The 70,372-nt window shown below is 48.7% G+C and overlaps 3 protein-coding genes across 7 annotated transcripts; all 3 read left to right on the top strand.

The window, feature by feature from the left end:
• The first annotated feature begins 22,570 nt into the window (after positions 1-22,570).
• LOC102405405 (histone H2B type 1-C/E/F/G/I-like) lies at positions 22,571-23,000 on the top strand. The gene has a single exon (XM_006059695.4). The coding sequence runs from the start codon at positions 22,571-22,573 to the stop codon at positions 22,949-22,951; it is 381 nt and encodes a 126-aa protein (XP_006059757.4). The 3' UTR covers positions 22,952-23,000.
• Positions 23,001-34,034: 11,034 nt separating this feature from the next.
• Positions 34,035-45,354, top strand: PRRG3 (proline rich and Gla domain 3). Of its 5 annotated transcripts, none has more exons than XM_006059668.4 (4): positions 34,035-34,077; positions 38,203-38,240; positions 39,283-39,443; positions 39,793-45,354. In XM_006059668.4, exons 2-4 carry the CDS (start codon positions 38,234-38,236, stop codon positions 40,318-40,320), a joined length of 696 nt encoding a protein of 231 aa, XP_006059730.1. In that variant the 5' UTR covers positions 34,035-34,077; positions 38,203-38,233; the 3' UTR covers positions 40,321-45,354. The 5 variants fall into 5 exon arrangements, with proteins under 5 accessions (XP_006059730.1, XP_025131793.1, XP_025131792.1 ...); XM_025276008.3 differs by lacking the exon at positions 34,035-34,077 and adding an exon at positions 34,650-34,750; XM_025276007.3 differs by lacking the exon at positions 34,035-34,077 and adding an exon at positions 35,010-35,281.
• An 11,018-nt stretch (positions 45,355-56,372) lies between these two features.
• FATE1 (fetal and adult testis expressed 1) lies at positions 56,373-62,907 on the top strand. The gene is made up of 5 exons (XM_025276009.3): positions 56,373-56,571; positions 57,514-57,632; positions 61,002-61,108; positions 61,476-61,554; positions 62,319-62,907. The coding sequence occupies exons 1-5, from the start codon at positions 56,463-56,465 to the stop codon at positions 62,448-62,450; spliced, it is 546 nt and encodes a 181-aa protein (XP_025131794.1). The 5' UTR covers positions 56,373-56,462; the 3' UTR covers positions 62,451-62,907.
• The last annotated feature ends 7,465 nt before the right edge of the window (positions 62,908-70,372 follow it).

Raw genomic sequence — 70,372 nt, 5'->3', positions numbered from 1 at the left:
CCATCTCATCCTCTGTCGTCCCCTTCTCCTCCTGCACCCAATCCCTCCCAGCATCAGAGTCTTTTCCAATGAGTCAACTCTTTGCATGAGGTGGCCAAAGTACTGGAGTTTCAGCTTTAGCATCATTCCTTCCAAAGAACACCCAGGACTGATCTCCTTTAGGATGGACTGGTTGGATCTCCTTGCAGTCCAAGGGACTCTCAAGAGTCTTCTCCAACACCACTGTTCAAAAGCATCAATTCTTTGATGCTCAGCTTTCTTCACAGTCCAACTCTCACATCCATATATGACCACAGGAAAAACCATAGCCTTGACTAGACAGACCTTTGTTGGCAAAGTAATGTTTCTGCTTTTCAATATGCTATCTAGATTGGTCATAACTTTCCTTCCAAGGAGTAAGTGTCTTTTAATTTCATGGCTGCAGTCACCATCTGCAGTGATTTTGGAGCCCAAAAAAGTAAAGTCTGACACTGTTTCCACTGTTTCCCCATCTATTTGCCATGAAATGATGGGACTAGATGCCATGATCTTCGTTTTCTGAATGCTGAGCTTTAAGCCAACTTTTTCACTCTCCTCTTTCACTTTCATCAGGAGGCTTTTTAGTTCCTCTTCACTTTCTGCCATAAGGGTGTTGTCATCTGCATATCTGAGGTTATTGATATTTCTCCTGGCAATCTTGATTCCAGCTTGTGCTTCTTCCAGCCCAGCGTTTCTCATGATGTACTCTGCATAGAAGTTAAATAAGCAGGGTGACAATATACAGCCTTGATGTACTCCTTTTCCTATTTGGAACCAGTCTGTTGTTCCATGTCCAGTTCTAACTGTTGCTTCCTGACCTGCATATAGGTTTCTTAAGAGGCAGGTCAGGTGGTCTGGTATTCTCTTTCAGAATTTTCCACAGTTTCTTGTGATCCACACAGTCAAAGGCTTTGGCAGAGTCAATAAAGCAGAAATAGATGTTCTTCTGGAACTCTCTTGCTTTTTTGATGATCCAGCGGATGTTGGCAATTTGATCTCTGGTTCCTCTGCCTTTTCTAAAACCAGCTTGAACATCTGGAAGTTCACGGTTCACATATTGCTGAAGCCTGGCTTGGAGAATTTTGAGCATTACTTTACTAGCGTTTGAGATGAGTGCAATTGTGTGGTAGTTTGAGCATTCTTTGGCATTACCTTTCTTTGGGATCGGGATGAAAACTGACCTTTTCCAGTCCTGTGGCCACTGCTGAGTTTTCCAAATTTGCTGGCATATTGAGTGCAGCACTTTCACAGCATCATCTTTTAGGATTTGAAATAGCTCAACTGGAATTCCATCACCTCCACTAGCTTTGTTCATAGTGATGCTTTCTAAGGCCCACTTGACTTCACATTCCAGGATGTCTGGCTCTAGGTGACTGATCACATCATTGTGATTATCTGGGTCATGAAGCTCTTTTTTGTACAGTTCTTCTGTATATTCTTGCCACCTCTTCTTAATATCTTCTGCTTCTGTTAGGTCCATACCATTTCTGTCCCTTATTGAGCCCATCTTTGCATGAAATGTTCCCTTGGTATCTCTAATTTTCTTGAAGAGATCTCTAGTCTTTCCCATTCTGTTGTTTTCCTCTATTTCTTTGCATTGATCGCTGAGGAAGGCTTTCTTATCTCTTATTGCTATTCTTTGGAACTCTGCATTCATATGTTTATATCTTTCCTTTTCTCCTTTGCTTTTCGCTTCTCTTTTCACATCTATTTGTAAGGCCTCCCCTGACAGCCATTTTGCTTTTTTGCATTTCTTTTCCATGGGGATGGTCTTGATCCCTTTCTCCTCTATGGTGTCATGAACCTCCATCCATAGTTCATCAGGCACTCTGTCTATCAGATCTAGTCCCTTAAATCTATTTCTCACTTCCACTGTATAATCATAAGGGATTTGATTTAGGTCATACCTGAATGGTCTAGTGGTTTTCCCTACTTTCTTCAATTTAAGTCTGAATTTGGAAATAAGGAGTTCATTATCTGAGCCACAGTCAGCTCCTGGTCTTGTTTGTGCTGACTGTTTGGAGCTTCTCCATTTTGGCTGCAAAGAATATAATCAATCTGATTTCGGTGTTGACCATCTGGTGATGTCCATGTGTAGGGTTTAACCCCTTAAAAAAAAAAAAACTAACCACAACAAAAATCCAGTAAACTGAGGAAGAATGAAGGAGTTTGGGTTTTTTAAATGGTATGATTCATTTCACAAACACCCCTTGACCAGCTGGGCCACCAGCCCTCCAGAAAGGTGGCCCATTAAAGGGGCAGCCTTCATGATGCCATCAGATGGTCAGTGTATGCTGTGGTTCACTTACGAAGCCAGACTCTGCTGAGACCCTCATGCATGTTCTCAAGCACTTACCCTGAGAGGCAGATGCCCAGTTATTGGAGAAAAGAGGACCCGGGGATGTGACACAGGTGGGAGAAGAACCAGGGGAGCAGCCAAGGGCAGGACCATGTCAGATGCTCTCTGTCCACAAGACTGTGGGGGCTCCCACACTCTGCCCTGGCTCCTCTTCTCCACGCTCTGGAGCCTTGCTCTCCCTAGGTCCTCCAACACCTTCAGCTTCTGCCCATAGCCCAGCCCTGCTCCTTCTGTTTCCCTAGTCTTGTCCCCCACCCCCTTGAGTTCAACTCATTTAAATCTATCACCTTCAAAAACCAGCCCAAGGGGGTTGCTCTTTCTCCTGCACAAAGTGCCCCACAGTCCACTCTTGGTGACACCATCTCTGTGTCTGTCCCTCCTCCCCTGTCCTCAGGCCAGAATGGGTTGTTACCTCTCCATGTCACATTGAGTGAGCCAGGTAGCTGCCAGTGAGGCTCTGCATGGAAGTCATCTAGTCTGTGTAGAATGGTGAGACCTAAAGGTAGAGGCAGGAAGAGGCCAGAGAGATCTTCTAATGCCTTGGCTGGCCATGGCTTGTTGGAAGCTGGGTTGGGGGAAGCCAGACAGGGAATCCAGTAGCCTTAGGCATTCAGACAAGTTTTTGGAGAGCCCACGCCTACTTCTGCTGCTCTTTAAGCTACTATGCTGTTGGGAGAGAGAAGCTGGGGGGCGGGAATCCCATTCCCCCAGCTTCAACTTCTACCGGCACCTTGCAGGCTTGTGTTTTCCAAAGACATCCTTCTCAGCAGCTTACTGGCTCAGACCAAAGGGATCCTCACAGCACTGCAAAATGGGCCCAGGAACTCTAGCAAAGGACTCCATCTTGTCCCCTTTCTCTCAGCAGGTGGCACCCACTGAACAAGTCGAGAGTTCTTCAGGACTGGGGACTGTCCAAGCCTCTGGGAATAATGGGCCAAACCAGCTAAACTCCTGTATGTCATCACAGCAGTCCCACTTGAATCTGTAGAGTCATATTAGCTCTACTTTTCTCTCAGGCCTTGAGAGAAGGGGGGTAAGACAGGCCAACAAAGCCTGCATAGGTGGGGGGTGGGGGTGAAGACATTTATTTCCTAATACTTTCTGTCTTAATTGTTAGTTCTTTAAAACCTGTGTCTTGGAAATTTTGCTTCCCAGTGTTGCACTTAACTATTCTACCATGCGCAGGCAGGCTGAAGTCTGCTCAGCTTAGAATACCCTTTTTGTGCCAAGAAATATTTTCCAGCACAGTTTGCAATCTAGTAAACAGCTGTTCCATCTCAAGCTGTGAGAATTTTGAGGTCTTGGCTTCAACCATCAAGGCCTGTACCTCCTCCACAGTTGTACTGGGGAAACCCACGGGAAATAGCAATCCAATTGTGGGAAGCTGAAATAGGTCAACAAATTGTGCTAAAATCACCACAGTTTCACTGCTTAATAAAAACTATCTTTGACTACAACTCTCTGTGAACTTAGGATTGACTTTGGGAACCTAGAAATGGCACCTGCCTTCCCAAATGGCTGTGTGCCCAAGCCCTCTGGATAGCCGAGGCCCGACACAGTTGGCCTGGTGCTAACCTCTCTTTGTAGACTGTGGCTGTGCCTGGTATATCCCATCAGAGGTGAGCCTGGTTGTTCAAGGGCACAGTGCCCATCTGCTCTGCACTCAGGTTCCTTCTCTTCTTTCGGGCAAGTGTTCTCCCTGGAGGAAGAGTGATTTGCTCTTAGTCAAGCACCAAGGAGAGCATCTTCCCAGGTGTGTGCACTGGGGAGGGGAAAAGGGGGTAGGGGGTGCTTGGATAACCCAACCTAAAGTCATCATGTACTGTGAATGTCAGTCTTAAAGTATTGAGCCATTGCTGGAATAAGGCAAAGGAAGCCCCCATCCCCAGTGGTAAGTTAAAAGGGCAGTGAGGCCACAGACCCATAGGAGAAGCTTGACATTTGCAAGGCAGCCAGATCTCTATCATGGTGCTATGGACTGAATGCCTGCCCCTCTTCGACTCATATGTTAAAGGTCTCTCACTAATGGGATGGTATTTGGAGGTGGGGCCTTTGGGAGGTGATTAGCTGTAGATGAGGTCATAAGGCTGGGGTCTTCATAGTGGAATTAGTGCACCTAGAAGAAGAGACACAAAGGACTTGCTCCCTCTCACATTGTGTGCACAAAGAGGCACTCACATCAGCTCACAACTAGTTGGTGGCTACCTACAAGCCAATCGAAGAGGTCTCCGAATAAAACCTACATTGCTGTCACTTTGATCTTGATCTCCTTGACAGCCTCCAGATCTGTGAGAAATAAAAATCTGTTGAAACAACCACCCTCCCCAACTATAGTTCAGTTCAATTCAGTCACTCAGTCGTGTCTGACTCTGCGACCCCATGGACTGCAGCATGCAAGGCCTCCCTGTCCATCACCAACTCCTGGAGTATAGTATTTTCCCCTTTACACAGAAAAGAGAGCTGGTCACGCAGGTCCTAGAGCAGCACACACCCCAAGATAATGCAGCTGGGGCCTCATTCTGCTGTACAAGTCACCGAAGCCCTCTGGGCCTCTGTTTATCCATCAGAAAAAAAGGAGGGAGAAAGAGACAGTGCCTTTTAGCTAGATGATGCTTAATGGCATTGTAGAGCCTTCAAGAGGGGCACTACAAAAGTTGACTCAACCACAGGCATCCAGTTGGGGTTATTATTTGAATTTGATGTTTAGGGTGTTTCTGGGCCAGTATTTGTCCCATCTGACCCAGATGACTCTGGCTTCACCACCCTCTGGATTTCAGACAAGAATCCTGAGCTGAGGTAGTCTGTGGTTCCCTCAGGCTCTACCTTGATCAACAGTTCGGCTCCAAGCTCAACCCCCAAGCCAGGTGGCCAGAGGGTCATAAGGGCCTGCTTTCTTCCAGGGATCCCCACAGCAGTAGCTGCAGTGTCACCCCATCTTAGGATGGGGAAAGTGGAGGGCACGGGGCTAAAGCCCAGAACCAGTGCTCATGTGCCGGCTGGTTCAGCATGAGTTTGATTTGGATGTGACTAAAGGCAAAACACAGTGAGCAAGGTCTCTTAGGCAGTTCTAGGCCCAGTTACTGCTCCAAGGCATTCTTGGCACTCTTGGCTGAGACCTTAGACTTGACTGCCTGGGCAGACTGATGGCTTTAACTGGGATCTTGCTTTTCCCTTCTTTTCCCAGGCATGAGCCCTAATTCCCCCAGCTTCAGAGGGTCTCCTGATGATTGTAGCCCAAGAGAAAGCTGTCTGATGTCAGGTGCTGGGAGAGACAGGGTGACCAGGCCAAGAGATGGCAGTGTCAGGGGTGGCTTTAGCACCAAAGGAATGAGACTTGCATGCACTCTGCATCACAAACTGAGGGGGCGGTTCTGTCCCAACCTTGCCCAGGGAAGCAGACTTGTGTCAAGAAGACTGATCATGGGCCAAACTTCCCAGGCCACAACTCCACCTGGAAATAGCTATGGCTGTCCCCACGATCTATGCTAAACTGCCCCAGGAGGTGCTGGGGGCTCTGCAGCCCATGCCGCAAATGGAAGCTACACCTGGAACGACACGAGACAAAGCTTTTCTGTCCATCACCCTCCCTCTGGGCCCCACAGGCCACACATACATGGTGCACAACACACTCAATCAGCTTGTCTTTCCTCCCAGACTCCTCTCTGAGGGAGACGAGAGGTTCTTCCAGCAGCCCAAGGGCAGGCGTGTGTCAGGGAAGGGCCTGGGAGGGAGACTCCATCCAAAGGTCAAGTGAGCCTTGCTCCCAGGATGCCCATGCCCAGCATGCCAGCTTCAGCCTCATGGCTTTCCTTACTGGGTGGTGCACTGAGCACCGGGACCCACACACAACTCAATGGCTGGGCACATGGCTTGGGACATGGGGGTAGCTTACCCCAAGTTTCCTGGCCTTGCTGCTTCTGCTGGACAGTTTTGACCTCACCACAGCTGCCCGGCCCCCACCAGCTTTGATGTTGGGGTGGGGGTGGGGTAGAGTGGCCAGAGCACTGTGATCTTGTGGGCACAGGGCTCCTACAGCTGAAGGGGGCCCAGACACAGTTGATCCAGGACCCCAGAGCCCGGCCTGCCTTCCTTCAACAGTACCACCAGCAGCCCCAAGATGTAAAGTATGCACCCCTAGTAAGGAGGTCAGCAAGAGTGGCCCCTGACCCAGACCACTGTTACCTAACCACCCCAGAAGACCTTCTGGTGGCTGGGCAAGGATTTCTTTACTCCTCCAGCACAAAGTCAAATTGGCAGCTCCTGTATAGAAAAGTACTGGAGTTGCAGTTCTCTGTGGGTGGAGAGGGCAGAGGAAGTTGGAGGAACATGACACAGCAGCCCCTGTGTGGCAGACCCTTCCCAACACAGACACCACGATCCCCGCCCCTGTCAGCTCATCCCCAGGTGGGCGGCACAGCCACCTCACTGACCAAGCCTCAGTCTGGATATAATAGGATATTCCAAGTGCAGACTTTACGTGCTGAATATTCATGTAATTTGTAGGTCAGCAAAAATTGATAACTGTTCCTATTCCCAAATGACTTTGATAATAAAGAAGGATGTGATGTCATGATGTGAAAGTCGCTCAGTCGTGTCTGACTCTTTGCGACCTTATGGACTATACAGTCCATGAAATTCTCCAGGCCAGAATACTGGAGTGGGTTGCCTTTCCCTTCTCTGGGGGATCTTCTCAACCCAGGGATTGAACCCAGGTCTCCCACATTGCAGGCAGATTCTTTACCAGATGAGCCACAAGGGAAGCAATAAAAAAGGCATTATTAAAATGGCAGCCCTGCTCCATGATCTTCCTCATCTGCATCGGTGGGACACCACCCGGCCAAGGCCCTGCATGGCATCTCAAGGGTTCCAGCTGAAGGCAGTGAAAGTGAAGGCAGCCTCGGAATGTTCTGGGATGTGAGTGTTGTTCACTTCTGCCAAAATCCCTGGGAGAAATGTCGGGCAGGAGAAAAGAGGCCAGGGTGGGCTTGGGGGGCTTAGGGCTGCCGCAAGTTCCATCCCCATCTCTCAAAACAGGCCCCAACGACCATAACAAAGACTCCAGTTTATTGCCATGACTCAAGTAAATGTTCCACAGGGCATAGAAAAGCATTGTGCTGTTTTTCTGTTTTCATGGCTAAGCAAGACGATGTGGAATGGCTTCCACTGCTTATCAAATAAAACCAAGATCTTAGTCTGGCCTGGTGGCCTGGCCTCACCCTTCCTCCCCAACTGCATGGCCCTCCACGCTTCATACACTCCGCCCCAGCCTTGTGGAACCATTGGGTTGGGCACGAGTCCTGGTTCTCCTACCCTCATGGATTTGTCCCTCTTCTCCATGCCCTGAACATCCTTCCATCTCACCTCTGGATTTCTGATCCTCACCCATGAAGCAGAGCCCAGCCGGAAGGCTCTCTGCTCACCTTTCTTCTGCCTCACCTGGGCGTCACCAAAGCCCATGTGTCTCTGCTCAGCCCCTGCTGCACACATGCCATTGCCTCCTCTAGGCTGAGATTCAGGGGAAGGCGTTGGGGCCACCAGAACCTTCTTTGTACAAATGTCCCCATGAACGTCCTCCACCAAGGGCCGTCCAGCTACCCAAAGAACATTTCACAAAGAAAACCAGCTGGTTGATGCAGGATTTTCAAGTGACAAGTCAAGCCCTCAAGCCTTCTAGGGCTAACTCCCAGGAGGCCATTCCTAGGGCACAAGGCAGCCCACTTTCTCAGCCTTGGGCCCCAGGAAGACGGCTTCCCCGTGCACCTAACACTTAACTCAGGTGTTGGTGTTCTTAAGCCTCTGAACCTCATCCAGTCATCTTGCCACCCTGCCTCAGGCTTCGTCCTCAGCAAGAGACTCAGAGATGAGGATGGACCAAAGCTGCTGTGGGGCAAAAGTCCTGGGCTCTGGTGGGACGCTGGGGGGACTTGGGGGGACATCCTTCTTTATTATCAAAGTCATTTGGGAATAGGAACAGTTATCAATTTTTGCTGACCTACAAATTACATGAATATTCATAGGACCCACCTATGGCTTGGTGGGTGAGAGAGACCAGCAGGAACACTGCAGGGAGGTGGGGTGATGGTGGGGGGCGGGGAGCATGGGAGTGGTTGGTAATGACAACTAAATGCCAAGAAACTCCTGGAGCTCTGGGTGTTTCCTGCCCAGATGGAGGCCCTGACCCCGAAGGTCAAAGGATAATTAACCACATGGTCTCCTTGTTGATGAAACAAAACCCACAACCCTGGAGAATCAAAACATGTCAAAGGCATGGAGGCAAAGGTCAACAGACAGGACAGACAAATTGCAGTATTTAGAATCATGCATTCAAATGTTTGTGTAATCTATTTAGAAGTTAGCCCACCAGCCCTGGGGGAAGAGGGGTTGGAAGTTTGGCTGAAGTGAGGTGAGATTTCAACTGAGGGTGCAGGTCTCCGGAAAAGAGCCTGGCTCATGGGGAGATTCACACCCAGAACCTTGGAGGATGTGGTCCATTGGAAAAGCAGGCTTCCTGCAAAGAGGGACCTGTGGACAACAGGGCACATGGGAAGGAGCCAGGGCTGTGCAGTTTGGTACTAAACCTCACCCACACACAACAATGCCCACCACTTCCTGGTTCAGACATGCGGCCGAGGAAGGCAGGACATTAAACTTTTATTTTAAGCTTCACTTGCTACCCACTTGCTCTGAGACAGTGAGCAAGTTGTTTTACCTCTGTGTGCCTGGTCAGACTCTCTAGAATGCAGGAGAAGGATATGAGGCCTGTTCCAGAGTGGGGCCAGAATGAAGAGCCCTCCTGGACTGAGGGACCAATGGATGAAGAAGTAAACACAAGTCTGATCCTTGCTGATCTGGCCCTTGTGCTGCCCCCCTACCTTAGTTCTCATGAAGATTCAGAGTGAGTGCCTGGTCCCTGAGAAGATGGACAAAACTTCAGAGGCTCTCCACCCTTGTTCTGAGGACCTCCCCCCAAGTCCCACTGAGTCCTTTCTGATCAGTTTACAAGCATGTTCAGGACAGCCGGCCCCAGGCAGCCACTCTTCAGACCCACCACCATCTTTGACTCCCGTGCTAACCCCTCCACAGCCCGTAGCCCTTACCTGGGAAATGATGTGACTCCCAAACCCCAATACCCCACCCTTCTTTACACATTGCCTTCCAGGCCCTTAGGTCCAACTATGTACTAGATGTCTCCCCATGGGTGTCCCCTGGAGAAGGAAATGGCAACCCACTCCCATATTCTTCCCTGGAGAATCCCATGAACAGAGGAGCCTGGCGGGCTACAGTCCATGGGGTCACAAGAGTTGGACATGACTTAGCCACTAAACCACCACCCATGGGTGTCCTCTGGGCACATCAAGGTCGATACAGCCAAAAACAGGTTCTTCAACATCTCCAGAAACCAGGTCTCCACTCAGGGAGAGGACCCTTCCTCCTCTCAGTCACCCCTGCCAGTAGTCAGACATTGGCCTTGACACGTCCCTTTCTGTGGTCTATCCTATTGGGCATAATTGTCTGTTACCTTCACTAACACACAGTAGGGGCAGGGAAAGCTTGAGTAAATGAGGGAGCACGTAGGTGAACAGATGACTGGAGAAGCGACCTTGTTTTGTGCTCCCAACATGGGCTGGGCATACAGGAGGCATATGGAAGGTATGTTGAGCAATGGGTCTTTCCTCTCCTCCAGAAGATCCCCAGGCCCCTGCTTCAGCAAAACACCTTTCCAGGTTCGGGGCACGTAGCTCTAGGGCTGCTCTAGGTCAAGTCAGCATATGAGGCTATATCCCATGGGACAAGCCTCAGGGGAAGTGGGATGGCTCCTCAGGACCAACACATAGATTGAACTTCTTGGTACCAGTTTTCTGTATGTGAGGGTGCCCAAGAACACTTCGAGTCTGCTTCCTGTGGTTGCTCACGACTGGGGCATTGTCCAGAGCCCAGACATGGACCAAGAGCCCAGGACAGGCATACATGAAGGAGGTCCTGTTATCTGTCATAGGGCTCATGATTTCTTCTGTTCCTGCCCCACACGCTCCACCACCAGCCACCTGGTGGTACCTTCAGTAGACTCCAGCTTGGATACGCAGTATCATTTGCCCCCACTGCCTGGGGAAACTGAGAGCAGGCAGGAGGGGGCCTGGAGCTCTGGCCACACAGCCCCCAAACTTGAGGCAGGGCTTGATTAGACTCATTTCTTGTCGTCTCTTGCCCCCTGGTGTATGGTTGCAGTATTGCGGCTCTCCAGTGTCCTCCCTTGTGACCAAGTCAATTAATATTTTCTGAGCACCTACATAGGGCCAGGCTCTACATGTGGGACAGAACCTTATTCTCAAGATTTCAGTCCATCCCTTGATCAGATCTCTTTATATCTCCCGTCTCTACTCTCCAAGTGCCCTTAGAGTCATGAACCATCATATCATCACTCCCTGCCCCTTCTTGCCTTCTTTAACAATTGACTAGCAAATCCCCAACGTTGGATGAACCCAACTATTTATGCTTTGTGCATCTGCACTTAAGCATCTCTGTGTTGGTAGAAAGAATCACACAATCTGGCACATTGCACAGCCTTATAGATTTATGATCGCCAACTCACCTGGGCACACCTCGCTGTGCGGGAGGACCTCTGTGTCTTGTGTTTTTCCAGTCCATCTTACAATAGTGATTTGCTCTCTCCTCAAAGTATCCATGTCTTCTCACTTTCCTCCTGCTCACCTTGTCCATATTTGATTTAGAAATTAGAAAATATGGAATGGAAACTCCCTCATCATACCATCACCAAGCATATTCACCTGCCTTCCTCTATAATCAACTTTCCTCCTTTCCGCAAGCTAAAACAGCAGATGCCTCCCTTCTGTTCTCCAAGGCTGATGCCTTCTCTTCACCCTAGATCCATCCTTCCCACTTGTCCCTCTGTCCAGCATCACTGAATTCCCCCTCTCTACTTGACCGTCCCCACACCATGCAAACCTGCTGTCATTGTTACCAGCTGGAAAAAAAAATCATCTCTTGACTCCTATCTTCTTTCTCCCACATTTTCCTGCTTCCTTTCAAAGCACTTGTCTGTAGGTATTACCTTCAATTCCTCTCTCTTCCCAGTATAGGCATCAACACTCTTGAATCCAGCCTCAGCTGCCACCAGTCCACTAAAATAACTCTTACCATGGTCACCTATGAACTCCGTGTTGTCAAGTTCACCCTTCACCTATCTGCCCTAGTGTTACTGTAGCTCTCAGCACTGTTGAGTCACTGGACAGCCTTTCCTGTAAACACTCCCTTCTCTAAGATTCTAGGAAACCTCACTCCTGTGTCACCATCTGCTACCTCACTGGCTACTCCTTCTCACTCTCCTTTGCTGGTTCTTCCTCCTGACTCCTAAAGTTGGGTCTTGGATTCTTCTGCACCTCTTTCATACCCTAAGTGATCACATCCAGTCCCCTAACTATAAAACACACACACACACCTCACCTTTTTTTTTTTTTTTTTAAATTTATATTGGAGTATAGCCGATTAACAATGCTGTGATAGTTTCAGGTGGACAGCAAAGGGACTAAGCCATACATATACATGTATCCATTCTCCCACAAGCTTCCCTCCCATCCAGGCTGGCATACAACATTGAACAGAGTTCCCTGTGCTATAGAGTAGGTTCTTGTTAGTTATCCATTTTAAATATACCAGCCACACCACATTTCTTTACTGAGCCAGAGTCATATACACAACTGACGACGTTACACCCCAAAACTTAGATACCCATTTGGCATTTCAAATATATTATGTTCAAAACAAAACTTTTGATACCCCCACAAGCCTGTTGGCCCCATAGTTTTTCCTCTCTCAGTAGATGGAGCTCCTTGTTCACCTAGTTCTCTAAGGCAAAAATCTCCTGTTATGGCCTGAGTTGTGTCCTCCAAACATTCATATAGTGGCATTCCAACCCCCAGGACTTCCAAATGGGACCTTCTTTGAAAGTAGGGTCATGCAGATGTAATGAGTGAACATGAGGCATCATACTGGAGCAGGGGTCCCTCATCCACCATGACTGGTGTCTTTATACAAAAAGGGAAACGTGGACACACACACACACAGAGAACCACAGGCGAAGATGAAGACAGACGGGGTGATGCTTCTACAAGCCAAGGAACACACAAGGTGGCCAGTAAACCACCAGAAGCTGGGAGAGAGGCCTGAGACATGTTCTCCCTCTCAGCCTTTGAAGGAACCAATCCTGCCCACACATTGATCTTGGACTTCTAGCCTGCATAGCTGTGAGACAATGAATTTCTTACTTAAACCAGTGTTGTAGACTGAATTATGCCCACCCTCCAGATTCATATGTTGCAACCCTAACCCCAGATGGGACTGTATTTGGAGACGAGATCTTTAGGGAAGTAATTAAGGTTAAATGAGATCGAAAGGGTGGAACTAATCCAATAATACTGGTATCCTTAGAGGAAGAGGAAAGAACACTAGAGATTCCTCTCTCACTGCACTCACACAGAGGAAAGGCCACGTGAGGACACAGTGAAATGGTTTCCATCTGCAAGTAAGGAAGAGTGCCCTCACCAAGAACCATATTTGCCAGCATTCTAACCTTGGAGCTCCCAACCTCCAGAACTGTGAGAAAATTGATGTCTGTTGTTTAAACCCACCCAGCCTGTGGTATTTTGTTATGGCAGCCCCAGGTGACGAAGACAGCCACCCAATTTGTGGTATTAATGCTCTTGGGACCAACCCTAACCTCTTCATTTTCCTTAACTCTCCATATCCACTCAACAGCAACATCTTGTTGGCTCAAGATCTCCTCCATAATCTATCTGGAATCCATCTGCTGCTCTTCACCTGCAAGTTCCCTCACCTGCAGGACATTCCCTGAAATGTCTCTCCCATGTCTTCTTCACTGGTCTCCTTACTTACATTCTTGCTCCTTACCATCCATTCCCTATACAACTTCCAGAGTGGTCTTCATAGAATATCAAACTGAGAATGTCACTTGCTTGTTTCAAACCCTCCAACACCTTCCATTGTACTTAGAGAAATGGTGAGTCCCTTGCAAAGTCCTCTAGGGCCCTGCCATCTCTTTGAACTCACCTCCTGTGTCTGCCCCCAACCCTTGCTCGCCATATGCCCCAACCATGCCAGCCTCCCTTATGGCTGTTGAACATCAAGCACTTTTGTGCCTTCAGCTTTTGTACTTGCTATTGCTTCTGCCAGAAAGGCTTCTACCTTAAAAGCCCCTTACATGGCTGACTTCATCTTTTGCTTTAGGTCTCTGTTTAAATATCTCTTCCTCAAAGTGGAAGTTGTAACTGTGAGTAGTATTTTTCTCCATTCTATTTTGTGGCTGATTAATAAAAAGGTTAAGTTTTTTGGATAAAATAGTCTTGTATTCATCTGCCTTCCTAAAAAGATTTCTTAATCATCTTTAGCTTTCTAAGTAAGCAATCATAGAATTTGCTATTAATGATACACTTTTACAATGTATTATTTTCAGTATGTATGTCTCTTGTTTCTTATTCTAATGTTACTATATCATTTTAACTAAACCCTCTCCCTTTCCATAAATGCTCATAACAGCGCAATTTATCTCCATGTGTACTTATATATTATTTTGCTTAATAAATAAATCATTTAATAGATTAAGCACATTGAATAAATAACTGTTTACCTTCTGTCCTTACTTCTGAACTATTAGTGTCATAGAGTGGGGTCAAACTGATTCCCCACTCTCTCCCGAGCCCAGGAAACAGGGTGGACAAGCATTAGATATATATTGGGGAAAAAAAGTGAAAGAAATGGAGATGCTCTAATGGAAGCAATGATGACAAGACCCCTTCTAGCTGTAAGAGGAGTTCTGGGGGAAGGGCAGGCTTATCCTGGGTCTCAGCTCCAAATGAATGTTATGAGTTGGAGAAGGGGGGCTGGTGGACATTACAGGGAGAGGAAACCTCCATAGCAAAGGTCTGGGAGATTTATTGTTTCCCTCCATCTTTGAAGTCATGACTTAAAACTCATGGACATGAGTTTGAGGAAACACCGGGAGATGGTGAAAGACAGGGAACCCTGTCAAAGAGTCAGACGTGATTGAGTGACTGAAAAAAATAAAACCGTAAAAAAACTAAGAAAAAAATGTATAAAATATCTTTCTGACCCTGGGATAGGTGAGATTTTCATGTTTAAAAGAAATGGAAAGAATCACAAAGGATAAACAAGAAGATCAGATCAGATCAGATCAGTCGCTCATTCATGTCCGACTCTGCGACCCCATGAATCGCAGCACGCCAGGCCTCCCTGTCCATCACCAACTCCTGGAGTTCACTGAGACTCACGTCCATCGAGTCAGTGATGCCATCCAGCCATCTCATAAGCATTAATAAAAGGCAAGTGAGTGTAAATAAGTACACAGGAGTCAGACATGACTTAGCGACTAAACCACTATGACCACAAAGTGATGGAATATTTTAATAAGCTTTGTAAAGAAAATTAAACTACCATACTTTTTGCTAGCAAAAGTGAGGTGAATCCCTTTCACACTGAGATTTAGACCAACCTTGTTGTATAGCATCTTAGTTCTCAGAATCAGACCCTATAAAGGTTCAAATTTTTTAACCACATGATTTTATACCTCTGCATGCGTGTTAAGTCATTTCAGTTGTGTCCGACTCTTTGTGACCCTATGAACTATTGCCTACCAGGATCCTCTGTCCATGGGGCTTCTCCAGGGAAGAATACTGGAGTGGGTTGCCACGCCCTCCTCCAGGGGATCTTCCCGACCCAGGGATTGAACTCATGTCTCCTGCAGCTCCTGCATTGCAGGAGGATTCCTTACCACTGAGCCACCAGTGAAGCCAATTTTACAGCTAGGGACCCTTGATTTGCTTTTTTTTTGGCCATGCCTCAAGGCTTGTGGGAATCTCAGTTCCCAACCAGGGACTGAACCTGAGTCATGGCAGTGAAAGCCCAGAATCCTAACTAGTAGGCCACCAGGGACTTCTCCAATATTCTACTTTTTTTAAATTTTATTTTATTTTATTTAACTTTACAATATTGTATTGGTTTTGCCATATATCAAAATGAATCTGCCACAGGTATACATGTGTTCCCCATCCTGAACCCTCCTCCCTCCTCCCTTCCCGTACCATCCCTCTGGGTCGTCCCAGTGCACCAGCCCCAAGTATCCAGTATCGTGCATTGAACCTGGACTGGCGACTCGTTTCATATATGGTATTATATATATTTCAATGCCATTCTCCCAAATCATCCCACCCTCTCCCTCTCCCAGATCTGTATTCTCATTTACATGAGGATGTGCTGACTAAGAGACCCTTAAAGGCAGGAGCTGAGTAGAGTCTGCCTTTAATCCACACCATCTCTGATTCACAAGAAGCATTCAGGAGTTATGTATTGAGCTGAATTAAGCTGAAAAATAAATAGAAGTCTAAAAAAGAATAATTAGACTCCTCTGTCTGTGTTAGCTGTCTCCTACTCATTTGCACGTTCACCAAAATTTAGCTGCTAGAAGTGTCCCCCAACTAATTCAAACATGGGTGAACCAGAAAGACCAGCAGATTTGAAAGACCAACCCCAGTACTAGAGCCAGAGGAGATGCTCGACAATCTTGGTCACTTGCTTTTCTTCCTGCTCATGTAAAAAAAAAAAAAAAAGATGCCTATTTATTTTTTATAAAGATATTAATTTGCAGCATCATTTACAGTAATGAAAGTTGGAAAAAAAATCTAAGCCTCCAATTCCCTGAGGAATGGTTGGGTACATTTTGAAACCTCCATACAATGAAATTGATTGTATTCATTAAAAAATATGGCAAATCAACACAAGTTATTTAATAAAATTCAACTTCCATTTCTGATTAAAATAACAAATACAAGTGAACCAGGAATAAAAGGATTCTCCTTCAGCATGATATATTAAATATATCTGAACCAGTGGTAAATGAAACATCAGTATGCATAGTGAATCCCTAGCAGTGTTGCCATGACAGCCAAGGGCAGGACTTTGTGGTGGGATCAGAACAAGAAACAAATGGGAGGAATCTGGAAAAAAGAGACACATTTATTCTCATTTGCAAATTCTATGTCACCTAATTGGATAACTACACAATAAAGAAGCATTTTTAGCCAGACAGATGGGTACAAGATAATTTTATAAAAATCATCACCTTTCTCATAAACCAACGATAATTAGCCAGAAAAAAAGATTCCATTCACAACTGCAATAAATATATATATACTTTGTACATTATGTAATTAATGTTAATAATAACATGTCATGTATAATATATGTTATCTTCTACATATAACATTGTATAACATATGTTAACATATTGGTTGTTGTTCAGTCCCTAAGTCATGTCCGACTCCTTGCAACCCCATGGACTGAATGTAGCACAACAGGCTTCCCTGGCCTTCACTATCTCCTGGAGTTTGCTCAAATTCATGTCCATTGAGTTGATGATGCTGTCTAACCATTTCACCCTCTGTCACCCCCTTTTCCTCCTGCACTCAATCTTTCTCAGCATCAGGGTCTTTTCCAATGAGTCAGCTCTTCGCATCAGGTGGCCCAAGTATTGGAGCTTCAGCATCAGTTCTTCCAATGAATATTCAGGATTGATTTCGTTTACAATTGACTAGTTTGATCTTGCTGTCCAAAGGACTCTCAAGAGTCTTCTCTAGAACCACAATTTGAAACCACCAATTCTTTGATGCTCAGCCTTCTTTATGGCCGAACTGTCACATCCATACATGACTACTGGAAAAACCATAGCTTTGACTCTATGGACCTTTGTCAGCAAAGCGATGGATGTCTCTGCTTTTTATTATGCTATCTAGGTTTGCCATAGCTCTGTCATGCTAACATATATGCTATATATTTATATACACACTCTATACATAAAATATTAAAACGTATGTAGAACTTATAAGAACAAAACTCAAAAAACTTGCTGAGAAAAATCACATAAGATTTAGGAAAATGAAAAGAAGTACCAGGACTTTCCTGGTGGTCCAGTGGTTAAGAATCTGCCTGCCAATGCAGGAGACATGGGTTCAATGCATGGTCTGGGAAGATCCCACATGCTGCGGGACAACTAGGCCCATGTGCCACAACTACTGAACCCACGCACCTAGAGCCCAGGAACTGCAACTACTGAAGCCCGTGTGCCTAGAGCCTGTGCTCGGCAATAAGAGAAGCCACCACAATGAGAAGCTACTCAACACAACTAGAGAGTAACCCCCACTTGCTGCAACTAGACCAAGTCCAAGTGCAGCAATGAAGACCCAGAGCAGCTAAAAATAAATCAACAAATAAATAAAATGAAAAATATACATATATAAAGAAATACCATTAGCTTGAGAGAAAAGATTTATGTTGTAAAGATACCAGTTTTCTCCAAATTTAATGCAATTACAACTGTGATATCAAGGCTGTTATTTTTCTTTTGTAACTTTATGAAACTATTCCAGAGTTTTGATAGAAGAGTAAATCACTAATAATGAAATTATTGGGGGAGAGAAGTAGATACAATTGGGGGCACAGGGTGAGAGGGTACTTGCCCTAGCCTATATTCCAGGTGTGTTAGAATTACACTGGGCTTAGGAGTGTGTGGCTGGCATGAGGAGACAGGCTACACTAGAAACAGAGGCAAGGATATGTGATATAGACACGGCAGTATTGACACCTCAATCAGTGTGGTGTAGCTGTGGCTTCAGACTTGCTTTAGAGACGAATTTTCAGGATGGCTCTCTTGTCAGTAGGAGTAGGTGGTGATTCTTGAAGGCTATGGGAACCTTAATTGTCCACATCAAATATATATTGGGGGGGGTTGATAGATATCGTAGGGGCTCAAGTCCCCTTGTTGTTGTCATTCAGTTGCTAAGTTGTGTCCGACTCTATGACCCCATGGCCTGCATGCCAGGCTCCTCTATTCTCCACTATCTCCCAGAGTTTGCTCAAATTCACATCCATTAGCTACCCTTTCTCTTCAACTCAGGTGGAGAAATGATGATATTTCACAAACAGATTAAACAATCAGAAAAATAAAGCTAATCCTGAGCTTAAATATTAAACCAAATTCAATTCTGGACAGATTAAAAATTCACATGTTCACTAACAAAAACACAAAAATGGTGACAAGTCATTTATTTTGAAATGTTGAGGCTGGAGAAAGCCTTTGCAAGGATGAAAGCAAAACAAGAAGACAGTCACATGCCAAGGACATGTGTGCCAATGAGGCCACAACTGTGTTGTTGACAATGGAAAGAAAGCAATATACATTGGAATCAGAAAGAAGTGGGAAATAAGGAAGTATTGGTTCAGTCATACTTTGTCTCATGCTGACAAAGGAAGATGCCCGCTGGGTCATGAGATTTTGTTAAGGGGGAAAAATGGTGGAAAAAAACATACAGAAGAATAAATCCGAACTACTAAAATGATTCTCACCAGGCAATGAAATTATGGGTAATTTTTAACTTTCTTGTTTATACACGTTTTTCCTCAATGTTTTTATAATGTGCATACTATGAATTTTATAAACAAATAAAAATGTTCTTTAAATTAACAAAAATCTTTACATCACATAAACTAAATGATGTAAAATTGGATTTATAGAGTGAAAAACAGGAGGGCAATAAATGCAAATTTTAATAGTGGTTTTCTCTATCTGGTGGGACTGCGACTGGTTCTTTCTGAAATTTCCCAATGGGAGCATATATTTTCATAATCAGAACTGAGAAAAATATGTACAATTCCTAGTCTAGATGGTAGGAAATGAGATGAGAAAGGGAGGAAGGAGCTGAGGCTACAGAGAGGATCTGGCTGGGGAGGCAGACAGACCACCATGAAACATGAATGAATCAGCAAAATGGCACATCTGCAAATGCTCTGAAGGCAAGAAACCAGGGACTGGGAAGGAACCTAGAGTGGGGAGAGGTGGCCTCATCCAAAATCACTTTCACTCCTCCACACTGAGGTCCTGTCACCCCCTCGTGGCCCTAGTTCCTTGAGGATCAGGCAGCCAGCACAGAAATGGAATGCTCTGTTTGGAGGAGCCAGTTCTATACCACAGCCAAGCAGCTGTACAGCTTGAAGCTGGGCCCTAAGGTGGCGGGCGAGGGGAGGTAGGGGGGGAATGGGACAGTGGAAGATTCTAATCCCTCACCAGAACCAGGAAAGTAGATGAGAGACTCCTTTAACTTCTAGGAACCAATGGCTATGGGGACCAGGTGGGGAGATGGTGCCCAGGCAGTAAATCAAATACGATCAGTGAGATGAATTACATTCCCTGAGCAGCAGTCCAAACTGGCCAACCTCTGGAAGTTGCAAAACCTGCTTTAGGGCCTGCAGGCTTTTAAAAAAAGATTTATTGGAGTTTATTTGCTTTACACTCTTGTGTCAGTTTCTGCCATACAGAAAAGTAAGTCAGCGATAAGTATACATGTGCGTGTGTGCTAAGTCACTTTAGTTGTGTCCAACTCTTTGTGGTCCCATGGACTGTAGCCTGCCAGGCTCCTCTGTCCATGGGATTTCCCAGGCAACAATACTGGAGTGGGTTGCCTTGCCCTCCTCCAGGGGATCTTCCCTACCCAGTGATCAAACCCATGTCTCTTGTATCTCCTGCATTGGTAGACAGATTCTTTACCACTAGTGCCAATTGGGAAGCCTTATATGCATACATATATCCCCTCTTTTTTGAATTACCTTCCCATTCAGGTCACTACTACACTGGGTAGAGCTCCTTGTGCTATAGAGTTGGTTCTTATAGTCACCTATTTTATACATAGTAGTGTATCTGTGTCAATCCCAAATTCCCAATGCATCCCACTTTACCCCCTCTGGAACCAATACATTTGTTCTCTACATCTGTGTCTCTATTTCTGCTTTGGAAATAAGATCATCTATACTTTTTTTCTAAATTCCAGATGTATAAGTCAATACATGATATTTCTTTTTTTTCTTTCTGACTTACTCCACTCTCCATGATAGCTCTAGGTTCATCCACATCTCTGCAAATGACATGATTTTGTTCATTTTTACGGCTGAGGAATATTCTGTTGTAAGTATGTGTTACATCTTTGGGCTTCCCTGGTACCTCATTTGGTTAAGAATCTGCTTGCAACGCAAGAGACCAATGTTTGATCCCTGGGTGGGGAAGATCCCCTGGAGAAGGAAATGGCAGCCCACTTCAGTAGTTTTGCTTGGAGAATTCCATGAACAGAGGAGCCTGGCAGGCTACAGTCCATGGGATCACCAAGTGTTGGCCACGACTTAGTGACTAAAACATCACCACCACATCTTTATCCATTCCTGTGTTGATGAACACTTAGGTTATGTCCATGTCCTGGCTATTGAAAATAGTGCCTCAGTGAACATTGAGGTGCATGTATCTTTTTGAATTATGATTTTCTCTGAGAGTATTCTCAGGAGTGGGATTGCTGGGTCATATATTAGTTCTATTTGTATATTTTTAAGGAACATCTATACTGTTCTCTGTAGAGGTTGTATCAATTTACATTCCCACCAACAGTGTAAGAGGGTTCCCTTTTCTCCACATCCTCTCCAGCATTTATCACTTGTACATTTTTTTTTTTGATGATGGCCATTCTGACCAGTGTGAGGTGATATCCCATTGTAGTTTTGATTTGCATTTCTCTAATAATTAGTGATGTTGACTATCTTTTCATGTTGTTGGCCATCTGTATGTCTTCTTTGGAGAAATATCTATTAGGTCTTCTGCCCGTTTTTAAAATTTTTTTTATATTGAGCTGCATGAACTGTTTGTATATTTTGATTAATCCTTTGTCAGTTGCTTCATTTGCAAATATTTTCTCCCCTTCTGGGGTTGTCTTTTTGTCTTGTTTATGGTTCCCTTTGCTGTGCAAAAGCGTTTGAGTTTCATTAGGTCCTATCTCTTTATTTTTGTTATTATTTTCATTACTCTAGGTAGTGGGTCAAAGAGGATCTTGCCGTGATTTATGTCTTAAGATAAATGTCTTCTGCCTATGTTTTCCTCTGAGTTTTATAGTGTCTAGCCTTACATATAGGTCTCTAATCCATTTTGAGTTAATTTTTGTGTATAGTGTTAGGAAGAGTTCTAATTTCATTCTTTTACATGTAGCTGCCGAGTTTCACCAGCACCACTTATTGAAGAGGCTTTCCTTTTTTTTCTTGATGAGTCTGGCTAAAGCTTTATCAATTTTGTTCATCTTCTCAAAGAATCAGCTTTTAGTTTCATTGATCTTTGCCATTCTTTTCTTCATTTCTGTTTAATTTTTTTCTGCTCTGGTATTTATGATTTCTTTCATTCTACTAACTTTGGGGTTTTTTGTTCTTCTATCTCCAGTTGCTGTAGGTGTAAGGTTATGTTCTTTATTTGAGATTTTTCTTGTTTCTTGAGGTAGGATTGTATTGCTACAGACTTCCCTCTTAGAACTATTCCCTGGTGGTTCAGATGGTAAAGAGTCTGCCTGCAGTGCAAGAGATCCAGGTTCGATCCCTGGGTTGGGAAGATCTCCTGGAGAAGGAAATGGCAACCCATTCCAGTATTCTTGCCTGGAAAATCCCATAGGTGGAGGAGCCTGAAGAGTTGGACATGACTGAAGCAACTTCATTTCATTTCATTTCCCTCTTAGAACTGCTTTTGCTGCATCCTATAGGTTTTGGGTTGTCATGTTTTTGTTGCCATTTTTTTCATTGTATTTTGATTTCCTCAGTGATCTCTTTGTTATTTAGTAGCATATTGTTTAGCCACCATGTGTTTGTGCTTTTTACAGTTATTTTCCTGTAGTTGATTTCTAATCTTATGGTGCTGTGGTTGGAAGAGATGCTTGAAATGATTTCAATTTTCTTAAATTTACTGAGGCTTGATTTGTGACCCAAGATGTGATCTATCCTGTAGACTATTCCATGTGCACTTGAGAAGAAAGTGCATTCTTCTGCTTTTAGATGGAATGTCCTACAAATATCGACTAAGTCTATTTGGTCTAATGTGTCATTTAAGGCTTGTGTTTCCTTATTAATTTTCTGTCTGGATGATCTTCCATTGGTGTAAGTGGGGTGTTACGGCCCCCCACTATTATTTTGTTACTGTCAATTTCCCCTTTCATGACTATTAGCATTTGACTTCTGTATTGAGGTGCTCCTATGTTTGGTGATCTTTCTGTGTTGTTGGGTGTTGTCATTATAGACATGCCTGAACCAGCTAAGTCTGCTCCTGCCCCTAAAAAGGGCTCTAAAAAAGCTGTGACCAAGGCCCAGAAGAAGGATGGCAAGAAGCGCAAGCACAGCCGCAAGGAGAGCTACTCCATGTACGTGTACAAGGTGCTGAAGCAAGTCTATCTGGACACCGGCATCTCGTCCAAGGCCATGGGAATTATGAACTTCTCTGTCAACGACATTTTCAAGTGCATCGCTGGTGAGGCATTGCGCCTGGCTCATTACAACAAGCGCTCGACTATCACATCCAGGGATATCCAGACTGCCGTGCGCTTGCTGCTACGTGGGGAGCTGGCCAAGCACGCCGTGTCCGAGGGCACTAAAGCTGTCACCAAGTATACCAGCTCCAAGTAAATATAATATGCCTTGCCGCTGTTAACAGAGAAGGCAATGGCACCCCACTCCAGTATTCTTGCCTGGAAAATCCCATGGACGGAGGGCCTGTAGTCCATTGGGCCGCTAAGAGTCAGACATGACTGAGCGACTTCGCTTCACTTATGTTTGGTGCAGAAATACTTACAATTGTTATATCATCTTCTTGGATGATTATATCATCTTCTTGATCATTATGTAGTGTCCTTTCTTGTCTCTTGCAGTAGTCTTTAAAGTCTAATTTGTCTAATAGGAGTATTGCTAGTCTAGCTTACTTTTGATTTCCATTTGCATGGAATATACTTTTCTATTCCCTCACTTTCAGTCTGCATGTGTCACTAGAGCTGAAGTGAGTGTCTTGTAGACAGCATATACATGGGTCTAATTTTTATATCCATTCAGCCAGTTTGTGTTTTTTGGTGGAAGCATTTAATCCATTTACATTTAAGGTAATTGTTAGTATGTATGTCCCTATTACCATTTTCTTAACTGTTTTGAGTTTGTGTTTGTAGATCTTTTCCATCTTGTTTGTTTTCTGCCTAGAGAAGTTCCTTTAGTATTTATTGTAAAGCTGGTTTGGCAGTGCTGAATTCTCTTACCTACTTGGTTGCAGGGGGATTGATCTTATCCTCTCAGGTGTCCAAAGTCTTCTGCTAATGTTGAGCAGGTGCTCTGTGAAGACTGTTTCATTTGTAGATGTATTCTTAATGTACTTGTGAGGAGAGACAAATTCCACATCACCCTATTCCACCATTTTGACTCCTCCCTCCCTGCAGGCTTTTTTAAAAAAATCATTATTTAAAGAAAGGCCCTGTCCCCAACACGCCTGAAGCCTCAGATGCTGTATGGGAAAACAGTGCCATCTGCAAGTCTCAGTCAAAAAGTTATTCAGGAGAGTTAGCCTTGAAATCAAATTTACTTAATTTTACTTGTATTTTTCTTTTTCTATAAACACCTGAAAGATCTATGAGAAAAATCATCATCTGATGAAGTCTCATAGAGCTTTTTTAATAAGTACAAAATAAAAATTGTATGCACTAAGAAAGTGTTGTATCATATATTAATTGTAAGTATGGCTTAATTTCTAGGTCGTGCGATTGATGTCATCTTAGATTTGATGTGTCTACTGAAGACCAGAGGCTGGTGGCAAGTGACACCTATGATGTTTGGTGAACATTCCTGTAAAGGTAGTGGCTCCAGGAGGCTCAGTCTTTTCTGAAAGCATGATTCTGGTGCCCCCACCTCCAATCATCAGAATTAGAGGCAAGGAATGTATTTGGACTTGAATTTGGAGCCCTCAAACATGGTTGTCACATCTTGTATGATCATGGTATCCAGAGAGGAAAGAAATGTGCTTGCCAAGGATCATAGTGGCAGGTACCCTGCCCACAATGTCCAGGAGAGGGAAGCAGGGAAAATGAAGGGCAATAGGGCTCAGGGCTCTGGGAGCTTACTGCTTTAGCACCTTCCTGGTTTAGGCTGTATGTGTGTTATTGTTGTTGTTGTTCAGTGTCCGACTCTTTGCAACCCTGTGGACTGCAGCACTCCAGGCTTCCCTGTCCTTCACTATCTCCTGGAGTTTTCTCAAACTCATGTCCATTGAGTCAGTGATGCCATCCAACCATTTCATCCTCTGTCACCCTCTTCTCCAAAGTATTGAAGCTTCAGCTTCAGCATCAGTCCTTCCAATGAATATTCAGGGTTGATTTTCTTTAGGATTGACTGGTTTGAGCTCCTTCCTGTTCAAGGTTGGACCAAAAAGGATGTGTGGATATTATGAGCCATATAATGGCTATCCAGCCTTGGCTTTGGTTCCTCAGCCCTGAACAACCTGGTCAACCCAGGTTACCCTGTTCAGACCTCTCAGGACCCCTGGCCAGGTCTTGAGATGCTTGTGCTGGCTCCTAGGGTTTCTGAAGGCTCCTAGGGTTTCACATGTGCTTGCTAACTTCACATGCCAAATCTGAGGTTAGGCTGCTTCCTCTTACAGTCCATCCTCTGGGAGTCATCTGCTTGGGGAGGGGGATGTGAAAGGGAGAGACAGGGGGGCACTTCTAAAACAGAAAGTCAAGATCAGAGTTGTGTTTCTGAAAGTGTGGCTCACCCAGGGGCCCACATCCACATCATAGAGCCACCAGCACACTGGATATTGGGTAAGCATGCAGACTTTGGGCTCACCGTCAGGCCTACTGCTTCTGTATGGGATACAGAGCAAGACATGAGAGCTGCCATGATCAAAAAGCATACTAGAGGATTCTTGTGCATCATAGTCTTTGATAAATCCTGGTCTGGGGTTATTCTACCCTTAGCTGGGAAAGATGATCAAAGGGAAAATGACTGTTCAACAAAAGGGAGGAAATTCCACTGCCAGGGTAGGGGCACTGGGGACCTTTCAGTCACTGAGGGATCTTTTTCTTCCTCTCACAAAAGGACCAACCTCTAATTCCAGGTAGTTCCTCAGCTGCTCTCAACCTCCCAGTGCTCTGGACCATCAGACCCTGGATTCCCCAAGGACCACTCTGGGCCACATGGAGGAAGATTCTCAGAGGTAGCTGGAGAGGCACAAGCTGCTCTGACAGCCCTAGACCTGCAAGTTCAGGATCAATAGGCTCTCTTCTTGTTCCACTTCCCCTTCCAGAGTTTGTCAAAAGGACATCAGAGCTTGCCAGGAATGTTCCAAAGTCCAGGGTGAGGGCCATGCTGGTAAGGGTAGAACTTCCCTTGTGATGGTTTGCATACTTCCAGGCTGGATGAAAGAAATCAACCCAGAAGCACCCCCTGTGCCACACCATTTACCCCAGACTAGTGTAATTTTTTAATTGGTGTTGACTGAGACCCTGTTGAACCTAGCTCTGTGCTAAGCTCTTGGCTTGCATTGTCTCAATCAGTCTTGACAAGGATTTTTGAAACTGAGATTATCATTCCCATGATTTATATGAGAGACTTGAGGCCTGGAGAGGTAAAGCCACTTGCCCAAGGCACCCAGTGAGCAAGTAGAAAGCCTGACTTTGAACCTAGATGGTCTGACTCCAGAGCAGGATGAAGTGAGGAGCAGGCAGAGGTGCTGAGGAGGATGTAAGTGGTCAGGAATAGGAGCTAGAGGAGAAGCTTGGTGAGGAGGAAGGAGACAGGAGATGGAGTGCAGTCTGAGTGAGGTGATGGATGGTATTGGGGTGGGACTCAGGAATAGATCATGGATCAGCTGAGAGTTGAGGAATATGATGGATGGCACTGGGGGCTGTTCTGAGGTCAAGGCCAGGAAGAAGGTGAAGGTCAGAGCTAGGGCTGGAATGGGGAGACTCTGGGGGAGTGATTGGAGCTCTCTAGTGTCACCAGGAGCTGGCCTGAAGTGAGAACCCCACCAGGCCGGGGTTAGAATCAGGATGAGGTAACGGTCAGTATAGCAGTCCCCCTTCCCAGCTTTGCACCTCTGTCAACTGCCTTCTTAGGTCTTGTCCATGTTTGCTAGTTTATTGTCTCTTTCCTCCAACCAGAAGGGAATTAGGGCACAGACTTAGTCTTTTTGATTCACCTTTATGTCACCATCATGAGGCAGAATTCATGGAACATAATAGGTGCTCAATAAATGCTCAGGGGCAAGGCTCAGGGGAGTGATGATGGATTAGAACATGGGGTTTGGCTCTCACTAGAGTGTAGGCTCAGGTGGGGTGATCTCCAGGACAAATGAGTTTGAAGGAAGGGTCAGGCCCTGGGAAGAGCTGAAGGGCACAGTGGGGTGCCCTTTGTGAACTCTCAGATTCACAAAGAGTCCAAAGAACAGAGTGGGGTGTTGGGGAGGAGGTAAGGCTTCAAGGGCTATGGTACAATTCAGTTCAGTTCAGTTGCTCAGTCGTGTCCCACTCTTTGCGACCCCATGAATCACAGCACGCCAGGCCTCCCTGTCCATCACCAACTCCCGGAGTTCACTCAGACTCACGTCCATCGAGTCAGTGATGCCATCCAGCCATCTCATCCTCTGTCGTCCCCTTCTCCTCCTGCCCCCAGTCCCTCCCAGCATCAGAGTCTTTTCCAATGAGTCAACTCATCGCATGAGGTGGCCAAAGTACTGGAGTTTCAGCTTTAGTATCATTCCTTCAAAGAAATTCCAGGGCTGATCTCCTTCAGAATGGACTGGTTGGATCTCCTTGCAGTCCAAGGGACTCTCAAGAGTCTTCTCCAACACCACAGTTCAAAAGCATCAATTCTTCGGCTCTCAGCCTTCTTCACAGTCCAACTCTCACATCCATACATGACTACTGGAAAAACCATAGCCTTGACTAGACGCACCTTTGTTGGCAAAGTAATGTCTCTGCTTTTGAATATGCTATCTAGGTTGGTCATAACTTTCCTTCCAAGGAGTAAGTGTCTTTCAATTTCATGGCTTCAGTCACCATCTGTAGTGATTTTGGAGCCCAGAAAAATAAAGTCTGACGCTGTTTCCACTGTTTCCCCATCTATTTCCCATGAAGTGATGGGACCGGATGCCATGATCTTCATTTTCTGAATGTTGAACTTTAAGCCAACTTTTTCACTCTCCACTTTCACTTTCATCAAGAGGCTTTTTAGTTCCTCTTCACTTTCTGCCATAAGGGTGGTGTCATCTGCATATCTGAGGTTATTGATATTTCTCCCGGCAATCTTGATTCCAGCGTGTGTTTATTCCAGTCCAGCGTTTCTCATGACGTATTCTGCATATAAATTAAATAAACAGGGTGACAATATACAGCCTTGACGAACTCCTTTTCCTATTTGGAACCAGTCTGTTGTTCCATGTCCAGTTCTAACTGTTGCTTCCTGACCTGCATACAAATTTCTCAAGGGGCAGATCAGGTGTTCTGGTATTCCCATCTCTTGAAGAATTTTCCAGTTTCTTTTGATCCACGCAGTCAAAGGCTTTGGCATAGTCAATAAAGCAGAAATAGATGCTTTTCTGGGACTCTCTTGCTTTTTCCATGATCCAGCGGATGTTGGCAATTTGATTTCTGGTTCCTCTGCCTTTTCTAAAACCAGCTTGAACATCAGGAAGTTCACGGTTCACATATTGCTGAAATGATTTTGGAGCCCCAGAAAATAAAGCCTGACACTGTTTCCACTGTTTCCCCATCTATTTCCCATGATATGATGGGACCAGATGCCATGATCTTCGTTTTCTGAATGTTGAGCTCTAAGCCAACTTTTTCACTTTCCTCTTTCACTTTCATCAAGAGGCTTTTTAGTTCCTCTTCACTTTCTGCCATAAGGGTGGTGTCATCTGCATTTCTGAGGTTATTGATATTTCTTCTGGCTTCAAGGGCTATAGTACAAGAGCTCCTTAAATATATGCCTTCTTGCTGATTTCAGTGTCCACGTAGATGATTCAACTCCTTGGTCTGTCAGTCCATTGACTCTTTGTCTTCTCTCTACCTATCACAGCCACTAAATTCTCTGGTCATATCCTAATACCCATCCTTATCTGTCACTACCACCCTTCCATATTCGCCATTATATCCTGCTGTCCCAAAGCCAGTTCATTCCTTTTAGTTCTACAAGAACTGCAACAATCCTCCAACTCCAGCCACCACCGGGGACCCTTCAGACAGCCATACTTTTTTTCCTACTGCCTTTTACCAGACCCTGACTCTATCCTTCCTTCCCTTCCCTTCTTACCCAGCCTATAATCCAAGATCAGTCATCAAAGTCTCTCTTTTGAATCCACTCAAAACTCCTATGTCCCACTGCCATTTCTTTGTACTCAACTAGCGAAACTCGGCTCTTATAAAATCCAACTTTCCACCTACTCTGTGAAGTTCAACATGACTGGAGAAAACCATGCAGACATGCTGAGTAATTTCACTTTAAATGAATGATCATTAAACCTCAAGTGAGCCCTTAATGCCGCCCAGCAATCATGTTATATTTCCATAGAACATCCAGCTCTCCATCAGCGGCTGATGCCCGTCTCTCACCCTTACTCCCAGCTGGTGGCCTGGTTTCCTGTTTCAGTGAGAAAATAGGATGCATCAGAAGAGAGCTGCTCTGAGCTCCAGCATCACCTCTCCCACCTACGTGCATCTTGGCATGTCTCTCTAGCATCATCAATTGTTCCCTCTTTACTGGCTCATTAGCACACAAACGTTGCTATGCTGTAATTTCTCCCATATTAAAAAAAAACAAACACTTTCATGTGGTCCCCATGTACCCCTACAATTACCAGTTTCCCACTTCTCTGCTCTCCTTTACAACACAACTCCTCAAAAGAACTGCCAGTTGCTACTCACTGGCATTTGTTTTTTTCCACTGTAGATTGAAAGCATTCTCAGCTGCCTTGTTTCCCCACGTCTCTCTGGAAATTGCTCTTAAAGGATGGGCTGCCCTGGTGGCTCAGAGGATAGAGCATCTGCCTGCAATGCAGGAGACCCGGGTTTGACCCCTGGGTTGGGAAGATCCCCTGGAGAAGGACTGATCTCCATGTTACTGCTGTAACATGTAATTACAGCAATTACATGTTGCTGTAATTCTTTGTCCTCCTCTTATTTGTCTGGTCAATAGGACTTGAGGAGCGTGTGGGTCCCTCCTTCTTGATACACCTTCTTCAGTTGTTTCCACCTTCTCCTGGTTTTCCCCGCTACCTAATTGATCACTCGTTTATTTGCTGGTTCCTTCTCAGCTATTGCCCTTCTAGATGTTTACCTGCCCAGGGCTTGGTTCTTGGGTTGCTTTTCTTTTTCTACACTCACTCTTTTGTTGATCTCATCCAGTCTCATGACTTTTAGTATGGATTAGATGCTAATTATTCTCATATTATATCTCCAGCCTTGATGTTACCCTTGAACTCCAGGCTTCTCTAAACAACACCATTGCCATCTTCCTCAATTCAGTTCGTGTACTTCCATCCTTCTTGTTTCTCTGAATAAAATCCTGAGAGCTGTCTTTGACTTCTGTCTTTCTGTCATAGCCCAATACCATTCTGTCATCAAATTCTAGTACTCTACCATCAAAACGGACCCCGAATATGCTTACCTCCCACCATCTCTGCTGCATCACTTAGTGGGAGCCACCATGACCTCACACCTGGATTATTTCAGTTAATCTAGCATGTCCCTAAATAGTCTGTTTCTGCCCTTGTCTCTTTATATCACTCTAGCAGTCAAAGTCCTTACAATGACTTTCAAGGCCCTGCATGATTTCTTACCACCCCCATCGTGGCATGTCTGATCTCATCCCCTACCATCTTCCTCTCTCACTTGCTCTACTTCAGCACACTGACCTCTTGATTGACCCTAGGACATGTGAAAACTGTTGCTTCAGGGCAGAGGGTGTTTACATACAGTGGTTGTGGAAGACCTCACTGAGAAGATGGCACTTGAGCCAAGACTCTTCTCTGCTTCATTTTTCTCAACACGCAATATCCTGTATATTTGACTTCTTTGGAGTTTCTTTTTTCTTTTTTGGTCTCAGTTCCATGAGGGTAGGAGTTAATGTTTATTTTGCTGGCTTCTGTAATCCTGCATTCTAGAACAGTCCTTGGTACATATTAGCACTGAGTGAATACCTGACATCTTAGTGTGCAGAGTGCCACAGACTGGGTGGCGTAAACAAGAGATATTTGCTTTCTCACAGATTTGAAGGCCAGAAGTTTGAGATCAAGATGTCATCAGGGTTGATTTATTCAGAGGTCTCTCTTCTTGGTTTGTTAGTGGCAGCCTTCTTCCTGTGTTCTCACATGGTCTCTCTCTGTGTATGTCTGCGTCCTGATCATCTTTTTTTTTTTTTAAAAAAAAACAAACCAACTTTTGATTTATTTTTTCATTTATTTATTTATTTATTTTTGGCTGCACTGGATCTTAATTGCTTTGCTCAGGCTTTCTCTAGTTGTGCAGAGTGGGGGACTACTCTTCACTGCAGTGCTCTGGTTTCTCATTGGGGTGGCTTCTGTTGTTGCAGAGCACAGGCTCTAGGCACATGGGCCCAGTAGTTGTGGTGCAGAGGTTTAGCTGCTTCACAGCATATGGGATCTTCCCAGACCAGGGATCAAACCCATGTCCCCTATATTGGCAGGCAGATTCTTATACACTGAGCCATCTGGGAAGTCTGACTATCTCTTCTTATAAGGACAACAGTCAGATAGGAGTTGACTCCACACTAAGGACCTCACTTTACCTTAATTGCTCTGCAAAGACCTTGTCTCCAAATATGGTTATATTCTGAGGGGATTCCCTTGTGGCTTAGCTGATAAAGAATCTGCCTGCAATGTGGGAGACTTGGGTTCAATCCCTGGGTTGGGAAGATCCCCTGGAGAAGGGAAAGGCTACCCACTCCAGTATTCTGCCCTAGAGAATCCAATGGACTGTACAGTCCATGGGTTCTCAAAGAGTTGGACACGACTGAGTGACTTTCACTTCACTTCACTTCAATTCTGAGGGGATTAGAACTTCAACATATGAATTTGAGAGGGGGGTGTAATCCAGTGCATAATACTAGATTAATTTATTGATCAGTGTACAGAGATGGATTGAGACACTGATGGAGTAAGGATCAGTGTTAAGCTCAGGAATACAGCAAGGCTTGGTGAGGACATAAGAGATTGGTGGGCAACAGAGCTCATAGGAGCAGTCAATTCTGGGCTGGATGACAATGGGGTAGAGAGTGATGTGCCAGGGTTGAATAAGACTGGAAGAGAGTACTTTTCTCAGCCAAAGGGAGAGGCCATGGCGAGGAAGATGATGGAGTCAATGCAGTTGAGGGGTGAGGAAAGGAGAGACTGGCCAAAGTGGGCAGAAGGGAGGAGGGAAGGAGTCAAAGACTGGTTGGGTGGTTGAGACCTTGGGATGGGACCCTCGGGGATGTTGGGAATGTCCTTGATGGGCAGGGTCATCCATATTCTTTGATGGGCCCAGTGAAAAATTCAGATCTCTTACTCAAAAAGTATTAATAATTTTAAATGGTGACAGCAGAGCCTTGAACCAAACACAGGGAACCCTTCTAGATATTGAACCCTGTCCAACTCCATTGGTCCAACAGCCATGGACCTGGTCCTGCCAGATGGGCTCTGGATCAGAAATGGAGACAGTTTAGAGGTTCAGATCAGGTTGGGGTGGAAGATCTAGCCTCTTGCATTGTATTGGGCATTTTTATATGATCTACCTTTTGCCATCTTTGTGTCTTATTAGGAACTGTACCACACACTTTTTTTGAAGCTGGGTCATCCCACAATGTACCCTACACATGTGATTTTCATGTGTGCCAAGGTGTGTTTGTTGAGATCACCAATGTACTAAGGGAGGCTGCTCATTGAATTTGATGGAGATGGAGGAGAAATGAACATGCACAAGAAGACCAGAGCAGGTCTAGAATTCAGGCAATGAAGATCTGAACTGTACAAGTAGCCTGGGAGAGATTATACAGGAATTGTGATTTGATTGGAAAAAGAAAACCCCTCGAAGTGCATCTAGCTGCCCAGTGCCTGGCCAAGGCAGAGAAACCAGTATCCAAGCCCTTGCCATCCTGGTGCAGAAGGGGCTGTTCAGACCACGATTTACAAATGGGGCCAGAGGGAAGATTGCAGCCCTCCCCAGCCAGTCCTTGGGAGAGCCTGGAACCATCCTGAGGGGTGATGGAAAGCATTCTGAGGGAGGCAAAATCTGGAAGAAGCCAGGACACAGGCTCCCACAAGGAGGATGCAGCGGCTGGGGCTGCTGGTGCTCCTGAGGCAATATCTTGGTGGTAAGTTGAAGGCTGACTCCCACTCCAGCTTCTCACTGCACCCCAGCCTCTCCTGCCTCATCTCTGCAAGAATCTACTGAGCCTGCTGTGGATGTGCCTCTCTGTTGGATGCTAGGGACACATGAACAGACAAGGTCCCTGGCTTCAAGATAGAAGAGGCAAATGTGCAATGCCAGTGAGCAACCAAAGAACACAGCACAGCTGGGTGTGGGCAAAAGCTAGCATGTGTCAGACTCATACAGCAGGTACACTTGATGGGATTATCCCAATTTGCCCTCTTCCCCACCATTGGAAGGCTCCCCAGGTAGCTCAAATGGTAAAGAATCTGCCCGCAACGTGGGAGACCTGGGTTTGATTCCTTCGTCAGGAAGATTCCCTGGAGAAGGGCATGGCAACCCACTCCAGTATTCTTGCCTGTAGTAGTCCATGGGGTCGCAGAGTTGGACATGACCGAGCAACTAACACAACCACCGTTTGAGGCAGGTACCATTATCGTCAGTCTCGTTTGACAGATGAGGAAACTGAGATGCAGACAGGTTAAGTCACTTGCTGAGAACTGATCTGTGGTACTGCCAAGAGATGACGCAGGCAGCATGCTGCAGACGCCTTGCTGTTATTCCTTCTTTCCCTTGGCACCCACAGAAGGCCCCATATTTATAGTCTCTGCAGACAGAGAGCTGGGAATGGAACAATCAACACAGGGCCCGGGGTGGAGAATCCCTAAGACCTCAAGAGTAGAGATGTCATCTGAGCTCCTTGGGAAAAATGAATACAAGTGCACAGAGGCTGATGGTGGGAGGAAAGGAATTCTGGGCAGAGAGGGAACTAGAAGTAGACTGGCTTTGCTGCATCCAGAAGCTTAGCTGGGGCTGCTGGAAGACGGTGAAAGCCATGGACCTTCACCTCATCCTGAAAGCTTGTAAAGTCATCTGTGAAGATCAGGATGGAGGACACAGTGAAGGACTAGGGGACCCAGGAAGTGCGGTCCTGAAGAGCCACAGACCATTTCCCCACGAATTAGGGCCCAGGATCTCGAACTCAGGGTGCCTTGAAAACATACATAGCCCTCTGGGCCCTGAAGGAGCTCCATTCGCAATCCTAGGTGAACTTGATTTTTTCCGTGGAAGCCCACTCAACAGGCCAGGGAGCTGGCCTTGCTGCCTTCGTTGGGGAGGGTTCAGATGGTCTGTGCTGAGCAAAGAAGGCTCCCACAGCCTTGGAAGAGCAAGCCAGCCAGGAGAGGACTCTGCAAACAGGGGGCAGGGTTGGAGAGGAAAGCACCACTGGGGTGGGGGAAGGGGAGGAAGAGGGGACCGAGGCCCTGACCAAGGCTGCTTTCTGCCATTCCCCGCCCCCGGGGCAGAACCGGAAGCAGCTGGGTGGTGGAAGCTTTCCTGCCAGGGCAGGTAGGTATTTCTCTGCTTGGAATCGGGGGTGAGGGTAGTTCCGGGGTACGTCTTCCAGGCTCATTATGCCACCAAAACACCAAATATGGGGGGATGCATCAACTCCCTGGTGGGGCTGGGCTCCAGAGGTGCAGAGAACAAAGAGAGCCCCCCAGAATCCAGCAGGCCTGATGGGCCTCTCCTGGGAGGCTTTGGCAGCCTGGGCCCCAGAACTGACCTGCCATCTGTCAGCCACGCACCTCTCCTGGGTTCTCCCCTCACATGTGTCAACCCTCTACCACCAGGGTCCAGTCGGTCCTACTGAACCTCCCACAGGGCCCCCCACCCCCAACCTGGCGCTCCCCTGACAGACCCAAAAGATTCCATCCTCGCCCATTTCTGTGCCCCAAGAGTCCCCAAGCCCATCTCTTCCTTTATTTCGCGGCAGCACCCCGCGAGGGCGGCGGGTTTCTTCTCATTTCCCAGACTTGACCAGAAAGAAGGCAGCCATTCCGGGGCAGGGGTGAGGGGTGGGGGTAAGTGACGAAGCCAAGGTCACCCAGTCATGGGCAGCGGAACGTGGCCTCGACCCGGCCCTTCTTCTGCAGGCCGGCTGGCACCCGGCTGAGGCAGGTTGGGGCGGCCGGCTCGTACCCCTCTTGGCTCCGCGGGCAGTGGCCGGCCGGAATGACAGGTGAGCCGGGACGGGGGACACTTAGGGGGTTGGGCTGCGTGGTGCCACCTGGCGCGCCGCCTTTGGGTGCGGCCGCCCGAGCCTGAGGCGGCGCGGGGCTTCCGAAGGCCAGAGCCCGTGGGTAACGCCGGGGTCGGCGCCTCCGGCCGAGGGTCGCGGGGGCGCCCCGGGCCCGCCGACCAGGCCCCGCCCCCTGGCGGCACGGGCGGGGGCAGGGGCGGCGCCGGCGGAGTGGGGCGCGGGCGCGCGGTGCTCGGTGCGCGCCGCCGCCCCTCCGGCCCAGCTCGCCCGCCCGCCCTACCCCCTCAGCCCGCTCGCGTCGCCCCCCACCCCTTCTCCTCTCCTCGGCCTGGCGGCCCCGCGCGCGGTGCGACGCGACGATCGCGGCCTGGCGCTCGGGGCGCGGGGTTCGTGGCGCTCGAGGGTGGCGCGCCAGGCGCGGGGCGCGAGGCCAGACCTGGCGCGGCAGGGAGTTGGGGGGCGGGCAGCAGCGGAGCCCCCAGAGGAGAGCAGGGCCAGGGGGGTACAGAGGTAATGGGTAGGGCCTGGGAATCCGGCTGCGAGGGGCGGGGAGCTCCAGGCGCACTTCGGCCCGGGCCGGGCTGAGCCCCGGGGCGCTCAGGGGTAGCGGGGCGGGGAGGGAGGGTGGGAGGAGACGGCGGGGCCGGGCCGGGGGGCTTGGCCGACGGGGAGCAGGTGGGCGGGGACAGGGGCCCTGCTGGAAGAGGCGCCGCAGCGAGGTGGCGGGCTGCGTGCACAAACAGGGCGGCCGCCTCCTGGGCCCGGAGAACGGTGAGGCCGCTGGGGTTGGGCGCCACGGCCCCGAGGGCACGGTTCCGCGTCCAGGACCCCTGAGCCGGGCGCTGGGCACTGTCGGGGGAGGATCTGGAGGCCTGGCCGGGCCACAGCGCCAGGGATTCTGCAGCCGACCCAGCTGCTGGGCCAGAGGCAGGAGTTCTTGGGCAGCGCGCCGGTGGCGGGCACTGGTGGCGGGCGATGGTGGGCGAGGACAGGCACCTTCAGGGCTAGCATGAGTGGAAAGGGGACGAGGAAGGCCCAGAGTTTGAGTTGGAGGGTCATTTGGGAGTTCCGTGTCACCGGGTGGGTTGATGAGTCATGAGATTTGGGGATCACAGAAGGCTTTCCTGGTGATCAGTTCTGAGTGAGGGCAATGAAGAGGGCTGGGATTTGGAGAAGCGTTTTTGAGGCCACCTTTGGGACACTCGGTCCTCCTGTGGCTGCCGGTCCCCCGCGAGGGACTTTAGAGCCGACGTCCCAGAGTGCTGGGATGGGGCAGCTGCGGTCCGGGGAGGGGTTAAGGAAGGTCTTTGTAGTGGCGGGTCCCAGCCTTCCTTCCTTTCCAGGCCTTCAGGATTCAGCTGAGTTCCTGTGGGGAGTGGGTTAAAAATTCCTCCGGCCTACAGTCAGCCTTAGAGTATCCACCAGGGGCAGGAGGGACATATACGTGCGTGACTGCCGCAGCATTCTCTGTCGTGGAGCCCTCGCGCTTCCTCACTGTTGCCATAGTAACGGCCTATTGATGGTGTATTTATAGGGAAGAAGCAGGCGCTAAATTTTGGGGAAGGAGGGGGAGGAGGCCTCAGGCAGCAGCAGTGAAGGCGGTCACGGAATTGTTAATGGAGTGGGCCATGCCCGGGAGCTGTTTGGGAGAGTTACTGGCTTGTCTGAAGCTTAAAAATGAACTAATGACTTATGCATGTGTCAGGCTAACCTAGTCGGCCTGTGATACCTGTGGGTGTGCGTCCACCACGGTCGGGTGTGTTTGGGACAAGGCATAGCTATCTAGAAGCTGTTACATAATTTCTGCACAGAAGAAAAATGTAAAAAACAACACTGCAGTTCTCATTGATAAGCAATGAGACATGTATTTTTCTGTCGTCACTTATTAGTAAGCCTTTACTCATTCTTTTCAATTCCTGACACAACAGCTCCATTTTTCTTCAATCAAAAACCTTGCTGTTAGGCACGCCACACCCACACCCTAGACACATGACTGGCACTGGCCTTAGGGGAACCTCAGAGATCCAGAATGGAAGCAGGATTTTGAGATAATATTCCATCTTCTCTCTTCTAAACACCAAGGGTCAACTTTTCTCACCATGGCAGGCCCGTCTGTGGAAAAATTCCCGTGTTAAGAGTTTTAGGTGGGATTGTTGTGGGGTGCACAAGAGAAAGGCTCCCTCAACATGGTGTTTCCATAGATGGATGTTAGCTTTGCTTTTTTCCTTCAGTTTTCATTTCATTTATGATTCACATTCTACCTGTTTGCCAAAAGGATTAGAGGATATATTTTAAATATACATAAGATTGAAAACATAAGGAGAAAAGTGGATACCATGTCACAGGGGAGAAAGCATATGTGTTTAATAGCTAGGCTTCCAGGGATCCTGTGCTTTATGGTTAATGTTAACACTGAACTTCTTGACAGCCTAGGCAAAAAGGGTAGCCCCATGGGTGACACCGTTGTGTCTAACATTCAGTTAGTCATAAAACCAGAGCTTCTGCTTGGGGAGGGGAGCTATGGGGTGATTGCTCCCAGATGTGGACACCTTGGCCAGTGCTCCGAAATATGTGCGTGAGTGGGAGTGTATGTTGTGGGTGGGGGCAGTGTGTGCTGTCATGGTTTACATACTGGCTGGATAATTCCTGAGCTTTCGGCTGATAGCTGCGATTAGAAGGAACATTCTCATCTAGCCAGCAGCTCAGTTTTGAACATGTCCATCCATGTCTAGGTCCTCTGCTGCTGTGTTGTTTAATGCACAGAGAGGAGAGATGACTCTGTTTCAGGAGATCCTTGCCAGCCTGTCTGGTGAAGAGGAACACAGCAGGTCCTCTGGGCTTGGGCTGTGACTTTGGAGATGGTTGTTGTTGCTATGGGAAGCATTACCAGTGCCCACTTCTTAAACATGCATTGCCTGGTTTCAGGGACCGTGCTTGTCATTAGAGGTATGTGCGACTTGCCATTGTGAGGAAGCTTTGTTCCCCAAACAGGTCCTGTCTCTGTCACTGTTGACTTGCTGGACCTTCCCAAAGTGCCCCTCTTTTTTCTGGGGTGTTTTCCAAGTCAGAAGTGCACATGTTCATCAAATCCAGTAAGGAAGGCAGAACCTCAGACTGTAGGAGTTTTTCTTTTTTTTAAAAGAGAAAAGGTCAAGCCTTAGGTCTAGACTCTCAGACTGTGTTCTTGGGGGAAATAGCTGGAAGGTTTTCTGTGGGCTCTGCTGTGCCTCGGGGAGCTCTACAGGAGAGCTTGGACAAGGATGAGAGTGCCAGGGCTGGGAGTGGCTGCACAGAGGGTGATGTGTGCCATGAGGGGCTGCTGTGACCTTTGACCAGGCCAGTGTGGGCAGGGTCACATCCCAGGGCTGAGAGGGTACCCTGTAGGTTTGGGGGTGTGATTTCACCATGACTCTGCTTTCCTCCTTTGCCAGGTGAGTGACACACTGGATCTGACAGAGAGCCATGGCAGGTGAGTTTGTCTGGGCCCTGGCCAAGCTGGGAAGGGCCGTGCCTAGGTCTTATGGAAAAGTGCTAGCCTACCTTTCAAGGCCTTTCCAGCTTTCATCATACTGAAGGTGTTCCCATGGCTCCTGTTCAATTGTCTGGGTCTCATCTTTCCACTCTCAACTCTTCAGCTCCCTTCTGGAGCACAGACTCCCCTGGAGAGGTGTGCTTACCCAGGCTACTCGGAGAGATGCTAACATGGCAGGCCATGGGGGTTTAGGGAGGGATGCCTACCTGGGACCAAGAGGGCCTGGCTGATATGAGGACTAAGAAACCCCAACTCTAGGGGCACACTAGGAGCAGATGTCACCTCTTCTTTCATCTTCCAAAGTCTCAGCTCAGGCTTCTGGGTGTGCCAGTCAGCTCAGCTGGAACTGGGGGCTCCCCTTGGGAATAAGAGGATATGGCTCCCACTCCATGACATTCTGGCTGGAGGCCATCTGTGCCCAGTTTCCAAAGGCCTAGATTCTCCATCTCGAGCCTGCTACCCCTCTTTCCAGAGGTCCTCTCAGATTCATGTGTGTCCAGTCTCCCGATCTCCTGCAGCAGGGTTTGTACTAGACCGTCTAGGGCAGGACTCTTGATACCAGGCCATCCGACAGCCCAGGTGGCCATTCAGGTGGGGGATGCCAACATCAGCCTCACAGGGAAATGCATCCTGATGATAAAGGCTCTGATTTTCTCTTTTGGAGGTAAGGCTGAAGATACTGGGGATGTATTCACTGGTGACTATAACATTCAAGATGTGTCATGTGTAAGGTTCTCATGCAACACACACTTCCCTCTTACGAGGGCCCCATTGTCCTCCAGAGTCTTGTCGGCAGATACAGCATGGTATCAGAGAAAGTCAGCCCTCCCATCTGTTGTACATGTCCAGGAGGGTGTCCTGCCTGCTAACTCTGCCTTGCTTCCCTCCATCCTTGACCCTCTGTGCCCAGGCTGAGTCTGGTCGGCAGGTGCCTCTGGGCCCCTCCACCCTCCAGGCCTCAGTGCAACTTTCTCCTCAGTGTTTCTGGAGGCCAAGAATGCCCATTCAGTCCTGAAACGCTTCCCCCGTGCCAATGAGTTCCTGGAGGAGCTGCGCCAGGGCACCATCGAGCGGGAGTGCATGGAAGAGGTCTGCAGCTACGAGGAGGTCAAGGAGGTTTTCGAGGACAAGGAGAAAACGGCACGTACCGCCCTGGGGCTGGGTGCTGGGAGGACAGCTGGCCTCGGGAATAAGCCATGCCCACCCTGGGATCTCAGATGGATCAGAAGCAACGAAGGGAAGCCATCCGAGTCCAGGGAAGGGCCACTGGGGCCCTATAAGAACAGCTCACCTGTCCTTAGAGCCCCATCTGCCAGACCCATGGCCACTGTTGTCCTCGGTCCTCAGGGCATTCCATGGCCTTGTCAGTGGCTCTCAGAGGCCAGTCAGGGTGGGGGCAGGTGCAGACCCTGCGGAACTTGATCCCGACCTGCTGAAGTCAGAAGTACTTACATGTGAGTGTCAGCTGCCCTTTTTCCTTCTTTTGCAGATGGAGTTCTGGAAGGGGTACCCGAATGCGGTCTACTCAGTCCGAGACCCTGCACAGAGCTCAGATGCCATGTACGTGGTGGTGCCCCTTCTGGGGGTGGCGTTGCTGATCGTCATCGCCTTGTTCATCATCTGGAGGTGCCAGCTGCAGAAAGCCACCCGTCATCACCCCTCATATGCTCAGAACCGGTACCTAGCGAGTCGCGCAGGGCACAGCCTCCCCCGGGTCATGGTGTACCGGGGCACGGTGCACAGCCAGGGGGAGGCCTCCGGGCATCGGGAGACAGGGAGCCACCCACAGGTGGTGCTGGGGCCCAGTCGGGGAGGCAGAACCACCGTCCGGCTCGAGAGCACCCTCTACCTTCCCGAGCTGTCTCTCTCCAGACTGTCCAGCGCCACCCCTCCCCCATCCTATGAGGAGGTGACAGCTCCCCAGGAGAGCAGCAGTGAGGAGGCGAGCGTGTCTTACAGTGACCCACCGCCGAAGTATGAGGAGATTGTGGCGGCCAACCCTGGCTCAGACAAGTAGAGGGACGCGTGTCTGGTCCCATGTGAACGCCTCGTTCAGGGGCCTCCTGTTTCCTTTTAACTTTTTAAAGACTGTGCCACCACAAAACAGCCTTAGCCTCCTCGTTGCCAAATAAATTCCTCACCGTGGATCTGTAGAAGTCAGTTGTCAGAGACAGGTGGAGGCGGGTAGGGATCATGCATGCAAGGAAGCCCCCTGGTGAGAGCCACGGGCAAGAGAGCCCAGCTCTTCCAGAAGCCCCTACACCCCTGCCATCCAGCCCTCCTGTCAGGGACTGGCTTCTCTTACGCCAAAGGAATCACCCCATGCAGTTGACTGTGGCCCCAGGCCCAAGCCCTGGGATCCCACAGCTGGCCAGAGACCTGTTTGTCCAAAGCCTCACCGCAGAGTTGAGGGAGAGAAGCCAGCCCTCAGCGCCCTTTTCCCTCACTAGCCCTGTGCTCTCTGTCCTCACTCACATTGGACAAGGACAAGGACAGAACGAAAACAACAGTAATAACATAATGAACACAATACAACAAAATGATACCACCTGGGCCACTGATAGGGGTTCAAGGGAGATCAGTCACACAGATGGGTGATGCCCCCCCATACCCACCCCACACTCCCAACCAGGTTCAAAGGAATGTCTGGAGCTACCTGAGAGGAGGACAGGCTGTGTGAAGGATGAGGGCCGGGAGCTGGCTGGCCAAGCTACCCCCTCCACATTGGAGATGTGGTCATCTGGAGGGAGCTCTGGTCCTACTGTGCTTGGCCTCCCTCAGACCTTGGCTCTCCAGGTTCTCTTTCAGCTGTGCTAAAAGCCACTACCCATTGGCCTGAGCCATATCATGGCCTTGGGAAAACAGATAATGCTAACCCTGCCTGTGGAGCCCGTGGCCTTTGAACGGTTGGGCCACAGGCTGGGGTAGAAGGCTGAAGTTTTCTCCTTGTGAGGTTGGCCTGTAGGATGATTAAACCCATGAACTCGGTTTCCTCAGCATTGTGCTCTCTAGCCTTAAACTTTTAGGCAACTGCCCTTTTTTGTGAGTAGGTGTGTTGAGATGAACTTGAATTTCAGATGGCTGATTTCTTCTTAATGATGGTGCCCACCTGGGGAGAAGATCAGAAAGTGTCCCTTTTTAGAAATTTCTTTGTCGTGGAGATGGGGAAGCCCATGACCTGGGTTTGAGGGCCTGTCTGGGATATGCTCTGTCATTGCCAGGTGCTGGTCCATTTTTAGCAACCCCTTTCTGTGGCCCAGGAACTGTCCACCTCTCCATTTCAGTGAGGCTTTGGGCAGCAGTGGGGCAGAGGTGACCCGCCCTTTAAGTGTCAGTGACCACGCAAAAGACACTGTCAACACTGCCTCCCCACCCCTCCATCTTCATCCTCCTGGCCTCAGCACCAAACCATTTTTCCTCTGTGGTGCTTTAAAAAATGTAGCAAATTTTTGTGGGGCCCAAAAGAGTGCACAGCCAGGGTCTATTGGCAACCACAGCAGTTTAAAACCCACTGAGAAGATAAGCTTCTCTCTGTCTAAACAGCTCTCCAAGGCAGGCCTTGTGCCTCATTCTTTGAATGTGGCCCTGCCTAGAGGCCACAGATAACTTCTGGAGGCCCCTCTGGTCCTCACTCACCCAGAAACATGCTTCAAGCAAGGAGGCTTGTGTTCTTACCCCAGCGAGGCCACCAGCTTGGCCAACTCAACCCTGTGGCCCGGTTCCATCCTTCCCCTACCTCACAGGCCTGCTGGAGGGTGATTGAGCTAATGCCTGTGCAGTGCTTGAGACACCAGGAAGCCCAGTGCGGTTTGCCCTTAGGAAGATTCTTCTAGAAATACGTAGATCAAGAGGCACCTGTTTTAGCAGAGGTCTTTGTAGGACTGTGAAGTCAAGTCTCAACCTGGGGAGTCAGTCTCCTGCCAGTTGGACTGTTCCTCCCCTCTCTCTCCCCACCCACCCCACCCCGAGAGCTCCCTGATGCCAGAGGTGCTGACCAGGTGGCATCCCACCTTTCCTTCCTCCCTGTTTTCCTCCTTCTGGGCCTCCAGCACCGCACTCCTGCCCTTCCTCCCAAAGGCATTTTGGGTGTACCCTGTCCATGAGGGATGCTGGGATCCATCCTCTTCAGCCATGTTGGAGGACCCGGGGCAGCCTGAGCCTCCAGGGCCTGTCCCTGCCATCCCTGTGTTTTCTTGGGGGCCGTGCCTGTGTGTCAGCCAGGAGCATGGGAGAAGACACTTAGCCCTCTGTGTCTCCTCCCCACTGGGCAGAGAGCCAGGGGTGGGCCCCGCAGACCCGAGCCAGAGGGAGGACGCTGGGGAGTGCCTGCTCCCATTGGCCCGTGTGAAGCCCTTTCCTGCCGAGCTGCTCACTGTTTGCAGCCAGTCTGAGGTGGGAGCCGGAAGGATGGCCGGGAGCCCATTGCGGGGCGGAGACCAGCCTGCGTCCTGCGGGTACCAAGCTCTCCGGTTCCGGGCCTTCGCAGCATTGTTCCACATGGGGTTCCGTGGTCCCCGGGACGTTTCTCACAGTTTATCTTAGACAAAAAGGCTGTACAGTACACCATGGTCATAACTCCCTTGCGGTGCACATTTGGCTTTAAGAACGCCCTGTACATATCTTTTCGAACTCTGTATGGATGTCGATTTGATACAATGTTCAATCTGCGATAGCCACATTTTTGTTGCTTTTGGGCTTCGGGTGTGTGAGTGTGTGTGTGTGTGTGTGTATACAAGTGTATGTGTTGTTGCCTTTTCTCACATGCTTATCTGAAACAATAGCCGGTGTGTGGCTATATTTGTACCAGGAGGGTTCCGGTCTGAGGGGAGGAATGTCACCTCCCAGGGCTAGGCAGTCTGAGGACAGGATCCTGAGTCAGGAAAACTGAGATGAGCTGCTGGAGCGAGCCCTCCAGAGTTACCACCTTCTGCCCTCCTTTACTAAAGCTTTTGGAAGAGGATGAAGCAGCTCTATCCTGTGGGCCTCCCTCCTGTGGGACCCTCGACTCACACACTCTTTTGGAGCAGTGCCCCCAACCTTGGCTCCTGTTCTGTGGGTGTCAACAATGGAAGGAAATCAGCACTCCTGGGCCTTTTTGGTTTTTCTTTTTCTTTTTGGTGGAAAGATGTGTGACTGTTGATTTGGGGGTATGGCGGCCTGGTTATTTAGATATTTTTCATTTTAAAACAAAAAGGCTTTAACAAATTCCATGGAATGTGACTTTCACATGTTTTCAACCAAAATCTTTTTAAGACTTTTTGAAGCAAGCATCACTATCTTATCCCTCCCCTGCTACTCCCCATCACCTGGGGTTTTTCAAAATGAAAGCACAAGCAGAAGTGTGTGCGGCCCCAGGACAGCTGCCTTGTGCCCTGGCTGACGGACACACAACACTGTGCCGTCTTACCCAGAGGCCAGGGGCCTCCTCTTCAACTTGCGAATCCCACTGCCATTAGTGTGAATTCCTTTGGGTGCTTTGGAAAATAGGAACCTGCCCAATCTGTTGGACTGTGTCTTTCGGCTAGCCTGAAGATGACCGATCTGGGATACAAAAGCATCTTTCTGCTAAGGAGTTGGAGCCAGATGGTTCCTTTCTGGCTGGGGGTTGATCTTTTCACAACCAAATGGCATCACACAAGAACTAAGAACAACACTGCCTCTAGATTATTCCTTTGTCCAAAAGAGAGAGACAGAGAGAGGTTACTAAGAGAATTTCTCTTGCTCACCTGTGCTCTGTCTTTCCAGGAGAGTGCATGTGTGTGCTATGTGTCATGTGTGTGCCCTCACGTTCAAGGCCAAGATGGAGAGCTGGGTAGCCAAGCTGCTGTCTAGGCTGCTTTGAACGCAGCTCCATCTCAGGATTGCACCAATTCAGAAACAAGCACATCCTCCCCACTGAATTCTAGTCATACTAATCAGTGTAATTAGCTAATTTAAAAGTACTGTAATCAAACTGCCTGCAACTGTGGTAAAAGCCCATTAATTCAAAGCCCACTAGTTCAAAATGTAGGAAAAAAAATCACTTTGTTTTTTTGTTTGCCAAACTCTAGATAATGCATGGTATCTGCGATTTTTCCTCTGTAGAAATATTTCCAATATTCTTCCCTTGAGTCAATTTTCAGGTTCATATGTGTAAGAGGGATCTAGTTTAAAATGAGTCCCTTTTCCCAATAAAAGGCTCATGATATGATGGATCCCTTCACTGTGCCTTCAGCAGTTCTCGTATGTCAGGCTCTTCGTGTACACGATGACCTCTGTTCTGTCTCTACTGTGTGTATGCTGGGTATGGCAGCGTTTCATTCTCCTCCTTTATTTGCTCTGTGAATAAAATAGTTTGTGAACTAAATTACAATTTAAAGTGATATAACTGTGCATCATGATAAATAGTCTGTAAAGCAGATATTTCGCTATCAGTCTGGCCACTCCCATCATTCGCCCCCAAATATTCAAACATAGCAAGCTTTCCCTTTCCCGGGCTGTGGGTGGTGAGGCTCATCTGAGCAAGAATTTCCCTGACAAAGAGGTCCAAACAGCACAGCCCACCCCCTCAGGCTCAGTGCCTCAACAGTTGTCCCACTGTCCTGAGCTATGTGACTGGTGCCCAGTGCCTGCCCCCAGCCCGCCCCCAGCCCAAGCATTAACACAGATATTTAAGATGGGGACAAGTCCCACAGCTTTTTATGCCTCCCCATCTGTCTCCCCGTATGGATGCCACTTTCCCAGGCTTGAACACACCTGTTCTTTCACTCTGATTGTGACTCTGTGACAGTGGAAACCCTGATATGTGCAACCGAGCTTCTAGACGTGATTACTATGAAATGGATTCATTTTGGTATCACTTTAAACTGTGCTCGTAATTCGTGCGTTGACCCATGTTGGCTGGCAAATCTGTACATTCACTCATATGTCAGGATTTCACTGGAGCCTGGGGTAACAAACAATTGTACTTCTGCTTTCTCTCTCTCTCTGTAATTGTTGAGTTTAGCTGTTAAGTTTTGTCTCTTTCTGTACCAGAAGGTAATGAATAATAATAAAGAGCAAATGGCATTTACTTGTGTTCTCTCCTCACCCATCTTGGATCGCTGCTGACTCTAACTTCCTTGGGATATGGAAGGTTGTGGGCCAAACTTGTTTTCCAAGAGTCAGACTGTAGATAAAGAAACAGCCTGAACCAGTTTAGAAGCAGGAAGCAGAGAGGTCCTGGGTCCTAGAGCTGGTCCCGTATGTGTAAGATGATCTGCTGACCCATCCCCCTGGGAGGAGGTTAGTAAGGTCTGCCACAAATCATGTTAACAACTTCCCTGTCGCCTGATCCCTGGTTACTCATCGAGATGGCCTTTACTAGAAAAGATGTTCTGCTTGATTTCAGAGCTGGAGGAGGGGCAGGAGGGAGAAATTTTTTGGAGCTCTACATAGGTGGGATGTAATCCTCAGCTTTTGCTCTGGCTCAGTGTCCTGAATTCTGAAGGTAGCAGGAGTCTGAGACTATTCAAGGGACACTGACAGTTTAGCCTCCCCTTGGAGGAAGCATGGTCTTAGCCCGGAACACTGCCAGCTGTTTATCTGGAGTGAGATGGGACCAAGGGAAGTTATTGGTAAAAGTTGTGCCTGTCCCCCATAAGGAAAGTAATCCATCCTTTAATAGGAAAAGCCATGGCAGTGATGAGACAATGGCAGTGACATTCACAGCCTCCTTCGAGGACTGAATGTGGAGGCCCATTGCCAAGAATGACAGCCAGAGGCCTTAGGTTCTTTTCCTATCCCAAGCTGGCTTACTGAGTGATGCCAATCTTCTGAAGATGCTGGGCAGTCAAATGAAGACTCCTCAGGCAGACTCCAGCACACAGATGGGGTCATGTTCTAGACATAGGTTTGGAACTTTAGGCTCTTTTTGTTAGAAACTAGCACTCTAGGCAGCCACTGAGGGTCCCAGCCTAGACCACACAAGGAAACTAACACACGAGAGCGTCCCCCTTTCCCCAGCCCCATCTTGTACCACAGCCACACCCTTAGAGCAGCTGGCTTGAGATCTCACAGAATGAAGGCACTGAAGGACAGTGGAGAGGGGCCACAAACTGGGCTTGGAAATGATCACAACCAGCCCTTATTGAGCACTTGGTGTATGCCAGGCCCTGTAGAAGGATTAACTGAGACAATCCTCCCAACAAACCTGTGATGTCTGAGAGAAGCAAGGATCAAGAGGATGCCATTTGACCAAGGCCTCCGAGAGAAGTGCTGACCTCATTGTGTGAACCCAGGTCTGTCCAGATTGTCCCACCCCCGGCCAATTGTACTGCATTGCTGGTCTCCTCTGGTGATCACTTTGCTTTTGTGTTCTTGTTGACTGTTCATCCTCCCAGCACCCATCCCTCCACCTCTTTCTACCTAACTGTTAATTCCACAAGGGCAGGGACCATGGATAACTTTTGTTCTCATCATTTCTTCGCCAGAACTCAGCTCAGTGCTTGGCTCACACTCAGTGTTCAATTAAAAAAATGTGTTGAGTGATTTTATTCTGAGGTCATAACTCAGGCCCCTTGTACTAGTTTGCTCAGGGTGCTGTAACAAAGTCCCATAGACTTTATAGCTTAAATAATAGAAATATATCATCTCCCAGTTCTAGAGGCTGGAAGTCTGAGATCAAAGGTTTGGTAAAGTCAGTTGCTCCTGAGGCCTCTTGCCTTGGCCTGTAGACGGCCATCTTCTTCCCGTGTCTTCACACGATCTTCCCTTTGTTCATGTTTGTATGTTAATCTCCTCTTCTTATAAGGTCACCAGTCATATTCAATCAGGGACCACCCTATTGACCTCATTTAAACTTAATAACCTCTTTAAAGACCCTACCTCTCAGTAGTCACATTCTGAGGTACCAGAGGTCAGGATTTCAACATAGGAACTTGAAGAGGGGATATAGTTCATCCCATAATACTCTATTCATGGTGGACAGGAGTCTTTGTTGCCCTTTCTCCCAACCCTGAGCGCATCATACACACTCTGGAAAAGCTTGGGGGTGGACATTATGACTTCACTGAGATTCTGGCAAACACAGGGGCACCTTGCCATTCTCAAACCACACTCCAGAAAAGATGCTCCCCTGCCACAGATGCTGCACCCGGGACAGCTGTCAAAGGTCCCCACAGGGCAGGCGGACTTCGGAGAGGCGACATGGGCTTCAGAATGGTTTTCCCAGGGTCCCTCTGTGGAGAGTGATGGGTGGACCTAAAGCCTGAAGAATAGACAAAATATTTGTGCCCTTTTAGATTTTTTTTAAATAGACAAAAGTTGTTTTCATGAATCACAAGCCTAGCAGCTCCAGTAACAGTGGCTTTCAACAATTTCTCTGAAGAGCTCAAACTGCGTGATGGATTCAGTTTCACTGGGCTTTATGTACTGTAAAAATAGAGGCTCTAGAGGCTGGGTAACATTTGTATCATGCTGGTTACACTTAATCACAGGAGCACAGTGGGTGGGCTGGTGGATGCCAGCACCCTGGAGTTCCGGGACTCACTGGGCATAGAGGGAGGGGCGCTGGTGGAGTGCAGTGTTTACCAACCTGGGAGTGTCACTGCTTCCACTCTGGCCATGGGACTCAAGAAGGGCCCTACCTGTTTGGAATGTTGGGCCTAGCTTGGTGGGGGAGGCATGAGATAAGAGATAGCAGCAGAGCATGTAGAACTTTCTGCTACAGGACAACCATGGGTCTGGAGGTGGAAGATGCCAGAGAAAACTTTCCTGGAGAAGCCACATCCAACCTCAAGCTTACAGGATGAGTATAAATCAGTAAGGCAAAGAGCATGAAAGACAACAAAAGCAGGCAGAGGGACCTCACGTGAAGAGGCCTGAAGACCAACATGGCCATCATGATTTTAAGGAAACAGGAAGCCAGGACAGCAGAAAGGGAAAGACTTGTGCAAGACTGGAAAGATATAGGGAAGCCAGTCCACACAGGGCCCCCTAGGCCACACTCGGCGGTCTTTACTCCCTGGATGACAGCCATAGCCTCCTACCTTATCTCTTTGATCCTGTTGAGCCCGTTCTCCATATAGCAGGCAGAGAGATTGTTTCAAATAGGCTTGCTCATGGCCTCTTGCTCCCACTATTGCCAGAGTAAATCCCATGTGGCTGTGGGATTGGCTAGGCTGGTGAGGCGGGAGACAGACAGAAGTAAACCCCTGGGAAGATTTGTGTTCAAACACTGAATTATATATTTAAGAAGTTGTATTAGGGTACTCCAGATACAGAATGCATAGGAGATAAAGCTCTACAAATACAAATATACCTATCTATACATATAGAGATATAGAAAGATATTGATTTATCCTAAGGAATCACCTCATGCAATTGCAATTATGGAGTCTGGGAAGTCCCTCACAATATGCCCTCTGCTAGCTGGAGTTCTGTGAAAGCCATTGGTATGAGTTCTAGTTCAAAGGCAGGGGAAGATCAATGTACCAGCTCAAGTCCTTAGGCAGAGAGAGAGAGGGAAAGGGAAAAAGATGTGTGTTTGTGTGTGTGTGTGTGTGTGTGTGTGTGTGTGTGTGTCGGGGGTGGGGGGCTGAACAAGTTTCTCCTTCTTATACCTTTTGGTTCTATGTAGGCCCTTCATGGATTATAGGATGCACACTTACATTGGGGAGGGTCATGTGTGTTACTCGGTTCACCAATTCACATGTTGATCTCATCTGGACACAGCCTCACAGACACATCCAGAATTCATGTTTAGTTAAATATCTGGACACCCTGTGGTCCAGTCAAGTTGACACACAAAATTAACCATCATAGAGGGAACAGAACCATGTACAGTGACTGAGTGGGTTGTGAGAAAGTTGGGAGGACCCTCACATGTGAGTTTAGGGGCTCAGACAGTAGGATAGATGGTGAGCCATTCTAGAAGGTTGAATAGGTTCACTTCCACTGGAGGAAAAGTAGGTTGCTGCATGTTGAGTGTGTGGTGTGGAGTGTCTTAGGGGAATGAAAAAGGGAGGTCTAGGCTGAAACAGCAGATACTGGAGTCACTTGAGGTACCACGAAGATGCTAAATGAAGTCTGGGTATGGGCTTGATGGGCCAGGCAGGCAGGAGAGTATAAAGTCCTAGAAAGCAAGGGAGGAGAGTGTTTTTAGCAGAAGAGAGAGGACAGTAATACAAAATGCTTCAAGGAAGTTGAGTAAGATGAGTAAGATGGATTGAGCTGTCAGAAGGGCATTGGTGACCTTGGCCTGGGGCACTTTTAGTTTAGTGGTGGGCCAGAGTCAGGTAAGCAGAGGAACGTCTGGGAGGTAAAAGGGTGGAGACAGAGTTGGGGCAACACTTTCCAGGAGTTAGGCTTCCCTGGTGGCTCAGGGGGTAAAACGTCTGTCTGCAATGTGGGAGACCTGGGTTCGATCCCTGGGTCAGAAAGATCCCCTGGAGAAAGAAATGGAAACCCACTCTGGTATTCTTGCCTGGAAAATCCCATGGATGGAGAAGCCTAGTAGGCTAGAGCCCATGGGGTCGCAAAGAGCCGGACACAACTGAGCAACTTCACTTTTCCAGGAGTTGAGAAAGGATAGTAGCACCAGTGAGACAAAACACCATGGTAAGAGAGTTGGGTTCCTTAATATTTGTTTGTTTACCATTCAGGTCATTTTTATTCAATAATTATGAGTTTCTACCATGAGGGACACAGTGCAGTAAGTGCAGGGGAGACAGAGAGAGGCGAGCAAAGCCCACAAGGTCTCTGCCCTCATGGAACTGCTATCAAACGCTGAAAAGGATGTGGCAATATTTTTGTGCTGAAGAGAGTGATCCTGGAGAAGGGAGTAGCCAAATGCCCAGGAAGCTGCATAGATAAGTCCCTGATAGAGCTGAAGCTGAGCACAAACATGAGGGCCACCAGCTCTGCCAAGGACGGCCTGCGGGCAGTGGGCAAATCCCATGGTGCCAGCTTCCAGTGAGAACTCTGCTAGAAGCTGAGTGCTTCACAGTCCATGGCCCCTTCCCTGCCATTTTCTGGAGGGATCACCGAGGTACATTGCCTAGGGTCACACAGACACTCTTGAGGAGCCATGGCAGGAAGGGCAGAGCAGTGGGATGGCAGAGCCTGGACTCTGACCCACCCCATCCCCCCTGGTGTGTCCTACTTGTGTTATGACCTGTCTGCTGGCCCTGTCTTGCAAGAGTAAAGGGCAGGGCAGGGCAGAGTGGATCAGGGGCAAGAGGATATTTCCTGAAACTCTCATGAGTCATTTCCTCCCTTGGGCTTCCTCCTGTTCTGTCCCAGGGTCCTTCAGTTAAAGACAGGGACATAGCCCCATGGATCTGCATCTAAGCCCTGTCTATGAATTGCTATGTGAACTGACTCACAACCTGGTCCATCAAGGGCCCCAGATTGTCTGTCTGTAAAATGGAGGACCCTGGGAAGAGGATCAGCTTTGTGGATCTTTGGAGACCTTGTCATTAGTTTGCCAGGCCTCTCTCTCACTCACCCGGGGTTATCCTCTCTGTGTCTTCCTCCAGGTCAGAGGGGCTGCCGCTGGATGTACTTTTGAGGCTTCAGCGTTTGTGTCTTTACAGAACTTTTTCCACCTCTCCATTATTGTTCCAAAGGAACAGGGGCCATGTTCCTTTGGCCCCTGACTGTCTTGAATTCTACAGACATGTCACATTTCTCTCACTGGATATGGAAACAGTGGAAAGCAGGTGCAGCGCTCTGTGACGAGTTACCTGGCAGGCAAGGCCAAGGACTTGGTGAGGTCACCTGGTCCAACCTCATCCCTGGGGAATCAGGAAAGAAGTCCTTCCCCACCCATGACAAGGATTCCCTGCACCCGAGGGACTGATAGGCAGTTGTCTATGCCCTCCGGGTTTTGGAATCTACTGCCAGCTTCTAGTGAAAGGGATTTGTGTGTCAATGGGGAGATGGAAAGGAAGAAGGAGCTGCGGGGTGAGCAGCTGCTATGCTGGGCTAGCCGGGGGAAGCGGGTAGAGGGTGAGCTTCCTGTCATCACACTTGCTCTTGGTCCTGCTTCTGTTCCACCTGCAGGGCAGTCCAGAGCTACGCTTCGGGCCATTAGCCAGCAGCTATCACCCTAAACTAGGTGGTTACAGCTCCCCCTGACTTGTCCAGGTGGCCACCCTTCACAGGAAGAGCTGAAGGGACCCAGAGCATCTCAGTGGTTCCATTCTGCAGGTAGGCTCATCAGCCAGGTCTGGGCCTGTGCCAGTGTCTTTAACTCACTTCTGCTGGAGCTGCTTCCCCCACACTCCCAGGGAAGCAGAATGTGGCAGTATTAAGGGCAGGACCAACACAAAACAATGCCCTGCTCCTGTCCCCATAGAGCCATGGACTTCCGACCCGTCGGTTTCTATCTCCCCTCGAGAACAGGAGCCCCATGAGGATGGGGACCTGGCCCCTAGCCCCAGAGCCTGACATGCAGGCAGGCTTTTTTAAGATGGTCCTTCTGGATGAGAGAAGCCCACACGTGGAAACCAAGGAACCCCCTGTCGCTTCCCACTGATGACTGTGTCCCCTGCCATTTATTTCCCTCTCTCTGCTCATGAAGTGGCCCTCCTTCCCTGGGCCAGCTACCATCCTTGAAGTTTGCTTTCTGTCCTTCCTGTTTTTTTAAGGAATGGAGGGACATCTGCCAGGCTCTGGCTTGGGGAAGGCCCTGGGGCTCCAGGCATGACCTCAGTACCAGCTGCTTCCAGAAGCAGGAAGCAGAATTGTTTACAGGTTCCTAAGTTTCATTAGCAAGTAGAGAGGAAGCTCCCAGATGCCTGGAAGAACTGGGTTTGCAGCCAAAATCAGGCTTACTAGCTGGGGCTTGATGTGGAGTTGCCTGAGACTCTGCTGTCCATGGAGCAGCGGGCAGCAGACCGTCACGCCCACTGGGTCTGAACGGCCTCTTCCATAGAATCCCAGCATAAGAAAGGGCTTAAAGAGCACTGCTCTGGGTGAAGAGGGGCTGGAAGAACCCCACCATACTTCCCTGAAACCATGAAACAGTGGGAAGCTGGATTTTAGCCCCATCTTCCATGTGCAATGAGAAACTGAGGCTCAGCACAGAGGAAGCAATTTGCCTAAGATGCTCCAGGGTCAGAGGTAGGAGACGCTCCCAGGTGTACTGACCCCAGGCCTCGGTTCTCACCACCTCCCACTTCTGCTTGCAAGGGAGGTGGGAGCAAGTAGCAGCCGTGGCTACCAGACCTCAAGCCATTCAGGAATCTCTCCACAGAGTGTGTGGCCGGCTGAACAGCTGGGAGAGGCCAGTGGTTGGAAGCTATTGGTGGGGGCAGGTGGTTGAGCAGGCAGAGAAATAGACAGACACAAGACGAGGGCAGACAGGCAGACATGCAGGAAACAGCCTGAGGTGAACCCTTGCTCTGTGGGGAGGGCGGGATTGGAGCTGTCTAGATTTCAACATGAACTTGTATGCAATTAACTGGGTTTGTTTGCTCCCCAGTGGAGGCTCTACGCTCAGGATCACCTTTAGGGAAAAAGATGATATGTTTTCTTTGGAGATGCTTAGCTTGAAGGGAGGGAGAGCTTTCACCCCCAACCCTTTCTGTTAATAAAATAGCTCTTATTTTAATAATGATTCAAGCCCTCCAGCAGTCAGTTCACAGGAAAGAAATACAGAAGATCAATAAACATATGAAAAATGCTCAGGTTTATTCATAATTAAAGCAATATAGATTCGAACAACAATGAGATAGAGATAATTTTTCACCCATCATAATAATGCCTTATGGAAAGTTTCCTAATATCTTCCACTGACACGGCTGTGAAGAAACCAGCACTTTCTTCCCCTGGCTGAGGTCCCACTTGGTCCAGCCTCTTCAGAGGGAATAGTGTCAACAGCATTCAAAACTATCAGCACGTGCACCCCAGAACCCCACAATTCCACTCCTAAGCTCCAGCTCTACAAAAACATGTTTGCAAAGAGGCATGTCCAGGAATGTTCCTTGCTCCATTGTTTATAAGAGAGAAAGGCTCTAGACACCCCACTGCCCGCGAGTACGTCAATAAACAGAAGTGCAGCAAAATACCATGTTGTGTTCAAATGACGTGAGGCAGATTTGTTCTGACACGGGAGATCCCCAAGGCACACTGTTCACTTCAAAAAGTAAGTTTCAGAACAGCACGTACTGCAAATGTATGATCTCATTTGTGTAAAACACTGCAAATACACAGACACACACATCTAAGCCAGATGTTCTCTGCACCCTTCCTCCCCGCTCCCAGGTCATCAGTCTAACCTACAGCTGGGGGAGATATTTGGCCTCCCTGGCTCTCTTGTCTGGAAGCCTTCCACTAGGGTTGAGGTCTCTATAGCCCACCACTCACACTCGGCCCTGGGCTGTGTTCCTGCCCTCCCCCCTTAGACTTAGAATATCGCTCTAATATCGCACCCTGTACCCGGGGTGCTCTCACTCTCTGGGCCCCTAAGTTTGTCCAGCCAGACAGTGGGGCTTCTGGAGTGTTTGGAATGAGAGTTTGGGGCAATTTTAGAAGGAAACTGTGGTGTTGGTGCCCAATCCAAGAGAGGCAGACATGTTAAGGTGGTGAAATGCCAAGGTTTCTGGGTGGCACTGGGGGCGTAGGGATTGGGAATGAAGTCTCCCCACCGTTTTTGCTTGGATTTAGGTGGTAGGGTACTTTGCCACCAGGGGACAGTTCTTCTGCATGCACCTGGTCCTAGTGACCCAGTGCCCAGGAGTGACCCAGGCACCCAGGGCCTGGGAGTGACCCAGGGGCTAGGGTCAAGGCCAGTTGGTAGTCAGAGAGGAATCTGATCTGAGGTCAATAGTGCAAAGTCATGCCCATACCTGGTGCTTCCCAGGTGGCATTAGTGGTAAAGAACCTACCTGCCAATTCAGGAGACATAAGAGATGTGGTTCGATCCCCGGGTCATGAAGATTCCCCAGAGAAGGAAATGGCAACCCACTCCAGTATTCATGCCTGGTGAATTCCATGGACCGAAGAGCCTGATGGGCTACTGTCCAGGGGTCACAAAGAGTTGGACACAGCCAAACAACTTAGCACGCACGCATGTCCATACTTATTCAGCTCTGCTGACTTGACCGCTCTCAAGATCAGCCACCCTGTAGGGAGGAGACTTAGTTCCACTTTCCAGTGGGGAGACTGAAGTCCAAAGAATTGAGTTCGTGTGGAGGATAGGCAGGGCATATGGCTGCCACGTAAAATACAGGGTACCCAATTAAATGGGATACTGTTTTAGTGGACATACTTCCCAAATGTTGCATGTGTGAGTGTGAGTGTGAGGGAAAGGGACTGAACCTGGGTCTCCTGCATTGCAGCTGGATCCTGTACCATCTGAGCCACCAGGGAAGCCCACATGTTGCTTACTTAGGCTAAAAAAGAAAAAAAAAAAAGCATTGTTTATTTGAAATTCAAAGCAAGTGGGCATCCTATATTTTTCTCTGTGCAATCTGGCAACCCGGGCCTGCCAGAAACCTATGGCTGGTTCCTGCTTTGCAGGCTTAGGTCCTAAGTCCCACAGAGCACACTTCTTTCTCCTAAGGTGACCCTTCAGAAAGCTCAGATTTCATCACAGCTGCTCCACCAGAGCTGGAAAGGGCTTCTCCTGGGCCCTCAGGAATGCAGGCAGGGCCTCTGTAAGCTCTGTTCTAGAGAGCTTGTTCCTAGCACTGGACAGGTGGGACCAGGGAGGGGGTTAGGCAACCCAGATCAGCCGCCCTCTCTAAGGGAGCTGGCCCCTCACTTTCTTCTTCCTCACTGTTTCCTTCCTCCCTTCCTCTCCTCCCCCCACTCCCATCCTCCTCTCCCTCCCACCTGGCCCCAGTTGTGCTTGGATTCTTTACAAATAGCCTCCTCTTCCTCAGGAGCTCTGAGGCTATTCCCAAGAGCTGAGGGTTCACCTTTGGTGGCTGTATGAGTCAGAGTTCTCCAGAGAAACGGAACCAATAGGATGCATGTATGTGTATGTATATGTGTTGTTGCACTCACTCACTGAGTCATATCTGACTCTTTGCGACCCCATGGACTATAGCCCACCAGGCTCCTCTGGCCATGGGATTTCCCAGGCAAGAATACTGGAGTGGGTTGCCATTCCCTTCTCCAAAGGATCTTCCCGACCCAGGGATCAAATGTGGGTCTCCTGAACTGGCAGGTGGATTTTTTTACCACTGACTTACTATGCATATATGTGTGTGTAAAGAAAATTTTATTTAAAGAAATTGGCTAATGCCATCATAGAACTAGAAAGGCCAAAATTTGCAGGACAAGTCAGCAGGTTGGAATGTTAGGGAGGGGTTAAGGTGTAGTCTTGAGCAGAATTTCTTCTCTGGGAAACCTCAGTCTTTGTTCTTAAGGCCTACAACTGATTGAATGAGGCCCATTCAGAGTATCAAGGATACACAATGTCCTTTACTTAAAGTCCACTGATTATAGACATCAACAGCTACAAAAAATGTCTTGATAGCAACATCTAGACGAGCACTTGAAGGAATGACTGGAGACCTTAGGCTAGCCACATGGACCATAAATGTGACCACTGAGGTCTATTCAGTAGGGAAGCTGAGGGAAAATATGACTTGGAATAGGGGGTGCAGGGCTGGGGACACTGGGGGCTCCAGTAAGCAGCCCCCTCTTCTCCTGCACATCCCTCCTTTGGTTCTCATGGTTTCTGTCCAGGCTGATCCAGGGCATCAAAAGCCATGTCCCTTGCCTGGGAACTCTGGATGGGGGAAGGCAGGATGCACTCTGTAGAGGATGCTTTCTGAAGGGGGCTATGGCCTGGACTACTAGCCAGAGCTGGCTTTGCAGAAACCATGATGGGATCTAAACCTGCTTTGGCCACTGACCGACTCTGGAGTCCTGTGCCAGCCCCTGCCTCTATCTAGAAATGAGGTCAAATCGGATGAGCTGAGAGCCAGGGCAGTTTTCCCAGGCAAAGATTCAGAGCCTATCACTTCTCCTAAGTCGCTTACAGAGTAGCAGAGAAGAAGACCTTGAATCCAGCCAGCAAGATACAGCAGGAACAGGAGGTGCTGGGTCCAAGGCTTGAACTCAAAGTGGGAGTCTGGCTCCACCCCTGTGTCCAGATATATCTTCCTCAGAGAGCTGATTTCCCAAGCCTCCTCTGAGTCTTGGTCCCTGTGCCTTCTTGGCCATTGCTTACAATTGGTGGTGATGGCAGGAGGTGTAGTCCCTAACCTCAAGGAAAAGATGCAAGTGCCAAAGGATGAAGACCTGCTTCTTGGAAGCTTTAGGGATAACCAAGAGCGCTCAGTGGCAGCAGGTAAGGAGCCCCCGTAATGTCCCTTCCCTTGGGTATCTGCACCTGTGCATGTATGTTAGAAAATGCACAGGTGTGGCTTGGCAGAAGCATGAATGTGTGTTTGCATGTATTTGTGGGTACCTGTGTGTGAGGTAACGGGATTGATAAAGTGAGTCTTTTGTAAAAGCGTGTGAGGGGGAAGGTTGGATGAACACCCCTCCCATTGCAAGCCACCAATGGGTCTTATTGCAAAACACTCAGTGGGCTCAATTTATAAGATCATTCAAAGCAATTCTCTCTCCTAACCTTCCAGTACCTTTTTCTGCCCTTTAGAGTAAAGCTCCTTACCACAATCTACAAGATCCACATAAGGTCACCTCGTCAATATACTTCCTGCTGTGGCATGCTGACCCAGTCCACAGTGCCTTTAAGCCTGTCCTGTAACATCCCAAGACTCTTTCTTCTTCACAGCCTTTGCACTAGGTGTTCCCTCTTTCCCAAGATTTTCTATGGCTGGATTCTTTCAGGTCTCTGCCTCAATGTTGTTTCTGACTTTTCTAGAAGTATCCCCTTCCTTCTGTCTTGTTATCCTGTTTTTATTGTTTTGGGAACATGCATCTCTTGATTTGCACTGATGGATTCTTTCCTGTAACCCCCGCTCTCGTCACCACTTTCTTTGTACACAGACAGACAATCAATTTTTTATTGGTGTGATCTTATTTCTTGGCCATTGCTTGCTCTTTAAGAACCTAGCCCAGAGCTTGACACTCAGTAAACACTTACTATATTTTGAGTACATGAAGAAATTGAGATCTGAGATTAGCCAGTAGATATCAGAGAATGGGTGTTGAGTGCTTCCTAAGATGTTGGGGGACCCTATCCTATTTTTTGGTGTGTTCTGTGCCCATGAAGCCTTGGGATAGCCACTATGGGTGTTCCTTGGGCCTCTGTTCTTCTCCCTAGAAATGAAGGAGCATGTGTCTCAGTTGCTGGGTGCTTCTCAGCGGCGACAGAGGGTGGATCCAAAGGCTGCTGGCTCTGCTGTGGTTTGGAATACGGCTGCAAACCAGTCCAAGAAGATGGTACTGTATGGCATTTGGTGTCTAGCTTGAGTTTGGGGGAGTTTCCTACAGTTGTAGCAGCTCTGGTATGGAGATGGTAGGTCAAGCAGGGCAGATGTTGACTTTGGGGGAAGGACAAAGCTCCTGTGTACTGGGCAGGCAAATGAGGGCAACAAGGTCTGGCAAGAGATCATGGCCATTCTTTGTTAGTTCAACCTTGAGGGTCCAGAATGTCTGAAACACATATTGCTTGGGGAGTACATATCTACTTTCTTTTATTAATAAATGAGTAAATATATCTATATTTGAATCTCTATATGTATATATGTATATATATGTTATGTCTACTTCTCTATATATATATATTTCTATATAGAAATATGCAAAAGTATAAAAATCATTATATATATATATAGTTGCTGTTTAGTCTCTAAGTTATGTCTGACTTTTTGAATCCCCATGGACTGCAGCATGCCAGGCTTCCCTGTCCTCCACTGTCTCCCAGAATTTGCTCTAATTTATGTGCATTGAGTCAGTGATGCTATCTAACCATCTAGTCCTCTGCTGCCCCCTTCTCTTTTTCCCTTTAATCTTTCCCAACATCAGGGTCTTTTCCAGCGAGTTGGCTCTTTGCATCAGATAGCCAAAGTACTGTAGCTTCAGCAACCGTCCTTCCAATGAATATTCAGGGTTGTATATATATCTCTAAGCATATATAAATATAGATATACATGTATCTATATCTATCTTAGGGCTGGGACTAGGGTAAGGCAAGTGAAATGCCTATGCTCTCTGGCTACGAGGAAATCCAGTCAATTGAATCTGAGCATTTTGTAGCCAATTATTTAAGTTACATTTTATATGAGTGAGGGAATGTTCTAGAAAAAATGGTGGCTGTGCTGATGCAAAGGATACTGGGAAAAGGCAGCCATTTTGGAGAAGAGGAAGTCCTGACTCTTCTCGGGAATCACATGAATCCCATCATCCTTCTGTAGCCAATTCTTTTAACTACATTCACCTTGGGTGACAGAAAGTTTTAGAAGCATGGTTGTTAAACCATTACACGTTTACTGGGAAAAGACAACACCTTTGGAGAGGAGAGAGACCTGACTGTTTGAGGCAATCATGAGAGTCTCATGTTGTGTAGCCCATCTGTTAAGTAAGCTACTTTTGCTGCCGATGGGCAATTTTAGAAACATGGTTGTTGTACTGTTGCAAAGGTTATAGGAGGTGGAGGGAAGGCAAACTGACTGGAGAGGCAGGGAGACCTGATGTTCTAGAAAATCAGCTGAGTTACATTTTGTTCCCTTGTAACGAATTTTTTAAATTATGCTAACCATTTGAGGGAATGTTGTCGAGAAAATGGTGGCCATGTTGTTGCACTCAGTTCAGTTTAGTTCAGTTGCTCAGTCGTGTCCGACTCTTTGTGACCCCATGAACCACAGCACGCCAGGCCTCCCTGTCCATCACCAACTCCCGGAGTCCACCCAAACTCATGTCCACCGAGTCAGTGATGCCATCCAACCATCCCATCCTATATTGTCCCCTTTTCCTCCTGCCTTCACTCCCTCCCAACATCAGGGTGTTTTCAAATGAGTCAGCTCTTTGCATCAGGTGGCCAAAGTATTGGAGTTTCAGCTTCAACATCAGTCCTTCCAATGAACACTCAGGACTTATTTCCTTTAGGATGGACTGGTAGGATCTCCTTGCAGTCCAAGGGACTCTCAAGAGTCTTCTCCAACACCACAGTTCAAAAGCATCAATTGTTCGGCACTCAGCTTTCTTCACAGTCCACTCTCACGTCCATACATGACCACTGGAAAAACCATAGCCTTGACTAGACAGACCTTTGCTGACAAAGTAATGTCTCTGCTTTTTAATATGCTGTCTAGGTTGGTCATAACTTTCCTTCCAAGGAGTAAGCGTTTTTTAATTTTATGGCTGCAATCACCATCTGCAGTGATTTTGGAGCCCCCCAAAATAAAGTCTGACACTGTTTCCACTGTTTCCCCATCTATTTGCCATGAAGTGATGGGACCAGATGCCATGATCTTCGTTTTCTGAATGTTGGGCTTTAAGCCAGCTTTTTCACTCTCCTCTTTCACTTTCATCAAGAAGCTCTTTAGTTCTTCTTCACTTTCTGCCATATCTTCTTCACTTGCATTAAATATGGGGAAAAGGCAGCTGTTTTGAGGAGGAGGGAGACCTGATTGTTTCATGAAATCACTTAAGTCTAGTAGTTCTGTGGATGATTCTGTTAGCTATATTCACCTTGGATGTGGGCAAGTTGCTTATGTTCTAACTTTGATGTAGAAGGTGAGGGCACTGAGAGGGATTTAATTAATCTCTAGATTAATTAGAATTGCATGTTAGAGCTAGAGGAATATACCTTTAAAAAATAGAGTCCTTATATTAATTGTACAAATTAAATTTAGACATTTAGAATTAAATGTATCAATTCTATGTATTTATTCATTATTTATTTTTGAGTAAAATGTTAAGGGAATGCTATTGCCTCTGAGAGAACCACATGAAAGAAAAAAATCATAATACTACTCTGCTCATTTGGGAAAAAAGATGTAGTGTGCCTTAAAAAATATATGAAAATAAAAATAACATTTTTTGGAAATAATTGACAGAGGGAAGCTGCACTTGCTGCAATTCATAGATTTAAAAAAATCCCCATCAAATGTAAATAAAAATCTGATGTTTTGAAATGTATATAACTCTAAGTAGAGAGTTTCTAAAATTAAAAAGAAAAGAGAAAAAAAGACAACTCCTTTGGACAGTTAGACCTGTCAAATGATTGGTGATCACAAGTTATCATCAGGCTTGCATATGTTGTTAAATTAATTCTTATGATATTGATGTGTTAAAAATAAAATGTTTTACCTCAAACAAACAAACAAACAACACATCCTACTCACTCATCATTATTTTGCCTTCAACTCTCTCAAAAAGCATTTTCTCCTTCTGATCCCAATCTATAAGAAAATCAAGGGGGTGGGTATGGAAATTTTTCTAGGAGAGACTCTCCATCTAATTCTTCTTTATAGTCCTGGAGTCTTCCTGACACACACTGTCCTTTTAATGCTGTTTTTGAGGTATCTTACTGCTTGCAATGCAGGAGACGTGGGTTTGATCCCTAGGTCAGGAAGATTGCCTGGAGTAGGAAATGACAACTCACTCCTGAAGTCTTGCCTGGAGAGCCCCATGGCCAGAGGAGCCTGGTGGAGGTGGGGAGGTGGCAGGCAGCCAACTTGTGTGACTCCCAGGCTCTTCTGATTCTGGAGGATCAGGCACCACATGACTCCCAATGGGGTGTGCTGATGCTCCCAGACAAAGTATGGGCCCAAGCAGGATACTTTGACTGATGGTTCCTTTCCCTAGGGGCCGCAGCTGCAGGGAGTTGGAGTGGTGGGAGAACAAGGCGATGGCGGTGCCCTACCCCAGGAGAATCCTGGCGGCTTCCAGGGCATGAGGTCCCAGTTTGAGCGGTAAGAAGGATCCCATGGACCCTGCGGGAGAGAAAGGCCAGGGCTTTGTGGGCAGGGACCCAGGGAGTTGGCAAGCAGACTGCCCAAGAAGGAGCAGTGAACAGCTGGCCATGCTTGGAGTATGGGGGCTCTGTTGCCTCCTCACCATAGCCATAGAGCCCCCTGGCCCCTTGCCTGTTCAGGGCCTCCTAGCATCCCACAGCTGGGCCAGCTCCCAGCCCTCAGGCTTCAGGACCTGCGACCAGAGAAGGGGAAAGCTCCAGGCAGACAGACTCACGGTCCAGAGGAGTCCACAACCTTACCCATCTGCCTTTATGGCTCTCCTGGGACCACCAGAGGCTCTGACTCTCTGTGTTTTATTTCCCAGCCGCCGAGAGTTAAATACACTGGCTGAGATTGGTCTGGAAGAGCTCAATGAGCTAGAGATGGAGATCATGAGAAGACAGGTGAGTGTCTGATTGCCAGGGACCCACTTGAAGGTGGGAGGCAGAATCATGGTGAATGGGTGGGTGGGGCCACCCACCTTGAGGATACCCAGCCTCTCCAATCGTATTCACCTGCTAGCAGTGGAGGCGAAGTCAGACTTGCTTCCCCATTCACCCAGCCTTCTTGTCTCCAGTGTCCTATCTTGAGGCCTAGACTCCGCCCCATCTCTCTGCCTGACATGTGGGAAGGGAGAAGGGAGGAGAAGAGGAGGAAGAGGGGGCATCAGAGGATAAGAGAAGTTTATTCATAGAGAGTGATGCCAAGAGGTCTGAGCCAGGGGTCATGTTTATTCAGGCCAAATTCAGGTCTCCTTGGTTTGAGACCCCAGCAGGCATTGGCATGGGCAGGAGGGATGTCTTCCCTGGTGGCCCTCTCTGGCCTTGCATGTCACCCCATCCTGAGGCCCTCATTCTGGTGCTGCTGCCCCCATCCCCTTCCCTGGCAGCTGGAATGGGCTGGCTTCTTCCAGACAATGGGAAGAACTGGTGATGGTAGGGGCAAGGTGGCGGGGACTGAGAACACAGACCACCCAGTCTCTGGGTTCCACTGGGCCCACTCCCAGCCCCTGGTCAGCTGCTCTGCCTGCTTCTTGCCCAGAGGCCCATTTCCTCCCACAGTGCAGCAGAAGCCCTTCTTGGTCTAAAGTCATATTTTCCCCCCATTGGTGTGTTGTGGACTTGCCTAGAAGAGCCTTGTTCACCAGCCAGCTCTGGTCTCTCTGCAGCTATTCATGATTACTGAGCGTCTGCGCTACCTGGAGGACCAGAGTGCCACCTGGCACCAACGGGAGGTGCTGTTATTCACCATGCTGCTGTCTTCCTGCATCACCAACCTCTGGCTGTGGATGCGCCAGTGATGTTTCCTGCCAGTCCGCCATGCAGCTAGAGCCCTTCAGTCCTCCTCTTCTTCCCTTCTCTCCCTTAGCCACCTCTGCCCAGCTTCCTTCTAACTTTCAGCAGCCTTCAACAGCATCACGACCATTTTCCACCTCTGCCCGAGGGAGGCCCTAGCTGCCGGGAGGTGGAGGAAGTGTAGAATCGTGAGGGTCAGAATGGGCTGAGATCCAGCCTCTTTGCAGGGAGAGGATGGTGGTTTCCAGTCCCCACAGTAACAGCAGTGGTATGTGCTTTCTCCTTCCCTGTCAGGGCTCCATGGTGACCATCTTGGAGTTAGACCTTGCCTCTGGGTCCTCAGTGTCTCTTCTGTTCCATCCTTGGCAGGAGCTTGGCTGTGTCTTCCCTGTTTTCTTCAATGTTGTGCTCAGGGCTCTGCACATAGAATGCTCTCAATAAAAGCTCAGCTATAGCAGCAAACCCTGGTGACTGAGTTTCTTGCATCCAGGACTCACGTGGGGACAGCCCCTCTGGACAAAATCCTTGGTTCCTCCTTCACAGGTTCCTCCTGCCTCTCCATTGCCAGCCCAGGTTGGGGAGGCACTCCTTAGGGGCAGAGTTTGGCAAAGCCCTTCCTGTGGGACTTCAGCCAGCAAATGCTTATAGGGATGTGGTTTTGCAGCAGCAGCTTGTCCTGGTTGGACATTATAGGGACTCAATCAGAGAAATCTCCTGGATAGGACCACAAACTTTTCCATTTGCTCAGGAAGAAAGTGAGGCCCAAAGAAGGGAAACATGGCCCTGGGGTCATCTGAGACAGGGATGGGTCTAAGATGGGTTCTCCTGAACCCATCTAAGGTCTAGGGCTTGGCCTGCCTCCAACAGATCGCTCAGGGACCAGCCCCAACTCGGCTCTGGAGGCTGGATGCAAGATCACATAGAGGGACTTTGAACCCTTCTCCTCTGTGTCCACAGCTCTGAAATGTTCTCATAGAGGACAGGGTGCTGAGTAGGATACTGGGACTTGGCCTAAAAGGGCAGGAGTGTCACTGCTTCGGGCCTGGCCTCAGGGCCAATGTGCTGGGGGCCATGAGGCCATCAAAAGAACTGTTGCCCTTTCTCTGGGACCAAGGGTTAAATACACATTTCTCTGCGGGCAAGGACCTGGATCATTACATTATTATTGGCTTTAGTGGCTCAACAGAGATTATCCCAGCCCCCAAGTCGGTCAAGGCTTCTCCATCTCTAAAGGTGAGAGAGTGTGCTAGTCACTAGATATAAAATAAACATGATGGCATGTGTGTGTGTGTGAGAGAGAGAGAGAGAGTGTTTGTAAGTGAGGAGGGAGGATGAAGGGAAGAAAATTGAGTCCTGGAGCCTGCTCTGACTCCGCCCCACCCCCTCTTTGTCCCTCATTGGCCCCATAGAGTGAGGGGGAATTCCTCCTCTCTTGACACTCGGGGGCTTGCGGTACTTCTGAGAGTAGAGTGTGGGTCTCCTGTTAGCACCGTGCCATCCCATGTACATGACCACTGGAGCTTGGGCTCTGCTGAGAGCAGAGATAAGAGCATTTGGCAAAGAAACCATTGGAAGATTCCCTCTCTGGTCCCAGAGCAGAGGGGTGGGACTGGGGTGCCAGAGGAAAAGCCCTGCAGAATGGGGACAAGGCAGTGCCCGGCCACAAGGCCCAGGGAGGACCAGGAGGCCACCCCTCCCCGCCTCCACCGCTCCTGAAGATGCTCCTTGCTTCTGCTCCAATCAGGCCATTGCCACACTCAGAGGCTGGTGGGTGCTGCAGGGTGGGGCTGGGCCTGCCCTCTGGGACACGGTGTGCATGTGTGCGAGCAGACACAGACATGTTTGCAGAAAAAGTCTGGTTGAAAATATGTTGTGAAACAAAGGTTCACCCTTGGGAGCAATTTAGCTACGATGCAAACAAACAGTGTGGTGGCCCCTGGAGAAACGCCTCCCGGGCCAGGTGGCCGCCCCTCCAGCCTTCGCAGTGACTGCTCGCTGATCTGGGCCCTGCCTGCCTGCACCATGTCCACTCCAGGCTGGCCTCCTCTTCAGGACTCCATGGGGGTCCTATTGTGGGGGCTGGCATGGTCTGCTTGGCCCTCCAGCCCTAGTCCACCTGGAACATCTGTCCCCTTGCTGATATTTCCCTGTCAAGCTGCCCTAGCCTTGCCAAAGCACTCCAGCAGGTGCCCAACCCGTTTCCACCTTGAACTTCCTCATGGACAAGCTGGGCCAGTGTGGAGGAGATGGATGCTTTGATAGTTGGGGTGGGGGGGTGCTCCTCTGCAGCAGGTTGTTTAGCGCTCTGCTGTGCTACTTCCCACGAGTGGCCCAGGCTTGGTGGCCATGGCCATTTCCCCTCTGGATCAGGAGCTGCTGGGGCAGGGCAACCTTCCATTGCCTTCCTCACCTGGCACCCAGCAGAAGTGAAGGGGCTGGCGGGGTGGTCTCTGACCAGGGTCTCCAGGGAATAATTCTGCCAAATGGCCTCCCGAAGGGAGGGCTGACCTCACCTTGCTCACATCGGCCTGCTCTTCTGTGGAAAACCCGTAGGAAAGTCAGTCCATTCGGACCTTTACTACCCCTAGCACTCTCACTTTGAGCCAGCACGCTGTGTCTTTAAGGTATTAGATCACACGAGTCCTGCTTCACTACGTCCTCCAGAAACAGATAAAAAACATGGCATGTGCAGCTAACAAAGCCCCTTGTCCTCCCCACAGCCTCTGCCCCATCAAGTGCCTGCATAGAGGTAAGTCCCATGATTGGCCTGGTGTGCACCCCAGCAGACTCTGACTGTCATGTGCAGACATGTGTCCCTGCGCATGCCCTGGGCTCTGTGCAGAGGAGCCGTGCAAGCCATCCAAGGCAGCACTCGGAGAGAGGCTGGGCCCCCCAGCTATGAGTCCCTTTCCTGTGAACTCAGTGGTGTCCAACTCTTTGAGACCTCATGGACTGGAGCCCGCCAGGCTCTTCTGTCCGTGGAACTTTCCAGGCCATAATACTGGAGTGGGTTGCCATTTCCTTCTCCAGGGAATCTCCCCAACCCAGGGATAGAACCTGCATCTCCTACGTCTCTTGTATTCATGGGTGGATTGTTTACTGAGTGTGTGCAGGTGGGGAAAGCTATACACTTGCTCCATTGGGCTGGCCCTCAAACCCCCTCCAGCCCTTCCAGAAGCTGGAACTCAACATATTCCAGGTTCTTTGTCTCAGCAGCTGGGAGAGGCAGCACGTGGGGTGGGAGGGTGTGTGGAGGGGGTCTGTGTACCTGGCAGCAGCCAGAAATCCGGGCCTCTTGAGTCACCACCCAAGGGCTCTCACCCACTATCGCTTCCCCAACCCTGGGCCCTCTTGAACGCCAAGTCCAGGGAGCCCTGGAGGGGAAGGAATGGATTCCCCCCAACCCTGCCCTGCCCCAAGTACCTCTTGTCTCTCCCAAGTTTCCACCTGGCTTGCCCTCTGGCCAGGTAGGTGGGCTGGGACTGTGAACAAGGCCAGGAGGCAGGTGCATGGGGGTGGTAAGCTGGTGACTCTGGGTCCCTAGACACAAAGTCCTGAGCGGTATGAGTTCCATGTAAGGGAGGGCTCCCCAGGGAGCTTGGGAGGGGCTGGCTCCTGGGTCTGGGCAGACGAGCAGCTTCCACCGCCAGGCAGCCTAGTATCCAGCCCTCACCTGCTGGCAGGCTGCGGTGTGCGGGCCCCACAGCGAGAGGGTCAGGCATCCAGCCAGTGGGCAGAACTGTTTCTCCAGTGGGCAAGTGCTGCCCTGGGCTGAGGCCTCGACCTCGCCTCAGCTGTGGGCATGGGCTCCTCTGAGTCACTGCCGGCCTCCCCTGCTGGCCTCAGGCAGGGCGGGCAGCTCTTTGACTGAGAGGCTGAGAAGCTGCGTGGGGATTCGGGGATCCCCCTGGTCTGGGGACAGGAGCTTTGGACAGGAGCTCTACTGTCCCTTGGTGCTGATGAGCCCCCGAGGGCTCGTCTCTGACTGGAAGCTTCTTGGACAGACCTATAGCCTGTGGCCAAGGGACACCCTGCCTTGGAATCCATCTGACTGGTGAGGAAAGGTCGGTGGCCTCCTTAGGGTCAGGTTTGGAACCCTATGTGCGTCGGTTCTGGAGCTGGACTTGACACGGGCCCTTGTGTGCCTGGTTTGTCCTGGGAGCTGAGAGAAAGTGGCTATGTGGGGGGACTTTGTTCCTTGTCCAAGTGCATGAATGAAACCCTGGGGGCTTTAGGGGTATGGAGGCACTGAGTATGTGTGAGGCTAGGCCTTCTCCAAGCCTGTGCTCTAACCACCTTCCCTGCCACCTCCTCCTGCTGCTGCTGCTAAGTCACTTCAGTCGTGTCCGACTCTGTGCGACCCCATAGACGGCAGCCCACCAGGCTCCCCTGTCCCTGGGATTCTTCAGGCAAGAACACCGGAGTGGGTTGCCATTTCCTTCTCAAAAGCATGAAAGTGAAAAGTGAAAGTGAAGTCGCTCAGTCATATCCAACTTTTAGCGACCCCATGGACTGCAGCCTACCAGGCTCCTCCATCCATGGAATTTTCCAGGCAAGAGTACTGGAGTGGGTTGCCATTGCCTTCTCCGCTGCCACCTTCTAGGGGACAACATAGGGGCCAAGCGTGCACCTGGTCAGGAGGGGTGGGGTGGGAGAATGTGGGGAGTCTGTGGGCCTCACCTGCTGCATCGGCTTCCACTGCCAGCCTGCCCAGGGCATTTATGGGCATCCGAGGTCAGAGTATGGGGACCGCACCCCTGGGAGCTCCCTGGCTCCCTGCATGTGAGGAGTAATGGATGTAGAGCAGGGCAATGTACATGTGATGCTTCTTCCATAAACTCTGCTGGGACTGCAGCCTTTGCTTTCGGCTCTTTGAGTTGCACCCCACCCTCCTCAGGAGATTCTTGAAGGAGGGCACCTGTTGTGGGTCTCTCAGGCTTTGGGAGCCAGCCCCACTGCCATTTTGGTAGATATTTCTACAGTGAAGTCCATTACAGCTTCTGCCTGAGGGAATATTCCAGAGCCAGCCTGCAAGCCTGGGGCAGGGATAGGCTCCCCATTTTGGCCCTCCAGCTGAGCTTGCCCTGCATGTCCCCTTGAGTCAGACCAGCCAGCGTCTGCTCCATCCCTGTCAGACTGTGGTCATAGGAGGCAGCTAGCATGGGCAGCCAGCTCGGTCTATCTCTTGCCAGTGTCTGGGCCCTGCTGCTGGTGGAGCATGCACAGAACTTTTAGTATCACTTGTCAAATGGTGGCTGACTTCTCCAGAGGGAGGGTCCCTGAGTGATTGCGATGTACACATTGCCCATGGAATTGAGTCCCAGCTGTGGCTGACATGGTGTGAGCCTGGTGGTCCTTGGCCTCAGAACTGCCAGTACTTGCCCTGGCCACCTCCCTCTACCAACAGGCTCCAACATGAGATGGTTTCACAGGAGATGAAGCTTCAAAGATGGCTCTGGTCAGATCAGGAAGGGGTTTTAATGTCCAAATACAGAGTTTGTAATTTTTATGTAGATGATCTTTCAATCCATTCAGTGAGTACCTGACACTCTCCTTGGCCCTGGGATGCAGTAGGGAACAAGGCACTCCTGGTTGCTACTCACATGGATGTGATCATCTCACCAGGGATAGAAAAGAAGCATGGAAATCGTGATCAGGACATGATAAGTCTATGATGCAAATAAAGTGGGGGAAAAGTGAACACAAAACAAGGTGTGGATTGAGAATGTGCAGAGCAAGTTTAGGGAATTCATTCATTCATTCATTCACACATCCAGAATATGTATGTGCTTGCCATGGGGCTAGGCTCTGAGACTTAGTGATGAAACAAAACAGACAAGTCCCTGCCCTGATGCAGTTTATTTCTTTGGTGAGGGCATCTGTCCATGGGTTTTAGAAGCAGGAGTGACACATAGATCTGGGTGTGGACTTACTGAATTCACCCTGGGGTATAGAAGGTAGAGGAGAGAACAGGCTGAGAATATGAAGGCAAAGAAGCAATGAGTCAGAAGACTATGACAGGGTTGAGGCCAGGCCTAGGGCAGCAGCAGGCAGGATGGACACAGAAGAGGGTACTGGAGAGAAATTTCAGCAGTAGAACCAATAGCATTTGAGGATGGGGAGGAAATGTCAAGAATGACTCCTACCTAGGTTTGTAGATTGAGCATAGATAGGGAGAGATGTGCCTTTCTCAAGATAAGGCACTGGGGCTGGGGCTGAGGTCAGAGAGTCATGTCAGTCTGGGACACATTGAGGCAGTCCAGTGACTGCCTCTAGGAGATAGAGCTGGCCTGTGGGCACCTGGGGGTGTAGAGCTCAGGAAGGGCTTCTCAGTGAGGACAGCAGGGGCTAGGGGCATGTACTGCTATCTCTAGGGTCCAGTGTATCCTGTGGGGTGGGGGATGACTATGACTGGTGTCAGATATACTGCCCCAGTCCCACATTGATTTATAAAGAAATAAAGCCTCAGGTGGCAAAAGCAGTCCAAGTTTGGAAAGTTTCTGATGTGATGGTGTCCACACTAGAGGCTCCAGTCCCTTGTCGAAGGAGTGACCCATCCTGGTGTTCTGCCAGACCAGCTGGGCAGAGCCCTGTTTTCCGTGTGTCCCCCTGGAGATTTCATTCATTCAGCAGATAGTTGTCAAGCATCTTTTCCATGGAGGTGCTAGCCTGGAGACTGACCGCAGGGTGGCTTCTGATAGCCAGAGGCAAATTGGCACCAAGGACCCATGCCTGCCCAGTGAGTGCCAAGCCCTTGCTCTACCCTCAGCTTGGGGCTGCCTATCCATAGCTGAACCCCTTCTAACTGTCCCTCCAGACCTGGGGCACAGGGTCACTGCTGTGCCCACTGCAGTGCTGAATAAGTCTCCTCCTAGTACTAAGGCCCAAGTCCCTTCCAGGCTGGCCCTGTGGTTAAGTGTGCTTTGGGAGCCATGCTGCTTAGGTGTGAATCTGTAAAATGGGGATAGTAATAAGATTAGCTTTGCCAGATTGCTGTGAGAATTAAAGAAGTCAACTTAGATCAAGTGCTAGTAGCTCATGGTAGCTGCTTCCTGAACAAGAAGTTGCTCCCTACACCCCACCCCTCTTCTAGCTTCCTCTTGTTTCTCCTTGTCAATGTCTGCCTGCCTGCCCACCTCCCAGCCACCCATGATGCATGTGACCTTCCCTTGGCACTGTTCTCTGCCTGCTGTTCAGGATTTTTCCTACTGCATTGGCTAGAATTGACTCTCTGGGGCACTAGTTTCTGGCTGGGACTTAGCATCTACTTCTCTGGGCTGTCTGTCATGGAAAAGTTCCCTTCTCAGTCACAGTGGAAACATTTTGGCTGGTATTATCTTGAATCTGAGGCCAGAATGGCCTGAATTATAAAAGAAGCTGAGAAACCTGGTCACCTGGAGGGTTTTATCAGCCTTTTGGGAAGACCCACTGAAACCAGTGTCACCCACCAACAGTTAGCTCCCTCTTCTGAGCTCTGTTTTCTAAGATTCCTCAGAACCGTACCAAGATTTAGCCTGTGCGTCTCCCTCCCCAACTCCCTGCCTGCCTTCCTTTCTTCCCTCCACTGTTATGTATGGAGTGTTTCCCGGAGCCAGCCCCAGTGCTGTGTAGGGATGCAGAGCATCACAAGCAGACACTGATGTCTGTCCTCAGGCAGTGCTTGTACCTCTCCAGTGGGTACTGGCAAGAGGGGTGGCATAGTCTGGACTCGGACTTCATCCCAGGACTTTGAGAACTTGGCGAAGTGGTGCATGGGGAGAATGGGCATGGACATACTCTTAGGGGAGAAGTTTGAGTGTCAAGCCGCACTGAAGGCCAGAAGCTGAAGGCTTGAAGGCTGTCAGTCACAAACATTTAAAGGCCGACAGTGGTGATGCACTGAGTGTGATTTGGGACAAAGTAAGCTGGCCTTGTCCAAGGGCAACCA

The sequence above is a fragment of the Bubalus bubalis genome, chromosome X (assembly GCF_019923935.1).
Source record: "Bubalus bubalis isolate 160015118507 breed Murrah chromosome X, NDDB_SH_1, whole genome shotgun sequence".
Taxonomy (NCBI): Eukaryota; Metazoa; Chordata; class Mammalia; order Artiodactyla; family Bovidae; genus Bubalus; species Bubalus bubalis.
Note: the sequence above shows the minus strand (reverse complement) of the source record. Positions and strands in the feature narration are given on the sequence as shown.

Bases quoted from the DNA above. Each gene is read 5' to 3' on its own strand.
- LOC102405405 (XM_006059695.4), top strand. From the start codon at position 22,571: ATGCCTGAACCAGCTAAGTCTGCTCCTGCCCCTAAAAAGGGCTCTAAA.
- PRRG3 (XM_006059668.4), top strand. The intron at 39,444-39,792 runs GCACGTACCGCC...CTTCTTTTGCAG, and splicing joins TCGAGGACAAGGAGAAAACG to ATGGAGTTCTGGAAGGGGTA.
- FATE1 (XM_025276009.3), top strand. From the start codon at position 56,463: ATGGCAGGAGGTGTAGTCCCTAACCTCAAGGAAAAGATGCAAGTGCCA. The intron at 56,572-57,513 runs GTAAGGAGCCCC...TCTTCTCCCTAG, and splicing joins AGAGCGCTCAGTGGCAGCAG to AAATGAAGGAGCATGTGTCT. The intron at 57,633-61,001 runs GTACTGTATGGC...TCCTTTCCCTAG, and splicing joins CAAACCAGTCCAAGAAGATG to GGGCCGCAGCTGCAGGGAGT.